The following is a 60,948-nucleotide window of genomic DNA, read 5'->3' as shown; positions in this document are numbered from 1 at the left end:
GGACTGTGGGAGGAAACCCACGCAGGCATGGAGAGAACATGCAAACTCCACGCAGGGAGGACCTGGGAAGTGAAAAAAATATGACTATTAAAGCACAAATAATTTTAAGCACAAGACATTCAAAAGGCGGCACGGTGGCGCAGTGGTAGCGCTGCTGCCTCGCAGTTAGGAGACCCGGGTTCGCTTCCCGGGTCCTCCCTGCGTGGAGTTTGCATGTTCTCCCCGTGTCTGCGTGGGTTTCCTCCGGGCGCTCCGTTTTCCTCCCACAGTCCAAAGTCATGCGGGTTAGGTGGATTGGCGATTCTGAATTGGCCCTAGTGTGTGCTTGGTGTGTGGGTGTGTTTGTGTGTGTCCTGTGGTGGGTTGGCACCCTGCCCAGGATTGGTTCCTGCCTTGTGCCCTGTGTTGGCTGGGATTGGCTCCAGCAGACCCCCGTGACCCTAAATTCGGATTCAGCGGGTTAGAAAATGGATGGATGGACATTCAAAAGATGCTGCTCTAGGAGCAAGAATTTCTCTGACTAATATGGTAGACCTATAAAAAACAGTAAGGCAACCTGCCTTTCCAGAGAAATGATATATTATGTTTACAGTATATCTTGCTGAAGAATACATTTTCAGATTTAAGTATTCACTGTGGTGTTGCCAAGTGTAAACCCAGTTTTAAATCCAGAATGACATCATGCAGCAGAACCCTTTAGTTGTTCAGACAGCCTTATTCAGCTGAGTGAGTCTTACAGTCAGTGTGTATGTTCATTGTAGGCGTCATTGTTCATTAAGTTACATCCCACTGAGGTTGACACAGATTAGTTGTATTGATTCATCAGATGCATGAGTAACACCAAATAGAAGGAATTGAAGTGGCATAAGAACAATGTACATTCAAGAAAAACCTGGAGAAATGATACATTCAATGAGAGGGTTGAATTCCAAAGATATAAGGCTTCAGTCGAGCAACAATGGATTTTTAATGGCTGAATTTTTAGGAGACATCTCTTTATTATAAAAAAAAAATCTTGGAAGGAGACAAGATGTGATTTTCTAGGGGAGACACTTATACGTCCTGCGAGAAAGAGATTTAACCACGCCTGAAATAAAGGACAAAGAGTAGATGACAAAGTAGAACATCGTAAAGAATTCAAAAATGTTGCCGCAATACATATGCAGAGCAGGTTACAGATAATGGAAGTATGAAAATTCGAAAGTCTCAAAAAAAAAAAAAGGATAGGAAAGATCACATTATCGCAAATAAACGGAAATTATTACTTGGTGAAATAATGGAAAAGCGAAAATAGATTGAATATATTGTTTGGACTGCGGTGGGTTGGCACCCTGCCCAGGACTTGTTCCTGCTTTGTGACCTGTGTTGGCTGGGATTGGCTCCAGCAGATGCCCGTGACCCTGTGTTCAGATTCAGCGGGTTGGAAAATGGATGGATGGATATTGTTTGGATTTAAACTTTAAGTTGGAGACTTCTATATCGTTTAATTTGTGCTGCCAGCGAGAATTAAAAGATTCCAAAAATGTTGGCATGGTATGAAGTCCCGTGAGACGGAGACTTTTCACATGAGATTCTTTTAAGTCATGCCCTACTTACAACTATTTTCAAACAAGATCACAGTCATCTAACCTCAGTCGTGTGAATGCTTTTGACAGACACACTTCCCGTGCTCTCAGCTCTTATAAATATTATCAGAAGAAGTAAGAGCATGGACAAACATTCGAAAAAGTTGTTTTATTTACTAGAAAGAAAGAAATGATATTCATTCACGGACAGTTATACGTTGTGTTGTCATGATGTAAGTCCAAACACGGAATCAAAATTCAATGCGATCTTGAAGAAAAGTTAATTCCAAATATTTCTTTTGCTAAAGTTTTAAAGCAAAAGTGAAAATAATCCATATGTAACAATTCCCATGAAAATAACAATCTCTTATAAATTGTATTTCCGGTAAACCAAACCTGGGGGTGGGTGAGCGAAGCGAGCAGGGGGCAGAGCCCCCCTAGTTTTTTTAAAATATAAATGGCCCAACTCTTTAAATTCTCAGTGGACTCATTTATTTTCAGTTTACGATTTTTTAACAAGAGGAAACCCACTGTTCATTCTGAATTATTATTTATAGTCACCAAAAAGTTTAGGATTTCCCTGTGTAATATTACAATCTGGAATTTAATAGGCAGTGTTATGAATTCCAATCGACCAGAACCAATCGTACCACCACCGATAGATATAACCTGCGATTTATACATATACATATATAGGAAGTTTGCATAAGCTCAGTATTTGTGGGGAACTGCTAAAATTTCCTTATGCACCAAAGTGCATTATACCTGAACAATCTACATTTATTATCTACTAGCAAAATACCCGCGCTTCGCAGCGGAGGAGTAGTGTGTTAAAGAAGTAATGAAAAAGAAAAGGAAACATTTTGAAAATAACGTAACATGATTGTCAATGTAATTGTTTTGTCACTGTTATGAGTTTTGCTATGATATATTATACATATATTATACATATTATACATATATACATATATACATATATCATACATATATATACATATATACATATATTATACACACATACACACATACATACATACATACATACATATATACATATCTCCTTTGGGGTGCGAGCAGCTGTTGCTGGGGGTGCCAAAACATTTGTACAAAATCTTAATTTATCTATCCATTCCTAAATAATTAAATGGGCAGGCTATTTTGTATCAGTGCAATACGCCGCTTGTTAAAACGGATAACTCCCGCTCTTACGTGCACTTAGTGCGGCGTGGTTATTATGAACTATCGTATCTGTTCAAGTTCTATTTAAATTTTAAATATAAGTCATTTTTATTTAGTCGACAGAAATATGTTTGGTAGGAATGTAAGTTAAATTTAGTCATCATTGCATACATTTTTCTTCATCAGGGAAATTTAAAGACTAAATTCAACTTACATTCCTACCAAAGATATTTCTGTCGACTAAATAGAACCTACTTATATCCAAATAGAACTTGAAAGGATATATTTTTTTTAATCTGATTGCGCAATTTAGATCGACTTGACACGCACTACATCGAGCCTGCGAGCTATTGAGCTGTCGCCTGCCTGCCTCAATAAGTGACCCTTGCTTCGCTCTTACCTTTTTACCGCTCATTTAATCATGGCTAGTCGCGAAAAAATTAGAAAATGGAAGGAGGATTACATTGAGTAAGGCTTTACCAAAACAATTATTGATGGTGAATAAAGTATCCATTATTCATAAAGCTTCAATTGGTGATCAGTTTTTCTGTGTTAACCTCATATTTTTTCATACTTCTTCTCAAACCAAGGGGGTGTGAGGGTAAAATGAATCGGGAAGCGCTGATATATATATATTGAATATAATGAAATAGTTTTGCTGTCAAATAATGCAAACAGTACGCGGCACGTGCTTCGCCCTAATTCTGGGCTCATCAGGCAGTACACACTCACTGCACCCACTCTCGCGAATCGAACCTCAGATGTCAACGCTAGAGGCGAAGCCTCTCGTGTTGCACCACGGTGTGTGGTTCGTTTATTTGACGGTATGTAGATCGGGATATATATACTGTATATATATATATATATATATATATAAGATAACTCCTGTAGCCACAATAAATGCCTTTATTGAATAGACAAAACGGGGTGAACAAGCTCCTTTCTACTGCAGCCACATCCGCGACACACATAAAAAACATCAATAATAACTCATAAACTTGCAATATTATTTAGGAAAATCGCAACATTTTACTCACCAAAAATTCGGATTATTTGTAAACAAAATCCATCGTCCTCTCTTTCCTCAAAAACAGTTAAATTACTCTGTCGTACAGATTACCCGTGCGCTTCAGTTCCATCAAAACCTCACTTTCTATCGCCATTGAAGCTAATGCTGGCATAAGTTTGAATTCGCTTTAGGGCTGAAAATGTCCACTCGACAGAAGCAGTGTACACGGGAATGCTCACTGCCAAATATACCAATGTGAACAGCTGCCCAATGCCCTCATTCAGATTTTTCTGATGAAGGAAGTCAAGGAGATCAGTGGGAGATTTTCCTACAAAATCATCCATGGCATACATTACAGTCAGTCCTGTTTTTAGCCGAGACTGATCAAAAAGCGCTCCGTGGCTCTTCTGTTAAACTGGAGAAGGCTGCATGCGTGAAATTTTTCTTGTATTCCTGAAACTTCTGGGGCTCGAGGAGCGTGACAAACATCAGGTTTTCGTGGTCTTGAAATCTGGTCTGTGTCTGGCAAATAATATTGTCCAAAATCCTGCCATGGAGTTGGCCGTAGTGCGCACGACAATCTTTCACTCGGAGTGTTTGCAGTGTGTTCAGTGGCCTCGTAGAGTTCCTCATATCGGCTTCTATCCAATCAATGGGTCTGAATATGGCGACATTGCCATTCGCCTGCTAGAGGGCCCTACTGACACCAACTCAAAATCTGATTGGTTGAAGCAACAGGTTAATCAACATTTATTCTGTTTTAGAGTATCTGCACAACGGATTGTGAAAGCCTCTCTGCCTGGCAACAAATGATGGCTGAAATGTGAATGGTTAAATGCTTTAATACGAGACTCCGCCTTCCACGGCTATCGAGCTGTATATGAACGAAAATACGTTCCAGTTATGACCATTACGCATAGAATTTCGAAATGAAACCTGTCCAACTTTTGTAAGTAAGCTGTAAGGAATGAGCCTGCCAAATTTCAGCCTTCTACCTACACGGGAAGTTGGAGAATTAGTGATGAGTGAGTGAGTGAGTCAGTCAGTCAGTCAGTCAGTGAGTGCTTTGCCTTTTATTAGTATAGATGCTGTAACAACCAACGAGTGCTTTGAGTAGTGAGAAAAGCTCTATATAAATGTAAAGAGTTGTTATTATTATTATTAATAATAATTATTATTATTACCCGGGTTCGCTTCCTGGGTCCTCCCTGCATGGAGTTTGCATGTTCTCCCCGTGTCTGCGTGGGTTTCCTCCGGGTGCTCCGGTTTCCTCCCACAGTCCAAAGACATGCAGGTTAGGTATATTGGCGATCCTAAATTGTCCCTAGTGTGTGTGCCTTGTGGTGGGTTGGCGCCTTGCCCAGGGTTTGTTCCTGCCTTGTGCCCTGTGTTGGCTGGGATTGGCTCCAGCAGACCCCCGTGACCCTGTAGTTAGGATATAGTGGGTTGGATAATGGATGGATGGATAATAATAATAATCATCATTGTCATAATAATAATAATGTTAACTGTTATTCCAAAGTATTAAAAAAATTACCTTGTAGGTTGGGTGAATCAGCATATTAACACCTCAAACCACCACAGTAAAGGCAAACTTCTCCCTTCAGTGTTTCATTTGTTCATTGAGAGAAGTTTGCTATGCCACAGGAAAGAGCAAACCACAAAAAGGCAAGAAAACAAGACCAGAAAATAGACGGGAGTTGAGATGTATGCAGCCAGCTTGTTCGTGTAGGGCCCATATAAGTTTCAGGTGGGTTACATGGGATTTATCTGGGTAGTGGGCTGTGAGTCGACTGTATGAAGGGATGGTTTTGGACTTACAAGGGCAACTCAGGTGGGTATTACTTGAGCTAGCACATGGGTTCTTAAATGGGCCATCATGTGGGTTGTATTTGTGCAATAATTGCGCTAAAACAATTATTTTGTGTATATACAGTATATATGTTTGTGAATGTATGTGCGTCCATATATAAGCGCTATATAAAAGTTTGGGCACCCCTCTTCCTTTTAATATATGACATGCCTAATAGAAACAGTAGTATTTCAGCAGTGACATTAAGTCTATTGGATTAACAGAAAATATGCAAAGTGCATCATAACAAAATTAGACAGGTGCATAAATTTGGGCACCTCAACAGAGATATTACATCAATACTTAGTTGAGCCTCCTTTTGCAAATATAACAGCCTCTAGACGCCTCCTATAGCTTTTAATGAGTGTCTGGATTCTGGATGGAGGTATTTCTGACCATTCTTCCATACAAAATCTCTCCAGTTTAGTTAAATTTGATGGCTGCCGAGCATGGACAGCCTGCTTCAAATCATCCCATAGATTTTCAATGATATTCAAGTCAGGGGGCTGTGATGGCCATTCCAGATCATTGTACTTCTCCCTCTGCATGAATGCCTTTGTAGATTTCGAACTGTGTTTTGGGTCATTGTCTTGTCTTATCTAACCCCTGTGTAACTTCAACTTTGTGACTGATGTTTCAACATTATCCCGAAGAATTTGTTGATATTGGGTTGAATTCATCCGACTCTCGACTTTAAAAAGGGCCCCAGTCCCTGAACTAGCCACACAGCCCCACAGCATGATGGAACCTCCACCAAATTTGACAGTAGGTAGCAGGTGTTTTTCTTGGAATGCAGTGTTCTTCTTCCACTATGCAAAGCGCTTTTTGTTATGACCAAATAATTCATTTTTTGTCTCATCAGTCCAAAGCAGAGGAGGCCCCGCGGAAGACCCAGGACACGCTGGAGGGACTATGTCTCCCAGCTGGCCTGGGAACGCCTTGGGATTCTCCCGGAAGAGCTGGAAGAAGTGGCCGGGGAGAGGGAAGGGCTTCTCTGCTTAAGCTGCTACCCCCGCGACCCGACCTCGGATAAGCGGAAGAGGATGGATGGATGGACAGTCCAAAGCACTTTGTTCCAAAATGAATCTGGCATGTCTAAATGAGCATTTGCATACAACAAGCGACTCTGTTTGTGGTGTGAGTGCAGGAAGGGCTTCTTTCTCATCACCATGCTGTCACTCTTCAGAGGAGAGTCAAAGGGAAGCACAACTTGCAATTGACCACCTTAAATACCTTTTCGCATGATTGGACACACCTGTCTATGAAGTTCAAGGCTTAACAAGCTAATCCAACCAATTTGGTGTTGCAAGTAATCAGTATTGAGCAGTTACATCCATTCAAATCAGCAAAATTACAAGGGGACCCACATTTTTGCACAGCCAGTTTTTCGCATTTGATTCAATTTCATACAACTAAATACTGCTTCACTAAAAATCTTTGTTCGGAAAATACCCCAGTAATCAGATATTGCTAGGAAATGAAAGACATACCACTGTTATCTTTTTTGTTGAAAGTAGAGTAAATTATTATGCAGGCTGAGAGGGGTTCCCAAACTTTTTCATATGACTATATATAGTGAGAGTGCTGAACCCTTTTGAGACCCGCCTCAATGGGGCAACACCCTGAAAAGTGATTGACTCATCTGTCTAGGGTTGCTTGTCTGTCGCCAAGGCAACCACAGGTTCACAACACCTCGCAGATTCACATTGTCACAGAGGCAACTGCAAGCTCACCGGCTCCATATGCAATGTGTCTGTCACCCGATGGGTGTTTCAGGCAACATTATATCTTTGCCACTAACCTTTGCTATATCTGTGTGTAGTAGAGTGGCAGCTCCCGCTGCAATAAATAACCTTGCTGTCCCTGTTTTAACCTGACTAAAGATGGTTTTCCTGATGTCTTTAGCCTCAGCCTTGTCTTTTGGGTGCAAGGCAGAGACTCACATATCACAATATATAACACAAGAGAGACAGGAAGAAGGTTTGGGGTTGTCCACCCTGAATGCTTTTAAGTAACTTTTAACTACAATAAAAACTCCAACTGAGTAGTCTCAAAGGACTGAGTCACAAGTATCACTGATTCAATAGGAGAAAGGTGGCAGATTTACAGGTGCTGGTCATAAAATTAGAATGTCATGACAAAGTTGATTTATTTCAGTAATTCCATTCAAAAAGTGAAACTTGTATATTAGATTCATTCATTACACACAGACTGATGTATTTCAAATGTTTATTTCTTTTAATTTTGATGATTATAACTGACAACTAATGAAAGTCCCAAATTCAGTATCTTGGAAAATTAGAATATCAATTAAGACCAATGCAAAAAAAGGATTTTTAGAAATATTGGCCAACTGAAAGGTATGAACATGAAAAGTATGAGCATGTACAGCACTCAATATTTAGTTGGGGCTCCTTTGGCCTGGATTACTGCAGCAATGCGGCGTGGCATGGAGTCGATCAGTCACTGGCACTGCTCAGGTGTTATGAGAGCCCATGTTGCTCTGATAGTGGCCTTCAGCTCTTCTGAATTGTTGGGTCTGGCGTATTGCATCTTCCTCTTCACAATACCCCATAGATTTTCTATGAGGTTAAGGTCAGGCGAGTTTGCTGGCCAATCAAGAACAGGGATACCATGGTCCTTAAACCAGGTACTGGTAGTTTTGGCACTTTGTGCAGGTGCCAGGTCCTTTTGGAAAATGAAATCTGCATCTCCATAAAGTTCGTCAGCAGCTGGAAACATGAAGTGCTCTAAAACTTCCTGGTAGATGGCTGCAATGACCTTGGACCTCAGAAAACACAATGGACCAACACCAGCAGATGACATGGCACCCCAAACCATCACTGACTGTGGAAACTTTACACTGGACCTCAAACAACGTGGATTCTGTGCCTCTCCTCTCTTCCTCCAGACTCTGGGACCTTGATTTCCAAAGGAAATGCAAAATTTACTTTCATCAGAGAACATAACTTTGGACCACTCAGCAGCAGTTTTGTCTTTAGCCCAGGCAAGATGCTTCTGACGCTGTCTCTTGCTCAAGAGTGGCTTGACACAAGGAATGCGACAGCTGAAACCCATGTCTTGCATACGTCTGTGCATGGTGGTTCTTGAAGCACTGACTCCAGCTGCAGTCCACTCTTTGTGAATCTCCCCCACAATTTTGAATGGGTTTTGTTTCACAATCCTCTCCAGGGTGCAGTTATCCCTATTGCTTGTACACTTTTTCTACCACATCTTGTCCTTCCCTTCGCCTCTCTATTAATGTGCTTGGACACAGAGCTCTGTGAACAGCCAGCCTCTTTAGCAATGACCTTTTGTGTCTTGCCCTCCTTGTGCAAGGTGTCAATGGTCGTCTTTTGGACAACTGTCGAATCAGCAGTCTTCCCTATGATTGTATGGCCTACAGAACTAGACTGAGAGACCATTTAAAGGCTTTTGCAGGTGTTTTGAGTTAATTAGCTGATTAGAGTGTGGAACCAGGTGTCTTCAATATTGAACCTTTTTACAATATTCTAATTTTCCGAGATACTGAAATTGGGACTTTCATTAGTTGTCAGTTATAATCATCAAAAATTCAAAGAAATAAACATTTGAAATACATCAGTCTGTGTGTAATGAATGAATCTAATATACAAGTTTCATTTTTTGAATGGAATTACTGAAATAAATCAACTTTGTCATGATATTCTAATTTTATGACCAGCACCTGTATAGTGGTTAGGGAGGAAGAGGTGGGTCTCCTGAGCTACAACTGGTAGTGAGGTCAAGAATGGGAGTAGCTGAGAGGTTTCTGGAGGTGGGTCAGGACGTGGCTTCTGTAGTGGGACCAGAAGTGGTTTTAAGTGGATTTCCCTTCTGGAAATCTGAAGAGGAATGAAAAGAGGCAGAAGTGCACACTGTCAACCCCTGGTCTGATGTAACTACACACTTAGTCAAGCCCTTCAACTGCTTCCCAAGTGCACATGTGTGACAATACAAACACACACACATGCACACACACACGTATATATAAAGCTTACAAGGTATATAAAGGGTCCACATTTTGTCATCTACTCTGGTACTCATTCCTCATAACATTTGTGTGTTCACATGAGTGGGCGCATGTGTATGTGTTTGTGTGTGTCAGTTAATTAGATTTTTTGTTTGTGAAAACGATGATCGTATTAAATGATTTCTGATGGGTCACATGAGCACCGGCCTCTCCTCCATGAAAAAAAAGAACTTTTCTGCTGGTGGTGAAACAACCTTGAGCCATGCAGTTTGAGTTCAATGCAGTATTTTCTTCTTCATAAAGAATGCGTCATGTATATATAAATGTAAGGATTTTACTATTCATGATACTATTTTTTCAAAATTTGGTGCCAGAAGAGATGTGTATAACAGTCGCTTCAGATGGTTGGGCTCTGGCTGTGAAGCTGTGAGCAGTGAACAACGGACTGAGTAGCAGTCAAACTCATCACTTCTCAAACCCGGCCTCAAGTAGCCAACCAACCCCTTGCCATTTTTTCTAAGTGTCCTGTCTGCATTGTGTATATTCCTTGTAAAATACTTTTAATTACATTGACTTTTCACTATTCTATTTAATGTGTTTTGGATATTTTAGATGAATTTTCAGAATGTGTCAATGCTTTACTGAGCTTGCATTGATGCTCTTGTATGCACAGTTCATTAATTTGACTCTAAAATAAAGTTTGTGTGTTCCAGAAAAAAGAATGGAATTCCATGATTGCTTGCAGCGGACAAAACGTAGGAAAATTTTATTCAGAGTTGCATAGCCAATCCAGCTTGTTAAGGCATCTGTTAGAGCTGCTGCTGCTGATGTGATTTAATGTCCTCGATGTTACAGGCAGCATAATGTTCTCCACGGCTTCTCCAGACCCTTTCACATCTGTCACATGTGCTCAGGGTGAATCTGCTCTTATCTGTGAAAAGCACAGGGCACCAGTGGTGAACCTGTCAATTCTGCTATTCTATGGCAAATGCCAATCGAGCTCCATGGTGCTGGGCAGTGAGCACAGGGCCCACTAGAGGACGTCAGGCCCTCAGGCCACCTTAATGAAGTCTGTTTCTGGTTGTTTGGTCAGAGATATTCACACCAGTGGCCTGCTGGAGGTCATTTTGTAGGGCTCTGGCAGTGCTCATCTTGTTCCTCCTTGCCCAAAGGAGCAGATACCGGTCCTGCTGATGGGTTAAGGACCTTCTACTGCCCTGTCCAGCTCTAACAGAGTAACTGCCTGTCTCCTGGAATCTCCTCCATGTCCTTGAGATTGTGCTGGGAGACACAGCAAACCTTCTGGCAATGGCACGTATTGATGTGCCATCCTGGAGAAGATGGACTACCTATGCAACCTCTGTTGGGTTCAGGTATTATCTAATGCTACCAGTAGTGACACTGACCATAGCCAAATGCAAAATGAGTGAAAAAACAGATGAGGAGAGAAAAATGCCAGTGGCCTCCACCTTTGAAACCATTCCTGTTTTTTTGGGGTCACCACATTGTTGCCCCTCTAGCGCACCTGTTGTTAATTTCATTAACACCAAAGCAGCTGAAACTACTTAAACGACCAGATCAATAGCCCAGATGTTTCATTCACTTGATGTTATACTCTGATTAAGAAGTGTTCCTTTCATTTTTTGAGCAGTTAATAATGAACAATATTAATGGTATATTCTTTGATTGGGTTCTTTATTCTTTTATTTGGGCTGTTGGTTAGACATGGTTACTGTAAAATAAGGTAGCCCATACAGCCCACAAGACACCCTTGAAATGTCCACTTACAACACCTGCAGGAACCTATATGTATCCTATACTGAAGTTGCACTATACCATACATTAAACTCATATGGGGCAACTGTGTTTACCCACAAGGTTCCCTCTTGTGACCCATCTGATATCCATCATTATCTGGAACCTGTGGACAAAAGTTGTTGGCTCCCAGTTTCCAGCTCATTTGGGACCAACATAAGCCCCATGTGTACATGCTGGCTGGGGTAGGATAGGGTTGGTGCTGGCAAGACTGAAAACCTAGCGCCATACCAAAACATAACTGAAAGTCAAAGTCAAAAAACAGAAACTAGTCTTGTATTAAAGGGGAGCTTCTTAAAATATGTCATTAGAATTTTTTTTTTATTATCTACACACTCAAATAATCTGGAAGTCCCAGCGGATGACCATTATACTATAAGACCTGCAACATCATACAAATTGTGACCCCAGATGTCATCCCCTAACAACCACATAGCAAACATTGTGTTAACACTGTAAATAATAGTGATGCATGCAAAATTACAAAATGGCACAAAATTTCTTGTACTACCTTTGATCAAAATACAATAAGATACAATGAGAAGTAAAACATGCAGACGATACTATTCCTCAAGATGATAACAAATTTACCTTCAACTTAATATTCAATGATATATCCATAGTTGTTAAACCCTGTATTTTTAATTCCAGAAGTAGAATTTCATCAGGTATGCAAGATAATATGGACAAGGTGAGCCCAATAATTTGTTTTCTTTGCTCAGCTTATATTCATTCAATCAAATGTTCCATCTCAGGATCTTGGTTAGTACTACCGACACTAAAAACTTGATAAATTGAATTTGAGTGGAGATGCCTTGGAGGATACAAAGAAATATAAAAAACAAGTCTTAGGGCAAAATGGCAAAATCACCCATACACTAGTCATACACTAATCGAAAATGGTTTTCAAGAAATTGCTATGGTCAAAAATGTCTTTAAACGCTAACTAGAGCTGTGAAATTTGTTTTAACCACAATTTTTTAACCACCATTTTTTTTGATTTAACCACAAACACAGCAATTGTGCATCCGGCAACCCAATGGCATCACATTCCATGACTTCCAGGAGACATGTGACAGCAAGGAGAGCCGTTACTAACAACAGAAGTGGCAGTGCTCGCAAATGATGGTGCAGTAAACAAGTAATATTGATAGTCAAAACATTTTTAAACCTGAAAATAAGACATTGTTTCAGTTCTTTGCATTCTCAAACCACAGAATTATTGCAAAGAAGATCAGGCATTGCCAGCCCTTACTGCAGTGCCCATCCCGTAGTATGCTGTAGATTTCCTTTACTGCCCTTCAGGCTGCCTCTACTTCTCTATTTCTCTCTCTTAGCCTGGTGTCCCCAGAGGCTTCCCTTGCAGGACATGGCTCTTCATGGTGGGGTGTTCTGCCCCCCCACCCATCAATACCTTGACTTTCCACAGTAGTATGAAGATTACAGGTCCATACTCTGTCATGGGCCATTCTAGTCACAGCTCTGCAACTGGGACCTCTTTACCAGCAATACTGCAAAAGTTCATTATTTCTCACAGAAATACGAGAAATTATGTCTATTGAGAAGAAATATCAATTTAATTTTGCAGTCAATGCAAAAGCACAAAAAACACTCAATCAAGTCCTTCCAGTGAGGAATGTAAATATGGCGACTTTCATATCTTGCTTTCTTATCAGCATCTTTAAACAACTGTAGTGCCATTTGCCAAATGATAAAGTGCCTCCACCTCTGTAAACTGGTAAATATTTTTTTTTACAACCCTTCTCAGTTGTCTGTTTGCCTTTTGAGTGTGTCATTGTCGGGAGTGAGTATATATCAGGGTGCGAAAAGGAAAAGCGGCACACATCTTCACTCCAGTGTGAAAGAACCACAGGGACAATGCTGAAGGTAGGAATGAATGAGCACTGATCTTGTGAACCGCAGAGCTGCTTAGACTTCTCATCATTACCAGGCTGTTGTCCTTGAGCTCATTACAAAAATGAAAAGAGTGCTGACTGTCATGACTATTTCTTGCAGATCATTGCTGTTGTTGCTCTTCTTGGTGCCTGCCTGTCTTTGGGCTTGGCAGATGAGGTAAGTCTGCTTTCCGTTCAACATAATTTAAAGGTTTAATGAAGAAGACTTTAATGATAAGATACCTTAAATACTTAGGAACTTACCTAGATAACAATCTTAACTGGAATACAAATACAAAAAATTATTCTCTAAATGCAACCAGCACTTATTTCTCCTCCATAAACTCAAACTATTTAGAGTAGACAAGGACCTCATGTTGTCCTTCTATCGCAGTCTGATCCAGTCTGTGATCCCTTTCAGTTTCATTGTCTGGTTTAATAGTCTGACAAACTAAAACTCAGAAAAGGCCTAGCAGATTACGAAGTATGCAGCTAAAGTTATTGGGGCTGATGTAGATGATTTGACTAGTGTGTGGCAGAGGGCAATGTTAAAGAAACTGGAAATCATCTCATCTGATGACAGACATCCATTACATGTAGAACTGAAGTTCAGTAAATCAGGAAGGACAGTCGCTTTGAAAACCCACACAAATTGCTCGAGAAACTCCTTTTTTCCTTGTGCCATATGACTTTTCAATAAGAAATATCAGAGATAATGATCAAGGTTTTGATATATATCCTGTAACCTTTTTTTGGTGTAAATATGAATTATCTAACTGCCTTACCTTCACCTTTCTTGTTTCTGTTTGTCTGTTTTATTTCATTCTGTCTGTTATTAGATGCAACTGAGAAGGCAAATTTCATGTTTTCTTGTGTAAACATGACTAAATAAAGAAACCTTAAACCTTTCATTTCTTCATTTTATTATTCCAGGGAGCATCTCTCACTGACCATGATAAATCTGGCAAACCGATTCACCATTCTCTGGTGATCAATAAGCAGGAACAGACCGCCACAGTGACTCTGGGAGCTGGCAAGAACTCTTACACCGTCATCCTTGATTATAAGACCGTACGTACCAGAAGTTTTTGCAAATCTAGTTTGAGAGATTTAGAGCTGTGATTTTTCAGAAAATTGTGGTGTTGTTTAAAGAAAAAACAAAGTAAAATGAAAAAAATAATTGTTTATGTGAGTGAAGAACACATTCTGCTTTTAAGTTATTAAATATCTACAGCCAACATGTAAACAAAATCTATTTAATCAAGGAGCCAATGTTAATATTTAGAAGTTGAATAACCTATGCATACACACTCACTGTACATCTATCCATCCTCCACCCGCTAGATCCTAACACAGGGTCACGGGGGTCTGCTGGAGCCAATCCCAGCCAACACAGAAACAAACCCAGGGCAGGGTGCCAGCCCACCGCAGGGCACAAACACACACCCACCAAGCACACCCTAGGGACAATTTAGGACCACCAATGCACCTAACCTGCATGTCTTTGTACCATGGAAGGAAACCCACGCAGACACGGGGAGAACATGCAAACTCCACGCAGGGAGGACCTGGGAAGCGAACCCAGGTCTCCTTATTGCGAGGCAGCAGTGCTACCACTGCCCCACCGTGACGCCCCTCACTGTACATTCTCAAACCAATTTTGGGTTGTGGGAGGCTGCAGCCTATTATGGCTTTATTTTGAACAAGGGGGGACCAGGCAGCACCCTGTTCCATTCCATGGTCCACTTACGCACTCCCTAACACGGGAGCCAACTTAATCTCACCATTTGACCAGATTTGCAAGTTTTACAAAATTTGGGAGACTTTGTTGGACAGTTATCTTATTCAAAGATCTATCCTATACATTGTTCTCCTCTCTTGCTTAATGAATCTTAGCCTGAAGAAGTCTATTCATTTTTTACATCTAAGATGTCTCACTTAAAGGTTTTCCAATGTTGTATCTGTCCTGGTGTCTATATAAACACAGGGAATTCACATTCATCTCGCCTGAAGACGGGGCCTGAGTTGCCTCGAAAGCTTGCATATTGTACTCTTTTTAGTTGGCCATTAAAAGGTGTCAATTTGCTTGACTTCTCACTAAAATATGGGAGGAAAAATCCACACAGAAAAGGGAACAACGTGCCCACTCAACACAGATGATGACCAGGTGTAGGATTTGAACCATCATTGATGAAACTGTGAGACAGGAGCACCAAACACTCATCGCTTTACCAGTCTATGTTATAATTTATTATATCACCTCCTCTCATTTTCAAAGCTGCTTACTCCACTGGACAGACCACCAGTCCATTGTGGGACCCACTCACTCACACACTCACTTCAGTCCTGCTTTCTCCTTTTCAGTAGTTGTGTGTGTGTGTTTTTTTACTAAACTGCTGTGCAGTACAGTTTGTTCTCAAATGTTTGAGAGTTACCTGAAATAGATGACTGCAAACTCTAAACGTACACATTGTAGTCAGCAATTTAAAGATTATGCCACAATCATTTATAAATTGAATTATTCTGTTAATGATTGCCATGAAAGAGGTGTCATTGAGGCCAGCAGGGGGCACTTCCCTTGTGGTCTGAATGTGGACCCTAATACCCCAGTGCAGTGATGGGGACACTGTGCTGTAAAAATGACATCGTCCTTCGGATGAGACATAAAACTGAGGTCCTGACTCTCTGTGGTCATGAAAGATCCCTGGGCATCCTTGATAAGGTGTAGGGAGTATTCCGATGTCCAGGCTAAATTGCTCAATTAGGACCTGGTCATTCTGGTCCTCTAATCATCCCCTCACTATAATTGTTTCTCTCTCACCACTTCAGCACCTAACATCTAACATGTGGTGATTGTGCTGGTGCAAAAATGGCTGCCGTCACATCATCCAGGTGGATGCAACACGTTAGGGATAATTGAAGTGGCTCCCCACTCACTATGAAAAGCACTATGAGTAGTGAGAAAAGCTCTAGACTTACTATTAATATTTTTAAAAATGCTATACATACTAAATGTAGATTGTTAGGTTAAATAAGACATGCTATTTTGGCTTCCCTTGACACCCTTTTCTGCTTTTTGCAATTAATTATTTGTCATTTTTTATAGTGTTACACTGAACTCATTTTAAGTATAACTCTTGATATCCTGTTAGGTCAGCTTGAATGTTATACTTCCAGAGAAAGGATTTCATCAAGTCCAATTCAATTTAAAGCAAATGCTACAGTGGATGACTACCATTGTGAAACGTTCCTAATTTAACAGAAATAAAAATCTCTAACTTTCTAATTTTTTTCTTTTTCTTGTTTTTTTCTACAGGGAATCATTGCATACAGATCCTTCAGCCAGAAATCCTGCTTCATTTCCAGGATGAACCGGGCCACAATCCCATCTCTAGACAAGCTGAGCAGTGCTATGGAGAGCAGAAAGGTTTGTCACCTTAACAGAGCTGAGCCAGTGGGTCTTAAGACAGATAACTAGCTGTGGAGACTGGCACTGTGATCCATAAGATTATTTTTTCAGTTAATCTGAGTAACTGTTTCTTGTTTTTCTATTCGTCTCCACTGACAAACTGATAGGTTGATTGATTGATTTACGGTCTACTTGATCTATGTATGGATCAACTGATTTTGAGCTCTGATTTTGCTTTCCTTACAGAACAAACAGGGACCCCCTCCTCCATCAGTGCAGTACAACATCAGCCCTGATCCCATCAAGGACCAGTCCAATTTGGGTGCACCAGTTCAAGCCCTGTGCCAAGGACTGCCATCCTATTGGGCTCAAGAACAAGTTGGTGAGTATGATTTCTACAGTGCTTAAAAGTGAATAGTCTGGACCAAGGATGACACTCACTGACCCTCCACATGTATTACTCACTATGTATATGGGACATATTTATTTGATCCTGAGAAAGGGAGATTTTAATGGCTTTGGCATCCACTGAATGTTCATTTTTATCACTGAGAGATAAACCCCAGTGTATCCATTTGAACATTATTCAGATGTTGCTGCAAAATATCCCTACAATGTACATACTTCAGATGTTAATAGTGCTGTACTTGTGAAAAAAACATACGCCTACCACAAAAACACAGTTTTAATTCTCTTCACTAAGCCTAAGAAGACTGTCCGTCTTTTAAATGCACAAATCTCTTTCACTCAGGCCACTCTCCCTCTGACACACAAGCTGTTGCCTTTGTCCCCCCATTTCCAGACAACTTTGAGGCAATTTATAGGTAGGGTTACTGGGAAGCTATTTATAATGCTCTATTGTTGTAATGCAATCTGAGGTCAGAGGTTCCTCTAAAAAATTGGTAACTGCTATGGCAACACCATCCTAAAATGCTTTGTGAGTGCGGCCTAGACAGGTATGTCTTTACTGGAACAGAATAGACTTCCTAACAAAGCACTGATGTGAAATGTATTTAGTATCTCATAATACTTTAGTTTCATTCAGAATTAATAAAGCATCTATCTATCTATCTATCTATCTATCTATCTATCTATCTATCTATCTATCTATCTATCTATCTATCTATCTATCTATCTATCTATCTATCTATCTATCTATCTATCTATCTATCTATCTATCTATCTATCTACATGTACAGTATATAAGTACGATTGTGAGATGCTACATGGTGGTGCAGTGGTAGCCCTGCTGCATCACAACAAGGAGTTAATAACCTAGGTGCTCCCTATGTGGAGTTTGCATGATCTCCCAATGTCCGTGTGGGTTCCTTGCAGGTTCTATAGTTTCCTCACACAGTCCAAAGACATGTCGGTTAGGTGGACTGGTGTCATTTAATTGACCCCTGGTGCATGTTGAGGACCTGAGCAGTTGGACCAGGGCAACGGGACACCCATATAACACCTGGCTGCGGCAGATAGATGGTCATTTTTGGAGGATGGGACTGGACCGTGTGTCTACCTGGGGAAGGGGGTTACCAACAGGGATCCCGGGCTATTTCGTTGTGTGGTGGGTGTGAAAACGTGTTGATTTGACTTGACCTGACCTGGTGTATGTGTGTGTTCACCTTGTGATGAACTGCTGCTCAGTCCAGGTGTTGTTCCTTCCGTGTACCCAATGATTGCTGGGATAGACTCCAGCTGTCCTGTAGCCATACCCTGGATAAGTGGTTTAGGAAGATAAATAGATGGGTGGTAGTACAGGGAGATTTGTTTTCAAGTAGAACTTAAAGATATTAAGGTTTAAATTATGAAGCATAAATGGCAGTAAAGTTAAGTACACAAGTGAAATATTTAATCTCCTTCTTATCGCACTGCTCAGCATGTACTTATGATATTAGCAGAATGCCTAGAAGGGTCAGTTGGCCTAGGTGACTTTGTTTATTATTACTGACTGTGGACAACCATAGATTTAACGCTATTCAACAATGAACTGATTTGAGCTATGCGTTCAGTGAATGAATGGATTGTTGTGTATAAGGATAAAGGATGGCAGCATTCTAATACACTGTACTTGGACTCCTTTTTGTCTTACAGGTAACATGTTCTTCTTTGGAATTGGAGCCTGTGCTAATGTAAACCTCCTCTTCATTCTTGATGTTGGTCTCTGTGGGCATGTTGATGCTTTTTAAAGAAAATGTTCATTCTAATCATGAATGCCTCCTCTTATTGCATATTAAAAAACAAAAAACTTTCTAATATGTATAAAATGAATTCCTATCAATAAAATATCATACTTCAAAGTGTATTGTTTACATAAAAATGACTATTAATTAAAAATTAAACATAAATGAATCTACAGAAAACTGCTCAATGGAACTCTCATGTAAAGAACATCATCTTTGGTGCTTCAGCCTTTCACATAATAGTTTATAAAACAGAAAAAGAAGAACAAAAAGTAAAGCTCAAGGCTGCCAGCCATCTCAGTGCCCATCATAGATCCACTGTATGGTATTGGCAGCACTCAAAGGGCACAAACATGGAATCACCTGCAGTATGAACAGTACTTGTAATTTGGGTTACAGTGTCAGCTAAATACATGTAAATGTGCTGATGGGACAAGGGAGTGAAAATAAAGTAAAAAATAATCAGGATGTGCACAAAATACAATCCTGCAGTCATGATACAGGGTGGCACCTGCCTTCAAATGCCCTCCTGACATAACAAGACCGAGAAAATAAATTTTAGTCCTGTTTCATTTTTTGAATGTTGCAAATTGAAGGATACAGGGACACATTTATAATGCTGCTAATGGACTTTCAATCTACTTAATAATATGAAAAATTTAAAGTGTTGGGTCAAATATAAGATTTAAAAAACTGCCAAGAAAACATCCACATAGTACAGGGGTCCTCAATCCCAGTCCTGGAGAGCCGCAGTGGCTGCAGGTTTTTGTTCTGACCTGGTTGCTTAATTAGAAAGCAATTCTTGCCAATAAAGCACTAACAAGCTATGAAATTAAATTAACTCTGCTATGTCAGGTCATTCTCATATCCTAGATTTTCTTTCCCTTTCTATCATGCAAATGATTTGAAGGCTAAAATGGACGAGTAATTCTCAGTCCTTCACTTTTTTCTCTTCATTTTTCTTCCAAGTATTTAATTAAAACCAATAGCGCAGATAAATACACACAGGTGTAAATGTAAATAAGCTAAATGGAGAAATGCTGCTCTCTCTTGTCATTTGCATGTTATTGATAAAAAGGAGCAATTAAAATAGCTGTTTAAGACAAAATTAAGCAATAAGGGCTCAAAATCACTAAAGTGAAGCAGAAGTGTTACTTTAGCAATAAGTGCTTTTTATTAAGCAACTGGGTTGGAGCAAAAACCTGCAGCCACTGCGGCTCTCCAGGACCGTGATTGAGGACCCCTGACATAGTACTTTTGTGTAAATTTCACTTTAGTGAATCCCTCAATGAATGATTTTAGAATACAATTCAACTGATTGACCTGCACAATAAGAAAAAATCAAGTAGATTAACTTACATAATCCTAACTGTGTTACCTGGCTTTGCCCCGAGTATTTCATAAGGCAATGTGTATCAGTTATAGTGTTGTCAGATGTAACTAACCACTTACTTCTCTGTATACCATATTTCTATTTTTTTAACAAAGGGCTATTATTAATGGCAGGCAGTGTGGAGTAGTGGTTAAGGCTTTGAACTTCAAACCCTGATGTTGTGGGTTTCAATCCTGCTACTGACACTGTGTACAGTGTATAAATTCGAAGAGTAGGGTGAGGTCCCATGGGGGTTTTGCATATGTTCATAAAATGGCTACATTATTTATGATGGCCAAAAATATCAGAGGTTTACTACCGTTGATCATGTATATAATCAAAAAAGATCAAGGGCTGTTCTGAATAGATCAGTGAGTTAAGTCTCCAGGCTTGTCTTGAGCCCGAGGACACCACTTTTGCCTCTACTTCTCTCTTCCTCCATTTTTGCTCCTAATGGCGTAACACCTAGGTTCATAGCCATGATGTGTGGCACCCTGGACTCGAGGTTTATAGCGCTTCCTAACCATTGAGCTTTGCATCCTCCTTGAGCTTCACCAAACTTTCCCTTTCCATTTCCTCTCTGAGTGTACATGTTAGACATGATCATGTCTCTCTTTTCCTGGCCAGGACACCCCTCTTTCTTCAGCTGTTCATTCACTCTATTGCTTAGTGCTGCTGTTTGTCCCATCAATTGTTTCTGCTGTGTCCTTTGTTTGCATAAAGCCCCCTCTCAATGCAGCATGTATATTAGCATAATGTTAATAATAATTGACTAATTAAAAAACAATGGTTGGCTAATTTTCTTTTTTTGTATAATGTCACCAAATCTCAATCAAATCAGTCAAAGCATTTTTGATATTTTGAGTTTTTCTGTTGCTGGTGGGGTGGGGGATTTCCCCTACATATCAATATATCAAAATGTCCTTTCCTATCGTATACGTGCTGGGCTAGATGTACCAGCCAGCCAAATTTCAGTTTTTTAAGTAAATGGGAAATAGTGTTGTTGTTGATGAGTGAGTGAATAAGGCAGTTGACTTTGTATTTCAGATAATATATGTATAAAAATAAATGTAACAACTTTCATCATCACATCTTCAATTTCCAGCTTCATAATCTGACACCCTTTTCACCTCCAAAACACTCTTGACATACTGTTCCTTCAGAAAAACTCCTACCCCATTTCTCCACCCATCCACACCATGATATAACAATTTGAATCCACCTCAGATCCAGATGGTCTTACTTCTCTTCCATTTAGTCTCTTGCACGTACATCTGTTAACTCTCTCCCCTTACCAGTCATACTGCCAACATTCAAAGTTCCTACCCTCAGTTCCACTCTCTTTACCTTCCAGTGATATAGCTGGTCTGCTGCTCTAAATGAATGGCCAGTTCTTTTAATTAAAACTTTGCCGTTTAAGGAGGGGACATGATAGTGTGGCCAGAGCAGTTCCCGGGCGCAATACAGGCATGGGCATTTCGGCACTGAAGTGCACAGATGCAGGATCGTCTGTGTCCGTAATTGATACCGGGAGCTGCTGATTGCTACGTCCCCATTATAAAAAGGAGAAGTGTGAGTGTGAAGGGGAAAAACAAGAAAGAAAAAAGATCGAAGAAACAGTAGAGGTTAAAGGAAGATGAAGATGAAGACAGGAGGTGCAGAGAGCCAGTGCAGAAGTGAGCGAGTGAGCAAGAGAGAGAGGGAGCAGGCTCGCTGGTTAAAGTAGGCAGCTGGCAGTAGAGCCCAGTGTTTGTCTGACACTCGTGGGTAGTAAGAAGCAGTCGCTCCAGCTGAGCAATTCCGAGGAGCTGGAGTGACCAAGAAGGTGGTTGCTTCTCTGCGGAAGGCAGCAGGAATCAAGCAGGCTTGGGATAGTGAGCCCCAGTGTGTGCGCCCTGATAGCTGGGGACCCAAGTCTCAGCGGATGAGCCGCATGGAGCCAGGGGACGGAAGGCAACCAGGCAGAAGTAAGGTCAGCTGAACCTGTAGATAGGGCAACTCCCCTGTTGCAGGGCCCTTATGGGAGAAGCAGGAGAACTGCCAGCTAAATGGAGGAGGCACCAGGTTTTTGAAAAAGAGGACAGCTTCCAGCCTGTTGATTTTAACCTCATTTTAATGGATTTATTTATTTGGGATTTTAACCTCCAGTTATTACTTGTTGTTTTTATGGATTATTTATTTACTGATCTGAGGAGCACTGCACTATGGACACTGTTTTTGGTTTTGTGTTTGTTTTTAATAAACACACTTTTACACTTTTGCACTTTTACACCATCCCTTTGCTACAAATGTGATTTGTCCCCATCTGCCAGTTCATCTGGTTACATTACAAATGGTGTTGGGTTCGAGAGGCTCCCAGAAGACAGGTGGGAGCATGGAACAGAAGTGCATCATCACACTTCCTCCTCTCATCCTGCCTCCATCTTCCCCCTCTTCTTCTTCTTTGGCCAACAGTAGCCCAATTTCCGCCAGCACCCTGTTGGCGGCTGTTGTTAACCCAGGCCTCGACCGATCCGGTATGGAAATCTCTATTATTGTCCGTATATTGATCTGGCAAAATTTTACACCTGATGCCCTTCCTGACGTAACCCTCCCCATTTATCTGGGCTTGGGATCAGCACGAAGAAACACACTGGTTTGTGCATCCTCTGTGGCTGGGTTTACTCTGCTAACAAATGACTATACTGCCAAATCCAGCCCAAATTAATTCATTAAGTTTGCTGATGATACAACAATAGTAGGACTCATCAATAATAAAGGTGAAACATCTTACAGGGCAGAGTTGGAACAGTGTGTGAGCTGGTGAGGGTACAACAATCGGTCTCTTAATGACAACAAGACAAGAGAGTTGATTGTGGTCTTCAGAACAAAGGCTGAATATTCCCCATTGCATATCAGTGGTCCCCTTGTGAAGAGGGTCAGCAGCACAAAAATCTTGGGTATCTATGTCACTGAAGATCTCTCCTGCACTCTCAATACCACACACCAGGTGAAGAAAGCTCAGAAGAGGTTGCACTTGCTGAGGAGGATGAAGTGAGTGAGAGTCCTTCCTCCTCACCACCTTCTACTGGGGCACTACTGAGAGTGTTCTGATGAACTGCATTACATACTGGTTTGGAAACTGCATTGTGTCTGACAGGAAGACTCTGCAACATGTGGCCAGGATGGCTGAGAGGGTTATCAGGGTCTTCTCTCCTCCATTGAGGACATTTTTAATGACAGATGCAAGAAGAAAGTCCTCTGCATCGTGAAAGACTCCTCACACCCCTCTCATGAGATGTTCGATCTCTTGCCATCTAGTGGGAGACATCGCTCGATAAAATCAACAACAGCCAGAATGTACAATAGCTTCTTTCCATAGACAATAAGATTGCTAAACTCTCTGTAACGTGCACATAATAAGCCAGTTTTTGTACACATATTTATTTTTAGCTGTATTATTTAATAAACTATTTTACATTAAGAGTTGGTTGGACTTTGTGAATTTAGGAATGTCTTGGTTTACTTTTTTTGTGGTTTTTCCTTTTCCCTTTTTGCACATTTTCTGGTCTTGAGTAATGCAATTTTCGTCCCACTCTATTTTAGATATGGGTGGAATGACAAATAAAACTTGAACTTGAATTTGAACTTGAGGCAAATAGAACTTATCTCAGTGCACGTTGATCTATTGTGGTGTTTGTGTGTGTTCCGTTCTCTACAACAACAATTACATTTATTTTTATAAAACATTTTCATAAGCAGGATGTAGCTCAAAGTGCTTTACAGGATATCAAAAAAATAGTTTACAAGAAAAAAAAAAAGTTATGAAAAAGTACTGTAGGAAATAATTCTCACCCGAGAGAAAAATAAGAGTTGGGGAATTGTCCCTGGATAATGTTCGGCGATCTTCAGAAAAAAAATGCAATAGTGGTCAAAACCATAAGCATTGATGATGATACAAGACAGTTGAAGGAGGGTATTTATAGAAAATGGCAACCAGAATTAAGCAATGGTGGGAATGATGTCATGATTGTGCGACTGGAAGTGACATCATCATGAGGCGGCCCAAATTGATGTGATCTGGGGTTGGGGGGTTGGAAGTGATGTGGGTGGAAGTGATATCATTTGGTAGGGCCGGAAGTGATGTTCTCAAGATGTACCCGGAAGTGACATTGTCTGTAGGAGTCAAAGGCGGAAATGATAAAATGGAAAAGGAGCCATTTTGGAAATTCAGGACTGTCGGTGAGTGAATTTGATTATTGCTTTTCTTCATTAATTCTGGTGAAAAAAGGAGAGAGGTGTTAGTACCTGATACTACCCCTTTGTCTCACGATCTTTCATTCACCTCTGGGCTTGTTGGCTGCCTCCTAAGCACACGTGTGTGACAGTACACATGGCGCAACATTCAGGTGCATTCAAGGACTGTAATGGGCACTGCAGTTCTCAGTTGACCAATGTTAGTAGGTCGGTTCTAGAATTTTCTCAATCCATTTCAGGGTTGTGGGGACCAGAAGCTATCCCACTAGGACTGGGCAAAAGGCTGAAAACAGGCCTGGGTAGAACTTCAATCTATCATAGAGACCACTCTAACTCTCATTCACTTAATAATAATAATACTTACACCATATTTGCATAGAGTGACAATTTGCAAGTTCCAACTATCCATCCATTATCCAACCTGCTGTATCCTAACTACAGGGTCAACACAGGGTGCAAGGCAGGAAACAAACCCCGGGCAGGGCGCACACACCAAGCACAATTTAGAATCACCAATGCAATGTCATTGGACTGTTGGAGAAAACCCACACAGACACGGAGAGAACATGCAAACTCCACTCAGGGAGGACCCGGGAAGCGAACCCGAGCCTCCTAACTGCAAGGCAGCAGCGCTACCACTGCGCCACCCCAAATTCCAACTAACATAACCTAAAAAAATAAATAAAACCATTTTGTAACTCCTTCTTTGCTTGAGCATGTCTAGCGTAGTAATTCTCATGAAATGAGACTTGCAAAGCTGTTCAGTTATGACAACTGTTAGGGAATACAGTAACAGAAATAAAAGGCCAACTTTATTGCAGCAACAGACCGTTATGGATACCAGGCGAATGTGGCACTCTGATGGTAAATTACAGGGTGTCAAGATTTTCAAAGTCCCAAATAGAGCTACGTGTAGCATGTATACATAGCAAAAAAAAAATTAAAGCAAATGAAGACCACACAATACTTGAAGTAGAAACAAATAAACAACAGTGATGTTTTTGTCTGCTTCTTAGATGTCCTCACGATGCTGTTCAAATAAAACTTTTCTGGATAATGAGCAGTTCAAATACAGAGGTACTTTAATCAGTAATTTTTGCTGATCGCTTTGTGCTCGTGTGCTACTTCTGAGTTTGAATTAATGCCCCTTTAACACAGGGTCCTCAATCACGGTCCTGGAGGGCCGCAGTGGCTGCAGGTTTTTGCTCCAACCAAATTGCTTAACAAGAAGCTCTTATTGCTCAAGTAACACTTCTGCTTCACTTTAGTTGTCTCGTTCGTTAAGATTGTGAACCCTTATTGCTTATTTTAGTCTTAAACAGCTGTAGTCTTGGTTTTTAATTGCTCCTCATTAGCAATAAGATGCAAATGACAAAAGAAACCAGCATTTCTCCATTTAGCATGTTTCCATTTACATCTGTGTGTATTTATTGTGCACTACTGGGTTTAATTAAATACTTGGAAGGAAAATGAAGAGAGAAAAAAGTGAAGGACTGAGAATTACTTGTCCATTTTAGCCTTCAAATCGTTTGGATGATATCCTTAGAAAGGAAAAAAAATCTAGGATATGAGAATGACCTGACATAGCATTAAAGCACTGACAAGCCAAGAAATTAAATTATTAGCAAGAATTGCTTTCTAATTAAGCAACCAGGTTAGAACAAAAACCTGCAGCCACTGCGGCCCTCCAGGACTGTGAATGAGGACTTCTGCTTTAACATGTACTGTTTCTTTATGTAACTGAAGAAATATCTTTTTTCAGCTGTTTAACTGAAACTGCTATTCAGCCACTTTTCACATATTTTGTATGCATGAATAAGCAGCTTTTAATATGTTGCACTCAGATTTCTATGCCTATATTTATTTTAGAGGTGGTCACATTAGGACAAAAATGATTATTCATCTCAATCAGGGCATTGTTTATATCACAACCATTCATGATACAAGTTGAATAAAATTGTGACGTCTCCACAGCTGATATTCATATTTGCAGAGCTTTACAGGAGTTTGTCACACCCGACTGGATACGAGAGTCATACTGAAGTATCAATACACAATCTGATGAAACTGATACTGACCACTTGAAAGTAAAACAGATTAAGGTCTTAGTGCCTTTAGAGACTACAAAGTTCCCATCTTGACGTCTATGATTGTATCCTGAGATTTGACTTTATGCCAAAAATTGAAAATGTACAATCTTTATGTTCTTGGAGTTTATCTGGGTTTTGAACTCAACTTCATCAGCTAACTGAGTCAGAGATCTCTCTGTAGTCAGCTGGTTTTTCTTTCTTTCTTTCTTTCTTTCTTTCTTTCTTTCTTTCTTTCTTTCTTTCTTTCTTTCTTCATTCCTCCCACCCTTCCGAGTCATCTGTGCAAATCACAACATTCCCTCTCTATTAGAAACAATTCTTAATTCTTTTACAAATAAGATACTTCACTTTTTAAATGTACTAATATTGCAACATTAAGCCCAAACAGCAAGAGATACATTCCCTTAGAGGTGGTCCTCCATAGTCATTTTCAAATGTAAATGAGTTTGGTTAAGAATTTGCAGAATAACAACATATTATGCCTTGGAATAATCACCATTGTCAAGGTCAGGGCCAGAGCCTTTGAAATGAATGCGTGACTAATTCTTGTTCTTACTGTAATTCACAGGAGGATAGCTTTTTGTGTAGTTATTAACAGTGGAGTGTTGTTATGAGTAAAATTAGAAGAAGCCAGTGGTGTTTCTGCAGTAAGGGCCATTGTGGCACAACCCCACCTGATGGTGTACAAAATAGGTAATAATCTTCTCTCACTAATTTAACTGATAGTTTTTCACACTTGATTTGTCACAGTATACACATCAACAGCAACATTTATTTATATAGCACATTTTCATACAACAATGTGGCTCAAAGTACTTTACAAGATAACAAAAGAAAGTTACAAGAAGAGAAAACATTTAATATTAGCAATAATATTAAAGAATCAGTAGGAACAAAGGAAGGTAAAATTAGATGACCTGGGGGACAGCAAAACCAAAACAAAACTCCAATTAGGCTGCAGAAAACAAACAAAATCTGTAGGGCTTCCAAGGCCAAACATCCACCTGGCCTTCGCTTGGCAATCTACCTAACATAAATATTCCTAAATCAAACCTCTTACTCTCACATCAGAAACATCTGTCTCACAACTGTTAAAGCATTTCACTAAACAGTTAATGCAGTCCTCAAAAACAGAAGTACACCCATGCCATAAGCTCTAAAACACCAGAACCAGTTACTACAAAATTGGCAAAGCTGATCACCCTAAACAAATGGTTAGATTCCGTTCATCATTTACAAATACTTACACCAAATTAAACTCATTCTGTTTACTGAAACAATAATAGGACACATGAGAACATATTTACTGTATACATTTAAATATTAACTAAGTAAAAACATGAAATCAGTACAGGAAATGAACATGGCACAAGTCCTGATATTATTCAGTACTAAAAAAAAACGACATTACATATGCACAGCTGCTGTTTGTGGATTACAGTTCTGCTTTTAATACCATCATACCCAGCAGACTGTTTTCCAAGATGTCTGATCTAGGCCTCCAGCATAACATCTGAATGTGCATACAGGACTTTTTAACAAACTGGCTATAGTCAGTCAGGTTGAGCCCCCACCACTTTCCCATTTTTCAGTCAACAAAGGAGCACCGCAAGGCTGTGTGTTGAGTCCTTTCCTTTACTCTCTGTATACAGTTGTGCTTGAAAGTTTGTGAACCCTTTAGAATTTTCTATATTTCTGCATAAATATGACCTAAAACATCATCAGATTTTCACTCAAGTAGTAAAAGTAGATAAAGAGAAACCAGTTAAACAAATGAGACAAAAATATTATACTTGGTCATTTATTTATTAAGGAAAATGATCGAATATTACATATTTATGAGTGGCAAAAGTATGTGAACCTTTGCTTTCAGTATCTGGTGTGATCCCCCTTTTCCAGCAATAACTGCAACTAAACGTTTCCGGTAACTTTTGATCATTCCTGCACACTGGATTGGAGGAATTTTAGCCCATTCCTCCGTACAGAACAGCTTCAACTCTGGGATGTTGGTGGGTTTCCTCACATTAACTGCTCGCTTCAGGTCCTTCCACAACATTTCGATTGGATTAAGGTCAGGACTTTGACTTGGCCATTGCAAAACATTAACTTTATTCTTCTTTAACCATTCGTTGGCAGAACGACTTATATGCTTAGGGTCGTTGTCTTGCTGCATGACCCACCTTCTCTTGAGATTCAGTTCATGGACAGATGTCCTGACATTTTCCTTTAGAATTCTCTGATATACGGTAATTCAGAATTCATTGTTCCATCAATGAAGGTAAGCCATCCTGGCCCAGATGCAGCGAAACAGGCCCAAACAATGATATTACGACCACCATGTTTCACAGATGGGATAAGGTTCTTATGCTGGAATGCAGTGTTTTCCTTTCTCCAAACATAACGCTTTTCATTTAAACCAAAAAGTTCTATTTTGGTCTCATCCATCCACAAAACATTCTTCCAATAGCCTTCTGGTTTGTCCATGTGATCTTTAGCAAACTGCAGACAAGCAGCAATGTTTTTTTGGAGAGCAGTGGCTTTCTCCTTGCAACCCTGCCATGCACACCATTGTTGTTCAGTGTTCTCCTGATGGTGGACTTATGAACATGAACATTAGCCAATGTGAGAGAGGCCTTCAGTTGCTTAGAAGTTACCCTGGGGTCCTTTGTGATGTCGCCGACTATTACACGCTTTGCTCTTGGAGTGATCTTTGTTGGTCGACCACTCCTGGGGTGGGTAACAATGGTCTTGAATTTCCTCCATTTGTACATAATCTGTCTGACTGTTGATTGGTGGAGTCCAAACTCTTTAGAGATGGTTTTGTAACCTTTTCCAGCCTGATGAGCATCAACAACTCTTTTTCTGAGGTCCTCAGAAATCTCCTTTGTTCGTGCCATGATATACTTCCACTAACATTGTGTTGTGAAGAGCAGACTTTGATAGATCCTTGTTCTTTAAATAACATAGGGTGCCCACTCACACCTGATTGTCATCCCATTGATTGAAAACACGTGACTCGAATTTCACCTTCAAACTAACTGCTAATCCTAGAGGTTCACATACTTTTGCCACTCACAAATATGTAATATTCAATCATTTTCCTTAATAAATAAATGACCATGTATAATATTTTTATCTCATTTGTTTAACTGGTTTCTTTTTATCGACTTTTAGGACTTGAGTGATAATCTGATGATGTTTTAGGTCATATTTATGCAGAAATATTGAAAATTCTAAAGGGTTCACAAACTTTCAAGCACAACTGTACATAGGACTGCGTACACTCCCATAACACCAATGCCAATATTAAATTTGCAGATGGCACAATAATAGTGGGGATGATTACTTATGGAGACGAATCTGCCTACAGGGATAGACTGCTGCAAAAAAACTAAAGATCTGATCATTGATTTCAGGAATAAGAAAGATGACCATCAGTCGCTGTGTATAAACAGTGACAGACTGGAGAGAATGGAGAGAGTCTCTAGTTTTAGGTTCTTGGTTACTTACTGTACATGTTGGAAGATCTGACATGGACAATAAACACAAACTCACTGGTTAAAAAACTACAACAGCAACTTCACTTCCTGAGAACTCTCAAGAAGGTCGACTTGCCACAAAAGCTTCTGGTGTCTTTCTATTTTTCTTCCATTGAGAGTGTCCTGACTCATGGGATACTCTTGTGGTATGGCAACAGCTCATCAGCTGTCAAAAAAGCTCTGTGGAGAATCAGAAAAACAGCTGAGAAAATTATCAACACATCTTTGCCTACCTTGGGAGACATCTACACCTCTCGATATCTGCGGAAGACATCCAACATCATAACGGAATTGTATAACCCAGCATTAAACTGTACAGGGTGGTCCAGATCTAATTATGCAATTACTTGTATGAAAAGGCGAACACATTGCACCCGCGATTCGACTGACAACCGTCTCCCCGCCATTTTGGAATGCAGGGCAGGTGTTGCCATCTATCGGCAACAAAAATAATTTCTTTGCGAATTCTCTATGTAATAAACTTAATAAATTATAGCGTAATGAAAATTGCATAATTAGATATGGACCACTCTATAGATATACGGTAGAGCACGAACCACAAGACTCATGAATAGTTCTACAACAAAGCACTGAATTCTGAACTGAAATCACACACCTTATAGACTGTGAAATATCATATTCATCATTTTTATGTGTTTATCTTAACTTGTGCAATATTTAAAAGATTTTTTTTTGCATATGCTAACAGCTGTGTAATGTGTGAGCTGTATATGTGAGAATATGTGGATTTCCCAGAGTGTTATGGCATTGTTAGTGGTGATCATGTCAAAGACAGATTTCAGCCCAGTGGTAAAAAGTCTGCCTCTGCCCCTTATGCGAGGTAATCTTTGGATCCTAAAGAACAAAGACAATACTTAATATATGTCATTGTACTATATATAGTAAATACTATACAGTAATGTTCACTTCTGTCTGACACCATTGAAGAATGTCCATCTTACCTGTTGGTATGGGGGAATGATCTTGTGATTGATGCAACCACTGTGTGCTTCAGATTTGGCTGTACTCATAACCCTGCTTCTCTCAGAGAGAGTCCATGGTTGATAACATGGTCAATGACTGTAGCCCTTACTTCATCTGTGACCACTGCCCTAGTCCTTCCTCTCCTTCGTTGTCCTCTCTTTCTTCTTGCAACACATTTTCCTCTTTGTTGCTGCTGTTTTGGTTGTCCCGTGTTTACAAAGGAAGTTATTCCAAAGATGACCTCATTATACTGTATATGGTCGATAATGAGATCAGCTGACAACAAAATGCCTGGTTAGGTAATCAACTGAAATAGATACCCAATGTGTTTGGTCTCATTTGTATTATAAAGACCAAACACATCAGGTATCCATTTCAGTTGATTACCTAACCAGGTGTTTTGCAGTCAGGTGTTTATTTATTTTATATAATGTCATTTTTACAATCTGTTTTACACGGGTCTTGATAGCGATGTTGTAAAGTGTAGTAATGTAGTTTTGAATGAATGTTTAATAGTTTTGATAGCCATATGTAAATATGTGCAAAATACCCTCTAAAAATGTAACGTTTTGATGGTGGTGGATTTTGAGTGAGAAAAGTATCCATGAATTTTGAGGCATTTAGTCATTGACTGCATTTTATATGAAAGCAATGAGAACTGATTCACAGTTCAGCCCACATAAACTGAAGTTGTGCCAACTTTGTGAAGAGTTGTGAGTAAGTGATTTCAGTATTGCAGACCGTCTCTTAGTAATTGAAAAATACTGTTAATGGGGTCACCCGGTTGATGCCCCAATACTCTCTTTGAATTCCTTCCGGTCTTTACCACTGGTCATATCATTCATATGATCCTTTCAGGAATCATTGCATCACCCCTATCATAAAGAAAAATGGATTTCTCTTAACTTTCCTAAAGTGTAATGAAGCATTTACATTGGCAGTGACATACCTCAGGAATCAATTCCCTTTTTGATTATTGTTAACAATATATTTGCTTATCACATTTCTATTTTAGTAATATTCATGTGAGAAATATCCTTGAAAGGAAACAAAAATGTTTCCTGTTTTTTATTGCACTGACATTGTTATTTATCTATTTACAGCTCTGATGTCATTATGGTAATAATCTTCTTCCTGGGTCCCAGCATGTTACCACTTTTCTTAATTTGTTTCTCAGAAAAAAAGTTTAAGAACCCCTGCCCTAAAGGAAACAATATTACGAGTTATTGATTTCAGAGTTGTTTCTGCCTAATGACTTTGCTTCTTGCTGCTTATACACAATGCTAAAATAATCCACAGACTACTCCACAAAATTCTTATTCTTTGTTTTATACAATCCACTTGCTATAAATATCCCATGATTTGTTGAATCTCTTCATAATGTCTTCGGGTGAAAAAGCATTACAGCATTTCATTATATCAGTAATGCATCATATAACAGCAGTATCTTCCCTCTTTTCATGTCTAATTATTTCATTCTGGACATCAGAAAAGGTGTAATTACTCTGCACTAAAGTTAACATTTGAGACTGATCTGAGGGTTGTCAAACAAGATAATGCTACCATATCATATACAGTAGAATAATTGGGTAGTGTAAACTTCATTTTTTCCTTTTCAGACACTAAAATATACCCATTAAGAAAAGAGTGGCAGAAGAATTTGCCATCTGAGCAAAAATAGTTGGTCACAGAGGCCAATACATTACAATGATCTTTTTAAGTGTTGAGTTTGAAGAAAAAATAAATAAATATATATATATATATATATATATATATATATATATATATATATATATATATATATTGTCAGGGATGCCAGGGGCCATGACCCGGCCGGGACGCCAGGAGGGACCGGAAGAGGGTCAGAGCCCTGCCTGGATCACGTGGGGTTTGCCTTCCGGGTTGCTTTGGGGGCCACGGGTCAAGGGCATGGAAGCCCTTCCCTGTAGGAGCCCGTGGTCACCGCCAGGAGGCGCCCCAATGCCTTGGGGACTTGTTTCCCCAGCACTCCCGCCACACCAGGAAGTGCTGGGGGGAAGACTTTGGAGGATGCCCGGAGAGCAGCCGGGAGGACAGCCGACACTTCCGCCACGCTGGGGCGTGGTCAGAGAAGGAATGCCGGGAACACCAGGTGCTCATCCGGGTCGTCTATAAAAGGGGCCGTCTCCATTCATTCGGGGCTGGAGTCGGGTGGAAGTAGGACGAAGCAAGAGGAGTTGTGGAGGCGGCCCGAGAAGAAGGCATTGTGGCCAGGACTGAGTGACTGTTTTGGGGTTTGTGCACGTGACTGGGGTCTTTGTGACCTAAATATTGTAAATAATTTGTATAATAAACGTGTGGTGGTGTTAAAACAAGATGTCCGCCTGTCTGTGCCCGGGTGGCGTTCACATCTGGCGTAGTCGGCAGGATGCTCCGCCTGTTTCAAGGCGGAGACCTGATCAAAAAAATATTGTTGTGGACGGCCCGGTGCAGCAGGGGACCCCACCCACGTACCGCGGGTGCTGCGTGCACACAGCCCCGCGGTAAAGGAACCCCACGGACCGCCAGGGGTCCGCAGGAAGGCCATGTTTCCCTGATGCGGGCAGGTGGCGTGCCTACAACAAGTGCAGCGGTCTCCTACAAGCAGGCCGTTGCTGAAGGCGCCCGGGACCGCATGGCGCAAGAAAGGCCACGCCGAGGAAGTGTCCTCGGTTTGACGAGTCCGGGAAGGTGAGTTCCCTGCCTAGCGGCAGCCGGCCCATGGGGACCGGGCGTGTTTTCTCTTTTGCAGGCAGGGACCTCCCGGATCCACGTCGGTGGCAGGCGCATGCTGGTCTGCGGGGCTCCGCAGCGTGGCGGCAGCCGCGAGGGCTGTGGAGGAGGAGACGCTGCAGCTCGAAAGGCGCTGGCAACAGCAGGGCTGCCGGCAGGCACGCGCCACCGCAGAAGGGGAGGCAAGATGGCCGCGGACCAGAAGTCCCTCCCCCTGACAGGCACGCGATTGGACGGTGTGTCTTGCGGGCCCGCCGATGACTGCAGAGAGGCGGGACCAAGGAATGTCCATCACGGGCAGGGGAGACCCGATTGGGCCGGAGGAGAAGGCCCACAGGAAGTGGCGGCGCTGGAGGCTGACAGAAAGGTAGGCTCAGCCGCTTCACTTCCCGTCTTTGCCGGCTGCTTTGGCGGAGCTGGGGGTGTCCCTTCAGCCCACCGGGCAGCGTGTGTTGCAGGTGCTTTGTAACCTCCGGGCTGAGGTGCTGGAACTGGAGAGGAAGGCGTTCGCGGCGCTGAGACTGTTTCGATCACCAACGGGACGGCGCGACGCTGGAATCTCCAGCCGGAGAGTTACAGCGGAGACGGTGAGTACAGCCGACTCCGTAAAGCATACGGGAGGGTCTGCTGAAAAAGGCTGTGATGACAACGATCAGTTCCGAGTAAGCAGCCCTCCGACAGGGAGTGCGGCGCCGCTGGCTGTATGCGCTTGCGGCGAGGGGAGTCCGTGAGGACGCTGAATGGACACGGGCTGCTAAGTGCCCGGGTCCTAGCGCCCCCGCCCGAGTCGGCTGCGGTCTTGCGCCGCACTATAGGGACGCAGACGGGACAGAGGCGCTTTTATTCCATAAGGAGTCTCAAACCGTCATGGCGTCCCAGAGTGAACGGAGGAATAAAGGGCTGGGTGCCGATTCCTCCGATATGAAGGGGACGCAGACGGGACAGGGGCTCGCGTTGGTTAATACGGAGTCGCACACCGTCAAGGCGTCCGAGAGTGAAGGGAGGATTAAGCGGCTGGGTGCCGCTTCCTCCAATATGGTGAGACGCGTTGCTGGGTGCACGCAGACGGCTGGCTGCCCTCTGGGAGAGCAGAGGGAATCCCTGAGGCCGGGCGGAGAGAGCAGGCGGTGCCGACGGCTCCATCATTGAGAGGGACACGGAAGCGCGGAGAGGGTGCCGATCAGGCAAGTGCCGGGGCGATTGGAGGGGAACGCTGCCCGTGCGTGGCACGAGCTGGGTGCTTTGGCAGCGGTTCTGCCCCTGTGTTCTCTTTTGTAGGGACGGACCCCGGGCGAGCTGAAGGAGCCCCTTCGTGGCGGAGCAGCCCTCTGATGTCGGGCCGTCTGCGGAATAATCTCTGCTGGTGCGCAGGTGCGCCACAGCTGGAGGAGCCTACAGGGGAACGAGTGACTCGGAACAAAGGGGCGTGGAGGCCTCGGAGGGGGTGCCGATCGAGGAGGCCCCGGGGTGCCGGTAAAAGGGGGGAGCACAACCTGTGCGAGGCACAGGGATGCACCAAGGGCTGGTGCTAGGATTGTGTCTCCGCCCTGTCCCTGCTAGGAGTGCGGGCCGGACCCCGCTATCCTCGAGTGGGGCCCGTTTGGGCTCTGCTGCCCTCGCGGGACGGGTCGCTCTTGCCCACGAGTGGTCTTCGCTGGCTGTGGGGCACTGTCAGGGATGCCAGGGGCCATGACCCGGCGGGACGCCAGGAGGGACCGGAAGAGGGTCAGAGCCCTGCCTGGATCACGGGGTTTGCCTTCCGGGTTGCTTTGGGGCCACGGGTCAAGGGCATGGAGGCCCTTCCCTGTAGGAGCCCGTGGTCACCGCCAGGAGGCGCCCCAATGCCTTGGGGACTTGTTTCCCCAGCACTCCCGCCACACCAGGAAGTGCTGGGGGGAAGACTTTGGAGGATGCCCGGAGAGCAGCCGGGAGGACAGCCGACACTTCCGCCACGCTGGGGCGTGGTCAGAGAAGGAATGCCGGGAACACCAGGTGCTCATCCGGGTCGTCTATAAAAGGGGCCGTCTCCATTCATTCGGGGCTGGAGTCGGGTGGAAGTAGGACGAAGCAAGAGGAGTTGTGGAGGCGGCCCGAGAAGAAGGCATTGTGGCCAGGACTGAGTGACTGTTTTGGGGTTTGTGCACGTGACTGGGGTCTTTGTGACCTAAATATTGTAAATAATTTGTATAATAAACGTGTGGTGGTGTTAAAACAAGATGTCCGCCTGTCTGTGCCGGGTGCGTTCACAATATATATATATATATATATATATATATATATATATATATATATATATATATATATATATATATATATATACACAGTATATATAAAAGCCGAATACCACTGACTCACTCATCATGAAATCTCCTGAACCATGAGGACTTGGGACTTGAAATTTGGAATGTAGGTTACCCTTGGCCAATAAATGCTCGCTAAGAAACGGTTTTATAAATGTTGTGGTTCAAGCGTTACTGTAAATTTCTTATAGTTTTTTTGACCCATTTGTATGTCTGTCCGCTTTTCATGGATGTAGATCGGGTTTTTGTCTAGAATTTGCTTGAACATTCCATTGATTTTGCGACTTTTTCATCATGCTAAGTATCATAGATCGCTTGCGGTACCAATTTATTAGTGCAAATCCGAGAGACATGCAGTGGGCTGCGGGGAGGGGGGGGCGGGACCCTCGTCACTCACGCATCTGCTTAACTCCTCTTAGTTATCGAACGAGAGAACTACTTAACGGATTTAGATCTTTTTTTTTCTATAATTTACTTGAACATTCTGGTTGATTTTGCAACTTCTCTCTTTGTGCTAAGAACCATAGAGTGCTTGCACTAGCAATATATTCACGTGAATCCGAGACTAAGGCTGCGGGCCAAGGGGAGGGGAAGAGTGAGGTCAGGAGTAGGTAGCTGGGCCCTCCACACTGTTCTGTTTCAATACTCCGAGGGCGAAGCCACAGGGGATGGCTAATAATTCTAAAAAAGGGCAGTTAGTGGATGAGGATCTGTAGAGATTCAAAATGTCTCAAGAGGCAGAATGTAAACAGATGTGAAGTAGAGTGAAGAGCAAAGCCAAAATGTGAATAGTGATGCTTCACAAAATTACATATCTAGAGTTTGGACATCATGAAAGAATAAAAAACAGAGACGTAAGCAGGTTTGGTGTCCCAGGGGGAAAACCTGTTTAAATTGCTGTTATGGCTCAGACTGGAAATGAAGTGTACTGAAACAACTCTGGCGTATCGTCAGCAGTCATTGCAAGTTGGTCTTTCAGAAGTGAGATGCTATGTTAGTGGTTTCTGAGGCTGATATACTTCAGTATTCAGGAAGGCGAGGGCACTAGTGGAGTTAATAGTCTTCTTCATGTGCAACGCCCAGAGCTTTCTTTATTGTCCCCTTTAAATCAGTTCCTGTAAATGTGGCAACATAATCACATATATGACAGCACCATGGCGAAATTAAATTCTCTTCATGTGAGAGACAGTATTCTGTGATTAAATGCTAAGAGAGATTTATCACAGTATAAAATAGAATGGATACTGGGAATCTCAGGAATAAGCAATCTGATGCTGTGACCATGCTGCCACAGTATCGCTGCCCCATTTCATCTACAAGTATAGTAACCTTCCTCATCTGTAAAGTACAGATGTCATCTGAGCTCAACAACTTCCAGAAAGAAAACACACATACACTTCTTTCCCTATGTGTCATATTTATCTGTATAGAAGCACTCTTTTCTGTGCTGCTAATGGCATACTTCTAATAGCTTTCCACAATTTTTCATAATTTTTTGTATCTAGGCAATTGAGTCAATTTAATCTGCACATTCAGCACCTGATGGATGTATGAGTAATGCTTTTTTCTCTATCTGTAGCCATACTCTCTGTAATTGTCATCCCATGGGAGAAAAACTTCATACCACAGTCAACGAAAAAAACACAAAACACATCCTATCGAGTCTTTCCACCTGGGCCTTTCAGTAAGGTGACTTTCATATCTTGCTTTCTTATCAGTGCCTTTACACAACTTTTGTGCCATTTGCACATGCCTCCACCTCAGTAAATTGACAAATATGTTCTTATAATCTCTTATGACTGTCTGTTTGCCTTTGGAGTGTGTCATTGTCGAGATTGAGTATATATCAGGGTACAAGATGGATAAGCAGCACACTTCTTCACCCCAGCATCACAGGGACAATGCTGAAGGTAAGAATGAGCACTGATTTTGTGAACTGTGGAGTTACTTAGGCTTCTCATCATTTGCAGGCTGACATCTCAGTAATCATCACAAATATGAGATCAGAGCTGACTTCTACAATTATTTCTTACAGGTTTTTGCTGTTGTTGCTCTTATTGGTGCCTGCCTGTCTTTGGGCCGGGCAGATGAGGTAAGTTCAGCTTTAGTGCACAGGATTCTAAAGAAATACAAGATTAAGTACTTTTAATTTTTTTCATTGTGTTCATCCAGGGATCATCTGTGACTGCCCAGGATAAAGCTGGCAAGCCAGTTCACCATTCTATCGTGATCAATAAGCAGGAAGAGACAGCCATTGTGAATTTGGGAGCTGGCAAGAAATCTTTCACTGCCGTCCTTGATTATAAGACGGTATGTACCATAAGTCTTTGCAGATATTGATTCAAGGAAATGAGGCTGTTATTTCCAGTAGAAACATGCTGCAGTCCAAAAGAGAAAAACCTACAGAAAGTATTATTTATTAATGAACAGTGTTTACATGAGTGAAGAGCAGATTTTGCTGTTGAATGCCTAATGCCTGGTGAGGCACGTAAGCAATGTCTTTTAAACAAAGGACCAATTATTTTTTAGTTGGATTATTAAAATATATTACACGTGCATACATTCTCATACTAGTTTAATTTAATAGAGGGTCACGGGATGAGAGAGCTAATCCTAAACACCCTGGGTGCAAGATAGGAAACAACCCTAGACAAGGTCCCAGTCTATTCCATCCTAGCCCAGAGCCCACACATGCATACCCTACACTGGGGTCCATTTTACTCCATCAATTGAGCAGACCTGCAAGTAGGAAAAAACTCACACAAACAAGGGGGAACGCACACACTCCACACGTAACATTAACCACTGCACAATGTCTCACTATATTATATTATATTATATTATATTATATTATATTATATTATATTATATTATATTATATTATATTATATTATATTATATTATATTATATTATATTTTAGCTGAGCATAATCCAATAAACTGTCATGGGAGGCTGGAGCTTAAGTATATCAGTATTAAGCATAATGCAGAAGTCTGTTAGCCCATTTCATGACTCACTATTCATACAAATACACACACACAAGCACACCCTCAGTTAAGTACTGTATTATCCTTTTTAGCATTTGTGCATACGAGACTGCAATAAATTAGTTCACAAATCTCTGTGATACATCTGCATTTTTATAAAACTTGTGACTATTATTGACAACTAACGGGATTGTAAAAGCTGAATGTGCACTCTCCAGCTACACAGGTTGAGTATTTGCCTTGTCCATTTATAAATATATTTCATTACTGATTGCCACAAAAAGTTCTATGAACATTTAGACTGATTAAAGTGAAGTCCAACTTTGATTTTCTTTATCAAAAGGTCATCTGATACCAGGATCCTCCTCAACCCGCCACTCATTGCAGTTTTTTTTTTTTTTTACAATTAAATATTTGTCACTGTATGTTTGATATCTTTGATCAGTTCCAGTGTTGTACACCTATATAAAAGATTTTTGTCAGGCTCAAATCAAGCTTTTTAATTTAAAATTAAATGCTTCAACAGATGTCTACCATTGTGAAACATTCCAGATTTAGTAGAGGAAACCACTCTAACTTTGTGATTTGTTTTTTTATTTTTTATTTTTCACAGGGAGTCATTGCCTACAGGTCCTTCGGCCAGAATTCATGTTTCGTTTCCAGGATGAACCGAGCCACAATCCCACCTCTTGATAAGCTGAGCAGTGTTATGGAGAACAGAAAGGTTTGTCAGTTTATGGAGCTTAGCTGAGCAGGGAATGGCAACCAGTGGGTCTTCAGACAGCACTGTAATCCACAAAATTATTGTGTCGGCTAATTTTTCTCATTTTTATTCATCGCCACTGCCTAACTGATTGACAGACTGGTTAATCAACCTATTGACTGAAACACTGATTAATCGTTTCACTGAAGAGTTATTTGCCATTTAAACTCTTATTTTGCTTTCTTCACAGAACAAACAGGGACCCCCTCCTCCACCAGTGCAGTACAACATTAGCCCTGAACCCATCAAGGACCAGTCTAAATTGGGTGCACCAGTTCAAGCCCTGTGCCAAGGACTGACATCCTATTGGGCCGAAGAACAAATCGGTGAGTATGACGTAAAGCTTTTCTAATGCTATGTTGTTCTCCTGTGATTTGTGGTCTAATGTTCCCCTAAAAACTTAGTAACTGCTATGGTAATAACATATTACACAATACTTGTAATGTACCACCTAAACAGAAATGGAAATCCTGGAAATGTCTTTACCAGAACAGAAAGCATTTCCTAGCAAAGCACTGATGTGAACTCGATTCATGGTATACATCAGGGGTGCCCACACTTTTTCAGCTTGCGAGCTACTTTTAAAATGACCAGGTCAAAATGATCTACCTACATTAAAAATGATATATATATATATATATATATATATATAAAAGAGTTATATTTACTCCGTTACATTTACTTGAGTAACTTTTTAAACAAATTGTACTTCTAAGAGTAGTTTTACTGCACCATACTTTTTACTTTTACTTGATTACATTTGTGAAGAAGAAACGCTACTCTTACTCCGCTACATTGTGCAACACTCAAATCGTTACTTTTTTTCCCATTACATAAAGTCTGACAGACAATTTTCAATCTGCTCTGTGTAGCGTATGCTGTCAAGTTGCACACACACCTTCCATTGTGTCTCCAGCTCTGACACGAGGTTTTGGATGTTCCCCAAATCATGGCGCTGCAGCTTTGAGGACAGATGTTGCATTTTTCATTTGAAAGCATTAACTGAGCTAATCATATTAATCATGGTTTTCTCTTTTCCTTGCAGCTGTAAATTAAACATGTTGGTCAGATCGGAAAAAAAATGCCTAACGTCTAACGGCCATTGATCGTTATTAAGTTGCTTGTATTCTGCATGTTTAATGACAAGGGGAAACTTCATTTTCTCCGGTCAGGGGTCTTGAAATCTCAGCAGGAATTTCTCCCTAGCCATCTACCTCTTTTATCATCTCTCCATCTTGGAAGGACTTCTTATGCTTAATGATCGAGTGACTCACCCAGAGCGATGCTTCGGCGTGTCTGCCTTTACTTTTGAATTCAGCCGAGTGAAAATGACGGCTGTCCAATTAACTTAATTTTAGTTCCCTCTCCTTTCTCTTTCTCAGATCGCTTTTCGGAAGGAAGTCAGTTTCCTAGTTTTTATGAACATTTTGAAAGTGCCTTTTCCACATTTTCCTTCTTTGGAACAGCAATGACAGATCAGACAAACACACTTCGATTGTGGCATTGTGAGAGAAAAAAATCCTCTTCCAATTCCACATCCAGCCCATAACCAACATTTTTTTAAATCCCTTCTTTAGTCGATATAAATTGGAAGGCTAACTAGATCACTTAGATAGCCGGAGTTTTGCAGTAGCTCATGTGTTTAATCGTGCGTGAGGGATGACCAGTGTGTTAGAAGAAAAAAGACCTCAGACTGGCCGCCCTGTATGTGAATCAAGTGGCAAATGCCATAGGGAGGATATATGATTACTAACATTTTAAAAAAAAAATTTTTTGAATGCAATGCGATCTACCTGCTCTACCTTTCCGATCTACCGGTCGATCGTGATCGACATATTGGGCACCCCTGGTATACATGTATGCTGTAATGAATGTACTGCATGGAATTTTATGTTCAAATGACACACTAAAGCATTGAAAATGAACTATGCCATTATAATGTGAGTAAACTCAAAGCATCAGGGTAAAGGATTTAATGTACTTTTCATTACTATGTCTGGCATGTACTTACGATATCAAGATTGCCCATGTTGGGGCGGATGGGCAGCCAGTTGACCTTCATCATCAGAACTGTGACTTTGTTACTTTATAAAGTAATTCTGTTTCCTGAAATTTCTATTTTCCTCTTATTTATTGCCAAAAGACCATATCTCAATTATAATATTAGTGGACTTCACTGTTGGAATTAGTTTTGGTTAGTCATTGCAATTATGTGTTAATGTATGCAAATGCTGTATGGTTGGCAGTTTATTGTAAATTCATTATAGCTGTAAAGCTGTGCATTCACTCTGTTCAGGTCCTCAGTAATGAATGCTATTCAGCAATGAATTGATTTGAGCCGTGTGCTCAGTGAATGAATGGATTGTTGTATAAAAGGATAAAGGATCAACACATTTTAATATACTTGGACACCTTTTGTATTGCAGGTAACATGTTCTGCATTGGAGTTGGAGTCTGCATCAATCTGAACTTACTGATACTTGATGCCGGTCTCTGTGGGCATGTTGATATTTTTTAAATAAAATGTTGCTCATTCTCAGTATGAACCATCTCCTTGTTATTGCATACCAAAGAAATAAAAAGCTTTCTATTGTGTATCAAATAAATTCCTGCTACTGAAATATCTTGCGTTGAGGAGTGAAATTTTTTCACATAAAAATTACTCTTAAATGAAAATTACACAGTAAATGAATCTACAGAAAGCTGATCAATGGGTTTTTTATGTAAGGAAGAACATTTTTTGTGATTCCGCTTGTCTCAACTGACTAATAGTTTAGAATGAAGAAGAAGAAGTAGTAAAACTTCAAATCAGTGTCCAACACAGATAACTGTATGACATTGTGTGACCCACCTGCCAGCATTCAAAGGGCACAAACATGGAAGCACCTGTAGTATGAACAGTATGAGTGATTTGGATTAAAGTATCAGATAAATAAATGTAAATTTGCTGACAGGACAATAGAGTGAGGAGAAGGTAAAGATAGTGTAATATCGTGAAGTTTGTGAGACTTGTCAGGAACGTTTATTGGATTCAGCTACTCTTGCCTTTGAAGAGTAACACACACATGGATACACATTCATACGTATAGAGATCCTAGACAGGCAACAGCAACGTCATACTGTATGTGCAGTAGCCACTGAGACTCTGTTGTGAAGCAAGCTCAAGACTTTTTGAATCCAATTACACACAGACAGACTAGCCAGTCCCTCATTGTCCAAAGATGAAATGAAGAAATCTCCGAGGAAAGTGAACACTTGTAGAGCCAAGGTCCAGATAGAAACCCCTACCTTGCAGACAGGGCTTGTGTTGAATAGTTGTAGTATTTTCAGCTCTAATTTCAATACTGTATCTCCAAGGCTCAAGCCATATTCTTTAAGGTAATCGCTATTGTCCCAGGGCCAATGAAACCAACAGTCACATGTGTGGATGACTACCGGCCTGTCATGCTTACTTCTGACATCATGATGTGTTTCAAGGGGCTGGTCATGGCTCCAAAACATATTTGACTCATGTCAGTCTGCATACTGCACAAACAAAGCTATGGAGGAGGATGTAGTTCCTCACATGGCATTAATTTACCTTAATGAAAGATACTTACTTATGTTAGAATTTTTGGATCTGGACTTCAGCACAACATTCAATATCACACCTCTGAAGTTAGTAGGCTCGGACTGAACACCATCCTGTGTAACTGGATCCAGAGCTTCAGGACTTTTCTTTATTTCCACTTTCATTTGGTTAAAATATCATTTAAGTGTTTCTTTTTCCTTTGTTCTCTATTTTCAAAAAGGAAATAAAAATAAAGACATGGTAGGATTAACTTCCTGCAATAGACTAACATCCCTTCACGGATTGATTCCTGCATTGAGATCGATGCTGTCACATCTGTAACTCCCGCTAGGTGAACAATTTTAGTATTTGTGTTCAAAAACTGAATGCAGGCCCTTGATAAGCCTGATATGATTGTGTGAAAGCAAACATATTGAAAGGGCATTTGCCAAATCCTTAGTATGTGTTGTTAAGTACGGCCAGGATGCGTTTATGGTGGAAGGATCGGGGAGAGAGCATTAGGACTGCCCCCCAGGTTGCTGTGGCTCCATGGAGTCTTGTAGAGCACACTGGGTGTTCACTGCAGCACTGTTGGGTCCCGTGGATGCTGCCGGGGGAGCTGTGGAAATGACAGAGCCCTTCATGAGAGGAATGCCATCACTCCCAGAAGTGTAGCTGGAAGGAGATCATGGGACATCTGGAGCACATCCGGGTGCTCCCTAAAAGGAGCGAGCTGCAGCTACTCCAGGAGCCAGAGTTGAAGGGGAGAAAGATGAAGCTTGTCAGAGGAGGAGTTTAGGTGAAGAAGAGAGAGAGAAAGAAAGAAAGAGAGAGAAAAGAAGGAAAAGAAAAGAAGGCACTGCGTTTATTCGTGTTTTGTACCGTCTTGATGGGGGGATTGAGGGAGAAGCGCTTCCCACTTATAATAAACGTGTGCTGTGCTTTGAACTTGTGCCTGGTGTTAGTCTATATTGGGTTTGGGCGGCCTGTGCGCCCCCTGCAGGCAAGCACTGTGTTTAAAGGATAACTGGGTTCATAAGAATGGCATTTGAAAAGCTTTATTATTTACTTTACAAATAAGATAAAAGAGTGTTTTGGGAGTGAATATTTATTTTTAAAAAAATGACTAGAAAGAGTAGGTCTGTTACTGCTGATTTAATTATGTATGGAGCATTATGACACCTTTAAAGTCATGTTACTACTTTGTTAAAAAGCAAATAATACATATTTAAGAAGAAGAAAAAATTCAATGCCTTAAGTAAGCATAAAAATTTCCAAGAGTCAAATATTTTATGAGGCTTTGAGATATCTGAGTTTATTTGATTTTAAAGTACACCCTGATATTGAGGAATGGCAAATTTTGTCTTGGTTTTGAATTGCTGTAAAATTCCATGTTATTGTAAATTTATGAGTGTTTGGAGAGAAGCAAAAACAGAAAAATAATCTCTCACTCAGAACATGTATTGTAGGTTATCCAGACTGAGCCAATTCTGTGCACTTTTATGTCTACAATTACACAGCATCTCCCATTATCTGCAATTACCTGAAATGCTACATAGGAACTGTTTCATTTATTAATATCCTTGCACCTCTAATTTTGACAAATGAGTGGTTTGATGCTATCTCAAACAGCCAGCATCCAGGATTTGTATCCCCCGTCTGGTGATGGCAGGTGTGTGCGACGTTTCCCAATCTTCCTTTTGTGTGCATAAGATTCTTCTGGGCACTGCGATGTTCCTAGGTGTTGTCACACACGCATGAGTAGGGGGCAGCTAAAGGACCTAATGTGTGGTGTGATCCCGCAAGACAGGGGACAAAGCCAGTGCACTAACCCATCTCTCTGCTCTCTCACAGGAAGAATGATCCATAAAAAGGCCCGGGTCCGTGACTTTACTCCCCGTGCTACAAGCAGATGATTGGACTCCTTCAGCATCGCATAAAGTCATGTGTCATCCCTTCCCGATGACATCACCTTGCTCCCAGGATTCCCTGTTGTTCCTGACATCCTTTTCACTGTCCCCGCCTCTACAAATACGCCATCTTGCCACCAAAATGTTGTTTGTGCTGATGTATGCAGCTAGGCTGTTTGTACCTAATAAGAGAATAAGAAAGAGTGATACTATACGAGGACGGTTTCCCCAACCCATAATATTGTTGTGCATCCTTTTACAGTGTGCTGTCACAAAAACAACGATAAGACATTGAGAAGGTTTGGGGCAGCCACCCGTATAATTGGTCCTGGCTGCAAAACTGATTCAATATCAAAGACATGTTCATTTAACTGAGTCCAAAACAGAACTGATTTTCTGGAGATAAGATGGCGGCTTTAAAGGCCAGTAGAAGAAGTGATGTCATCAATACCAGAACTGGAAGTTTCCCTAAAATGGTCTTCAAAAGATCGAGAGGGAAAATTAGTGCACTTCGCCACCTCCTCGTCTGGCATGGAATTACATGTATTCAAGCCCTTTAGTTGTCTCCTAAACACACGTGTGTGACAGTGCAAGTCAGGTTAAATAACAATCCAGAATTGGCACTGTGTAACAGGAACACGTCATTTATTTCATTTGCTTTTGTTTCCATGCATTACAAATTACTAATTTCATTGTTCATTCTATGTTGTTATTTTGGTGTGTCAATGTGTTACAATATTGTACATTTATTTTTTTCGTAGGTTCTGCCATTTTTTGTTTCTAGATTTCATAGCCATTGCCTTCTTTTGTTCAAGGTCACTATAATTTACCCAATCATCTCTTTTCTAAACCTGCTTACCCAGAGCAAGACGGGGACAAAACCTATATAAGGCCACCAGCCCATCACAAATGATAATGCCGAAAATACAAATTCAGATAAAATGAATGCAAGAAAAAATGCAGCCAATATGCTGGTTACTGATCCAATGAGGCTTGAAAAGCGGCAATAAAGCATTCAGTAGATTCTTATTTAGGCTGTACTTCTGTAACCTAAACCTCCCCTTTTATCTTCAGAAGTTGTCAAGTGTCTTAAGTGATGTTTACAAAGTAGCATAGCTCTCAAAATTACAGGACAGATCAAAATGATTGCAAAATGCAATACAAGCAGACTTAATGCCAAAAAAGCCGACTCACTTATTAAGCCAGTGTCATTGGTATTAAAGCATTTCATTATTGGTGGCACTGCATAGCATCAATCATCCTGCAAAATAAAAATAAAGTTTATCCTCTTAACTGCAATAAACAAGCTCTCTAATAAAGTCCCAGCTCCAAAGGGTCAGTTATCTGGACTATACCCTATCAAATGCCATGTCAAATCCCAGCACGGATTCCAGATCAAAATAATAAAAGGGAGCATCTGAATTACTAGGGAGTGAATGGTGTGATAAAGTCCTAAACATCAAGCATATTCGAGAAGAGGGCTGGCACATTAAATAATGCCACCTGAGACAAGGTACATTTTTGCTGGCCATTCGTTCTGACCCTTATATATCTTTACTAGGCAGGAGATGTTACACTTTGCTCACATATGTTATGTATTGCTGTACAGGCTTTGCAAAACAGTGCATTCTCTGGGATTTGGACAACAAAATCAGTGACTGATATTTTATGTAATGTAAATGTAAATAAAAAAACAGTTTTAAAGCAACAAAACGCACTAAATATTCATGAAAAACAATACAATGTACAATACGAAATTGAATCCATTCATTGTCCTAAAACGTGTATCCAGGGTAGGATTGTACGGCAGCTGGAACCAATCCCAGCAAACACTGGGAGTAAGGAACGAAGAACACCTGGACAGGATGCCAGTCTATCGCAGTGTGAACACACACACAAACATCAGGGGCCAATTTAGAAATGCAAATTCACCTAACTTGTATGTCTTTGGACTGTGGGGGGTAAACTGGATTACTTGGAAGTAACTCATATATACACATGGAGACCATGCAAATTCCACACAGGTACGATCTAGACATCGGTCTGCTTACTGCGAGGCAGCAGTGGTAAGTTATTTAAAATACTTCCATCTGTTGGACTTATGAGGTATTGCAGTTCATTTCAGTATGTTCATATTCTATTTAAACGTCACCATTGGACAATGTTTCCCTCTGTTGTACAGAGGATCGCTATAAGTCGGAATCACACAAACAAACTGGTCATGAAATCAGAAGCAGTTATAGGAAGAAACATTGTTGTCTTTATCCACCTAATCCTTTTCTGTCTGTTTTCTTTTCAAGCCCCTCAACACTTTGTTGGTACAATTAGGATTCTTTATATGTTTGTTTATTGCAAGGTGCAATATTTCTTATATTAGAGTAGTGCATGTTTTGTGTTTTTTTCCTTGTAATTTGAATTTGACACTGACATGTGCTCTATGATACCCAACAGTTTGAGATGCTGTCAGCAACTATAATATTAACCTCTTTTTATGCATTATCAATGTTTCTATAGATTGATACTTATGTGCTGACAATTCAGAAAGTCTTCAGACCATTTTACGTTTAAGACCTTTTATTTTGCTCTGTTGCGCTCTTATACTAAAATTATTTCACTTAATAGTTTTCCTCATCAAGCAACACTCAATACCCCAGAATGACAAAGCAAAAACCAAATTTTAGAAATGTTTGCCAATTTACTAACAATAAAAAAGAGAAATGTCACATTCACACAAGTATTCTGACCCTTTAATTAGTACTTAGTTGAAGCCTGTTTGGCAGCAATTCCAGCCTGCAGTTTTCTTGAGTGTGATGTGAGAAGCTTTGCACATCTGGATTTTGGGATTGTCCTGTGTGATGGACGGCCGGCGTTTCAGTCTGGCCGGGATGTCCCTCAACTGGAAGAAAGAGCCTTTTTAGGGCACTACATCCCCCGGGGCGCTAGATGGTAGCTCCCCTGGACAGAAATGGTTCCCCGGATTCCCGCAGCATAGGGCATGGAGTCCAGTTCTTCAGCCCTGTTGGGTGTTGTAGGTACCGCCTGAGGGAGCTCATGAAGAACCAGGGGGACATTTTCATGACGTTAACCCGGAAGTACGTAGGAGTCACGAGGACGGAAACCCACAGTACTTCCGGGGCACCTGAAGAAGGCGTTTGACTCGGAGACAGAATACTTCCAGGTCATGGACTATAAAGGATTGTGGGAAACCCCAGCAGATGGAGCCAGAGTTGGGTGGAAGTGTGACGGAGCTGCTGGGAGTGGAGGATTGTTATTTGTGATTGATTATTGTATTTATTTTATTATTGGAGAATTGTGGAGAGAGCGGTGCTTTGTGCACTATTATTGAAGAATAATATTAAAGAAATATTCTTTGTGCGTGTGTCTGGGACGTCTGTCTGGTAGGTTCAACGGGGCAACAGCACCTCTTTTCTGCAAGGAGGTTGAACTGAGACCATCAGCACATAGTTATTCTCAGGTTTTTCTAGAGATGTTTGATTGGGTTCAGGTCTGAGCTCATGACGGTTCACTCAAGGGTGTTTAAAGAGTTGTCCCTAAGTCACTCCTATGTTGTCATTGCTTCAGTTTTAGGGTCATTGTACTGTTTAAAGGTGAACTTTTGGATTACTCTGAATCCACAGTACTTTGGAGCAGGTTTCAATTACGAACATCTCTGTACTTTGCTCCATTCAGCTTTCTGTCAACCTTGTGTAGTCTCTCCTAGTCCTAATCCCACAGCTTGCTGCTGCCACCACCGTATTTCACCATTGGAATGGTATTGCACAGGGAATGAGTTGTGTATAGTTTCTTTTAGGCATGATGCTTAAAATTGAGACCAAACAGTTCAGACTTGAATCTGAGAGTTTAGTTTCACACAGACTGAGAGTTCCTTTTGTAACCTTTGAGCAGGCTTTCATGAAAGCCCAGATAAGTACAATGTTGTAGCAGTTGTTGTCTTCCTGGAAGCTTCTCCCATCTCCACATAGATTCTCCGGGGCTAAGCAAGAGTGCCCATTGGGTCTTTGGTCATTTCTCTTACCAATGTCCCTCTCCCCTGGATTGTTCAATTATGAAGGCAGTTGTGTTCTTGGGAAGCTTCACTGCTGCAGTTTGTTTTGCAGCCTTCACCCAGATCCATGCCTCAGCACAATCCTGTCTCTAAGCTGTGCAAGCAATTCCATTGACCTCATGGCTTGGCTTTGATACACATTGTCACCTATGGAACCTTCTATAGAGAGGTGTGTGTCTTTTCTAATCATGTCCAGTCGACTAAAATGATGATGAATAGAATGGGATGCACCAGAGTCAAATTTCATGTCATAGTAAAGGTCTTCTCCTTCTTGCCACCCTCTCTGACCTTGGCATCACTGGGACTGCTCTCAGATGGTTTGAGTCCTACATCTCTGGCAGATTCTACAGTGTGTCCTGGCAAGGGGAGTTGTCAAAGGCACCCCAGTCATGCACAGGGGTGCCCCAAAAATCGGAGCTGGATCCTTTACTTTTCTCTCTGTATGCCACCTCACTGGACTCCATCATCCAATCCCATTGGTTCTCTTATCAGTGCTATGCTACTGATACACATTCCCTCCTGAGGAAAACATGGTATCAGCTAGATCTCTGCATGTCTTACTGATATCTTAACCTGGATGAACGACCACCATCTACAGCTCAGCCTGGCAAAAACTGAGATCCTTGTGATCCCGGCCAGCCAGTCTGTTCAGTTGCCCATCTCTGTACCGCTTGGCTCACTGTCGCTAATACCTGCCAAGTCAGTACACTACCTTGGGGTGGTGATTGATGAGCAGCTTTATCTGATCACATTTCTATTGTTTTTCATCCATGCAGGTTCATGTTGTACAAAATCAGATCTTATTTTATGGAATATGCAGCACAACTTCTGGTCCAGGCTTTGGTCTTGTCACATCTGGACTACTGCAGCTCACTTCTCAAAGGATTAACCACATGCACTATCAAGCCTCTGCCGATGGTCTATAATGAAGTGCCCGTCTTGCATTTAACCAGCTAAGAAGGGCACATGTCACTCCTTCAAGTTGCTACATTGGCTCCCTGTAGCAGCATGCATTAAGTTCAGATCTCTCATGCTTGCCAACAGAGTAGTAAATGAGTCAGCACCTGTGTAAGTGGTGACACTGATGAGGTGCTATGCTTCTTCTCACCCACTCAGGTCTGCCAGTGAACAGCATCTAGTGATGCTGCCTCTGCTTGGTATTAAGTCTCATTCCAGATTATTTTCCTGTATAGTTCCTAGTTGGTGGAACAAGCTGCCCACCTTCATCTGAATTGCTGATTCCCTCAACGTATTTAAGATGCAATTGAAGACCCATCTGTTCTGTAAATATCTAAAAAAAAAATAAAACTTTGCTCTGTGATCTTTCACAGTGTTGGTTGATTTGTTGTTACATTACTTTAATTGCTTTACCAATTGTTAATCTATGTTTGTAAATTTATTACGTGAGCTTTATGAACACTTTGAGACCACCCCAACAGGGCGACACGCTGAAGCACTATTGCCACGTCTGTGGAAGACTGCTTGCTTGTTGCCGAGGCAACCGCAGGTTCGAAGCGCCACAGCACAACCTCAAAGAGACAACTACAAGCCAATCACTGCCGCACTATAAACATCTGTTGCCAATACGTAATGCAGGGAACATTTTAACTTGGCCACTGACTTGGCCCCAACTATGCAAGGTTTGCTGTGTCTGTGAATAGGAGACTGGCAGCTCCTGCTGCAATAAATAACTGTGCTGTTCCTGTTTCAATAAAAGCTGGCTTTCCTAAAGTACTGATACTCAACCTCGTGTTTTGGGGTACAAGACAGTGACTCACACGACACAATTAGTTCAGGGGTCGCCAACTCCAGTCCTGGATGACCACCGTGGCTGGAGGTTTTCATTCTAACCCTTTTCTAAATAAGTGACCTGTTTTTGCTGCTAATTAACTTCTTTTGAATTCATTTTAATCGACTTGCTCTGGAAGGCTCAGAACCCTTAATTGTTTCTTTTTCCTTAATTAGCAGCCAAACAATAATGAGATACAAAATGAGCTAAAACATCTGGTGACTATCATACAATTTCTGAAAATAAAGAAAGATGAAGGTCTCAGGAATTTCATTCTGCTCAGGCAGGTCTCCAAAACATTTTAATAGTGCACATAGCAAGAGAAAATCAACAATTTTGGAAATGTCTGCTAATGCACCACAAGAGCAGCAACAAGCCATGTAATTAAAGAATGGGTTTAATTAACGGCAGGAATTGGCACCTCATTAAGGAGCTGGTTGGAGTGAAATTGGTTGGAGTTTGAGGCCCTGACTTAGTTGGTCTCCTGTTGGCTCACTCACTTCACATTTCATTTCTGTTTCGGTGCTATTTTAGGAAAGAAATGAAGCAATTCAGAGGAACGATGAAGAAATTCAGGAGAACAAATCTTAAAAAAGCAATTCAATTAAAATGAATGTATGAGAAGTTAATTAACAGCACAAACAGACTACTCAATTAAAAAGGGTTAGAATGAAAACCTGCAGCCATGGGGGTCCTCCAGGACCGGACTAGGCGACCCCTGAATTAGTTATTACCTCTTTTCACTTGTGGAAGTCAACTTTAGCTACCTGTCCTACTATGCTTGCTGAACAAACAGGCCCTACCCTAATGTTACAGGATCATGTTTACCTCTTTTGTAAGTTGCTTTGGATAAAAGCATCTGCCAAGCAAAGAAATATAGATTTAAACATAAATGAGTCTAAATACTTGTGTTAATGCTATATTTGAGTTTTTATTCCTTTTGATAAAACTGAACAAATTTCAAAAAGTTTGTTTTCACTTTCTCTTTCTAGGGTATTGAATGTTGCTTAATAATAGAAAACATGAATTTAAATAATTTTAACATAAGACTGCAGCATAACAAAATGTGCAAAAAGAGGACTTAATACTTTCTGAAGACGCTGTAGATATCATTTTATGTTTCTGTTTTATATTTCCCAATTGCTGCTTTAAACATGTTAGCCAAACTTCTCCAGTGTGTTAAAAAGAGAATGACTTTAACTTGCCTATCAAATTATACTCAGGGTATAAGGAGAACAGAAGAATGATTGTTCAAATTAAGCAAGCATCCAAACCTTGGAGATACCTTAAATTAAAGACTAGTGTTCAAGCAATCTAAAATAAGATTATTTAAGAGAAGTTCTGGTTTAGGCTATCATCTTGTTTTTGTTTTGATTCTGGTTTAGTATTTCAACTTTGGGAAGAAGAGATAGAATAATAATACTCCTTATGAAGAGCTCACTAACACCTCTGATACCCTTGTTTAGTCTATAAAAGAAGTGCTTACTCATCTCTATCACTCTCTTATTAAATAAATGTCTGGACACAACCCTCTGTTGAACCTACCAATGTGAGAGTTGAGCCTTGCAATGAACTGGCATCCTGTCCAGTTTTGGTTCTTGTCTTGTTCCCAGTGCTACCTATTTAGCTCTCGTTCTCAAATTGGATTAACCATGCTAGGAATGTTATCATACATTAAGATGGGACATCTTTTCCCAACTATTCTTTCCTAAATTTGAAATTGTTCTGGCAAAAACAAAAAAAAAATGCCTTCTCAAATAACACTGAGAATAACTGTTGGAATTCCATCTAATAAATTTTACTGAGCAGCCCCTTATCCATTTCATAATTTTTGCTAATTCACAATTATAGGGGAGTAACTGAGTGATTGTTGAGATATTATAATACCCTAGTTTAAAATCCTTCAAACTGTCTTCCCTTTGGTGGCAAAGTTATAAATGCATTCTTTGCAGTTCTAGGGATTGGAGATTAGGAGAAAAATGGTTATTGTTTCATTGCCATAAGCCTACTTTGTTATATGCATAAAGTCAGTGCCAGATTCAAAGTTGGTGAAGACCTAAGCTAAGTAACACTTCAAGGCCCCTTGGTATCAAGTTACACAAGACGGTCTCACAAAGGTGTACGCCAAAATAGGAGCTTGAGTCGCCATAAAAAACTGAAAACATACATATGCCTTTAATTTATTTAATAACTATATAAATATAAAGTATAATAATTTAAATAATAATAATAATAATAATAATAAATAATAATAATAATAATAATAATACAGTAATCCCTCGCTATATCGCGCTTCGACTTTCGCGGCTTCACTCCATCGCGGATTTTAAATGTAAGCATATCTAAATATATATCACGGATTTTTCACAGGTTCGCGGATTTCTGCGGACAATGGGTCTTTTAATTTAAAGTACATGCTTCCTCAGTTTGTTTGCCCAGTTGATTTCATACAAGGGACGCTATTGGCAGATGGCTTAGAAGCTACCCAATCAGAGCACGTATTACATATTAAATAAAACTCCTCAATGATATGCTTCCCGCGTGCTGCTTCGCACACTTAAAAGCTCTAACAGCCCGTATTGATTTTTCATTGTTTGCTTTTCTCTGTGTCTCACTGTCTGTGAGAAATACAGGCAGATACTTATCCATCATGCAATACCAGCAGGGAGACGTATGATTGGCCCCATTATCTGCTTCTGACGGAGAGGGTGTGAGCAGAGGGGCTGTTTGCACAGTGGCTGTTTGCTTAGAAGATACGGACGCGCCTGTAAAAAAATGCTGAAAGGCTACCTTCACATTGATCCCTTCATTGCGCCGCTTTATCGCGGTGCTTGCATACTTAAAAGCGCACCAGCCCTATTGATTTTTGATTGTTTACTATACTCTCTCTCTGACATTCTCTGCTCCTGACGGCACCTTGAAGAGGAAGATATGTTTGCATTCTTTTAATTGTGAGAAAGAACTGTCATCTCTGTCTTGTCATGGAGCACAGTTTAAACTTTTGACTAAAGGGTGTTACTTCATGTCTAGAGGGCTCCAATAATGTTAAAATACGTATTTAGAAGGTTGTAAACAGGTTTTCAATGCTCTAACTGCGAATATATTAGATTTATAAATAGAGAATCCTACTTCTTGGAAATCCATTTATCTGGCTGGAGCGGATCAACCGCTATAAACGAGGGTTTACAGTATAACTGTGCGGAGAATATTTATAAACAGTGTGGGAGAGTTTCTAAGAGCTTAAAATATATAAAAAATAACCATACAAACATATGGTCTCTACTTCGCGGATTTTCACCTATTGCGGGGAGTTCTGGAACGCAACCCCCGCGATCGAGGAGGGATTACTGTAATAATAATGGCTAAAAAATTTATGAAGAGTACGCATTACTTTCAAATGTTTGCACTTATTAATTACACATTTAAAATGACAGTACACATAAAAAGATACAATTTTAAAAGTAAAAAAAAAAAAGAAATATTAAACATTTTGTGATGCCCCTGCAGATTGTGAGGCCTTATGCTGTGGCTTGTCTAGCTTAAGGCTAAACTGGATAAAACATTTGCTGTTCTACTGAGACATAAGAAGACCATGTTTTGTGAACTTGCTGCGAATGTAATGAAAAAGTATATCAAGTCAAACATGAATTAGCCTTTCAGCCATATTTTGCCTATCCTTATGTATTGATTAGCAGCTCTGAGTATGTTGCTCTCATATTTCTCTTCCTATATTTACTTTATTGGTACTTAATCAAGTTATGACAGTAATTGCTATTTATCTCAACCAGTGATTTTATATCACACTACTATTCATGTAATATTAATAAGATCATCTTCTGAATTTTCATAGATGTTATTCATATTTGCAGAACCTAGATATAAGATTCATGTTGAAATATCAAGAGGCAGCCTGTTGAACCTGATACTAGTCTGTTAAATTCAAAAGAGTTTAGACTCTTTTGGTTGAAGTCCTGCTTCAGCAGAATTAAATTAAATAATTTGTTAGTTTCAAGTATATCTTAAACTAAACATCTCTAAAACCAGACCGTTTCCATCACTACTGCCAACATAACCATTAATTCATTATTTGATGCCAAGTCAAGGCCCTTTCATTGGGCTCATAAATACAAGTAGGTGAGCACAGCCTAGGGGTGAAAGCCAGTGGATGCTCTGCTGGTGTAACACATCCAATCTACAAAACTTTCATTGCTACAGACATCAAGATTTATCTCCCCTTAAAAGTCTAAAACTAACTTTGTTATTTGGCTTCGGCTCTGCCCTACATGAGAAATGAGTGGTTTAGAGTCTGAACGCCATCTTCATTTTACCATCTTTGTCACTGACTCAGCAGGCATTTTGTAGTCCTTTGCATGTCTTATTAAGCATTGTTCTCTCCATCCATCAAAAATAACACAAGGCCTTATACAACATGACGACAAGCAATTTACTAGTGTTATGGACTAGGAGTCCCAAAGCACTAAAGAGCCAATAATACACACTAGGGGAGATTTACCATCAAAGCACCAGGTAAACATGGATCTTTATAAAATAAAGAGGTTATTCTCACAATATATTCTGTTACACTGTAAAACCCTGAAGAGCACAAAATTCATAATGGATTTGCGGCCAAAAACAGTACAAGGTGAACAGTCTCAAAACAAGAATCCAATGAGTGGTCAAAAGACAGAGCAAACAGGGTGAAAATCCAATAAATCACAATAAGTACAATAGCAAACCAATAACTCACTAAAACATCCTAAGCACATCTCAAACGAATTGCCATAAACTGTGGGATACCCTCTGCATTTAAAGGGTAGGGGCGGTTCCTGGCAGTGATTAGCAGGAGGCCCCACCTCTTGGGGAGCCACCCACAAAGCACATCAAACATGACACAGGCTTAGATTCAGATACATAAGTTGTGAAGAATACTGTAAATCATAAACAAAAAAATATTAACACTTACAAGCAAATCAAAAATGTACAATAAAGACACAAAAGAAGCATCTGAACATATACATATAACAACTTGCAATTACTATGTTTGATTTTCTCATCACAAAACTGAACTGAATAAGTGGTCCAAAAATGAATGGATAATTGAATGGATGGATGTTAAAATTATACAGTTAATAAAACCATTCCTTCATAACATACCATGGATTTAACTTTATGTCAGTCTTTTTGCAGTTTATTTGGGGTTTATATTCAACTGTGCCAACCACAGAGATCTCACTGCAGGCACTCTTTCTTTCTTTCTTTCTTTCTTTCTTTCTTTCTTTCTTTCTCTTTCTTTCTTTCTTTCTTTCTTTCTTTCTTTCTTTCATGTTCCTGTCAGTCTATTTATCCATAGTTCTTACTGTTTTTAACTCTCCACGATCTAAGAGTAATAGTATTGCAAACAGCAGATATTAAGAGTTCCTGTGCTTTCTCCTAGGGGATCACCTCAGTAGTTTTCAGGTATAAATGAGTGTGACTAATAACTGGTGGAATGGAAGCATTTGGAGTTTTGGATCAGTCACCACTGACAAGGACAAGTTATTAAGGGTAAGCTAGTAAACACAAATCTCAAGGTTCATTGATTTTTTTTCCATAAAATCTTCAGGAAACAAAGCATTATAATATTTCACTATCCCAGTAATGTAATAAATAACATTTTACCCCTTTGATAGGTCTCTTTTCTCCATTCTTAAGATTGCTCTGAGGGTTTACAATAAGAGCTGTATCTAAAAATACTGTTATATACTTTAGCATATCTCATTTTATAAACCTCATTTTGTTCAGTTTCAGAACACATCTTTAAACTATTAGGAAGTAAAGTGTATATTGGAATTTTCCATTTGAGCAGGAAGTCAGTAAGATAGTAAAACCAAAAAGGCCAGTGCCTTGGAAACATCTTACAGGATGGGTGCTGCATCTTGGATAATTCCTCAAAGGGCAGTATATGGATGAAGGTCTGCTGCGATTCCAAATGCCTTGAGCAGCAGAATATAAGCAGATGTGCTTACGAGTCGAGGACAAAGCCAAGGTACGTGGCTAAAGTAAGTCAGTGCTTGGTGCAATTACAAAGCCAATGCTTAAGCACTACAATAGAAGATAGTTCTCTCCATATGAGGTGCTTCTGTCATTAAATCCTGAAAGAGAAAATAAATCACCTTAGCTGAAAGTTTGACCTTTCACAGCTTAATAAAGAATGGATATTAAGAATCTAAGGATTTAAGCAATATGAGTCAAACATCAAAAAAGTGTCAGACAGATGTGGTGACCACACTGCCTCAGTAAGACATGGCCTTCATCTACATGTCATGCTCTTGATCTGTAAGGCTAAAGGATGTCACCTTGTACAGTTCATAAAGGAGGAAACAGTGTGAGCTCAGAAACTTGAGGAAACATACTGTATACATTGCCTTCTAATATATGTGATACTTCTTTTAAAGATGCAGGCTTTTTAACAGTGCACTTTACAATATCATTGAGTTGAAAGTAAAGCCCACTTAGGCTTGTGGTGACTCAACCACAAGCCTGCCCTTCAAAGAGGGCAGATTCAAATAAAGTGATGGAGAAATTGCATCAACTAATGTCCTATTGCAGCGTTTCTCAACCTTTAAATATCTGCGACCCGAGTTTTCATAACAGTTTTAATCACGCCCCCCTAATGTTTTTTTGAAAGGAGCCCACTAATACTAATTTGTTCTTTTTGAATTAATTATATATCATAGATGCATATTTTATTATACCTACTTAACTTTTATCAACATTTTTCTAATTCTATATTTATTTTTTTAGTATCAGAATGTAGCTCAAGTTAATTTGTTTTTGTTTCAATAGATGTATTTTTCATATTTTTCAATATTCTTGATTTCTTTTTTTCACATCTTCGCACCCCCTTTTTGTTACTTCGCGCCCCCCCAGGGGGGCCCGCCCCACAGTTTGAGAACCACTGTCCTATTGTTAGCTGTTCATCTGTTAGAGTCAGTGTCTAAATGTAGTTCAAATTTCTTACTCATAAAATTCTAGAAAAATATATAATCTTTGATTAAGTCTCAATTTAAAATTGTTGGCTACTTCGGACTATGATGGAGAGCAGGTATGGAGATGAATTATAATATAGAAATATTAAATTACTATAATGTGCAAATCATGCAGCCATGAGGTTGTTTTTAGTTTAACATCCTGTAAATGCTTACAGAGGGACGCTTATAGAACTCTTTTCCTCCAGTGTTTTTACTTTTTCAAGAAGCGGGAGAAGTGAACTGTGGCTTGCATGTTTGGACATCTGTTGGAGCCTCATTTATCAAACCTTGCATGGATTAAAGTGTGAAAATATGCACAGGCCGAAAAACAGGAAAGTGCATACGCCAAAAAAAAAAAAAAATTTATAAAACCTGCCCTACACACATTTCTGCACAATTTACCTTTTATAAATCATAACCACCTTGTAAATATGCATACAGGAATGAGTCTCAAACGCTGCCCTGAGACATTAATATATGGAGCATGCTAATCAACCTCATACCTATGCAATCACAATGCTGCTGGTTCAGCAAGTTCCTTCTGACATCCTGAGGTCCCGCCACTTGCATTTAAGAGTATCTGGCTATGCACCGCAATGGAGAGCACACAGATATAGCATATGTCATTATAACACGTCTGGGCTCTTGAACATGAAGCACCAGCGTCTGAGCAGGTAGCCACTATCACCTGGAACATGTAATACAACAACAACAACAACAACATTTATTTATATAGCACATTTTCATACAAACAGTAGCTCAAAGTGCTTTACATAATAAAGAATAGAAAAATAAAAGACACAATAAGAAAATAAAATAAGTCAACATTAATTAACATAGAATAAGAGTAAGGTCCAATGGCCAGGGGGGACAGAAAAACAAAAAAAAACTCCAGAGGGCTGGAGAAAAAAATAAAATCTGTAGGGATTCCAGACCACGAGACCACCCAGTCCCCTCTGATATGATAATAATGATATGAATGCTGGTAGTACAGGCCACATGAAACACTGACGGTTCAGCCAGTTATCTTACCAACAAGCCATTCACCACATACAGCACCGTCACCTCTGTCAAAGCTACTTGGCCTGAAAATAAATTAATCATGGGGTGACCCAGGCCACTGAGAGACAGCATTTGCCAGACACATCATGGCACCTCAGACAATTTATGCAACAATGGAATGTAACTAGTTATAGTTAACAAAAGCAGCCTTATTCTCGCTAGGTGCCCTTATTGCAATATGAATGTAGTCAGTTACTCCAAATATATATTAGGAGAACTGAACACTGCTGCAAATGACCTTTTAATGTTAGCTAAAGCATTTGTTTTATGTGTTAGCACTCACACCATACAAAAAATGAACTTCCTTAATGGCTTCCAGCACTGCAGGCATGAGGGAGTGAAGCTTCGCTGAGATATTCTGAACCTGTCAACCAGTTCCTTGAGAAGTGACAACAGGTAGGCACTGGCCCTCTTAAAAGGGAGCTAAAATACAGTCTGTCATATTCATTCATTGTTTTTGAGGTGTAATATGTTTGTCATATGGGAATTATTATACATATGAGTCAGCATTTAGCAAGTTTGCCTGCATTTCCATTTTTGATCAAGGGTGCCATCATTTCCCAGTTTCTTCAAAATGCTGCGTATGACTGGGTCATAGTTGTTGTAAATAAATGCATGCTCTCTCGTCAAGTTTTCATATATAAATCCCAGAAATATGCAAAATATATAAGTTGAAGTGAATCTGAAACAGGATATTAACCCAAAACTGAAGCTGCACAGAGTGCTCCTCTGTTTTAAGACAGACACATTCACCAGTGCCTTTCAATGAGAAATGTTGAAATTTCAAAACTGTGTGCAGTGAGTGCGCTGTACTCGAGATGATAAACAAAATCTCTCCACTGCGGGTTGCAGTAGGTGCTGTTCTCATTATATGGATTGGAAATGCACCTAAAAGGTGTTGAAAGCAATTTACTTGCAGATTGTTGTTGTTGCTGCTGCTTTTATTGGTGCCTGCTGGCAGATGAGGCAAGTCTAGTTTGACAAAGAATTTTATTGAATTGCATTTCTTTATTCTGTCATTTGTACTATTCTTGTATTACAGGTGACATGTTACAATATGGGTCTGTGGTGATACAAACTTCTTTCTTAAAGCTACTTTTTGTGAGTAAGCAGACATATATTTTAAAAATGCTGTACATTCTCATTATGTATGGTCTTCTTGTTATTTCAGTTTAAAATTTTGGGTTTACCAACAAAAGCGCGATAGACATATGAGCCCCGACAAAACCGTGACGGACAAATGAGCCCCGACAAACCCGCTAACTGGTTTTCGACAAATGCACGCCGACAAAATCGCGAGAGAGGCAAGGAGAGTGGGATGCGTACGTGCGCATTATGTACACATTATGTGCTAGGTTATAACTGTTATAACTGCTGATGGCATGCCACGAACAAATAACTCAGTCGAGGGTTGGCATAACGCGTCGTATACAAGCGGAATTACCAGCAGTCAGGCAGCCAGCAAGTCTAAATAAGCTCAACTATCAAGACTTCTTGCTGCAATTCTTCCTACATATGCAGGGCGTGATCTTAAGGACTATGTGTGTACCGTGCTGATGGCATGCCGCGTTTCATAATATTGACTTCTAAAATAAACATTATTATATATGCTTTAAACTAGTAATTCATATTTAATGAAA

At 40.5% G+C, this 60,948-nt stretch overlaps 2 protein-coding genes across 2 annotated transcripts; both read left to right on the top strand.

The window, feature by feature from the left end:
* Nucleotides 1-13,248: 13,248 nt before the first annotated feature.
* On the top strand, nucleotides 13,249-18,971 carry bricd5 (BRICHOS domain containing 5). The gene is made up of 6 exons (XM_039770139.1): nucleotides 13,249-13,298; nucleotides 13,428-13,484; nucleotides 14,240-14,377; nucleotides 16,623-16,733; nucleotides 16,962-17,097; nucleotides 18,810-18,971. The coding sequence occupies exons 1-6, from the start codon at nucleotides 13,290-13,292 to the stop codon at nucleotides 18,902-18,904; spliced, it is 546 nt and encodes a 181-aa protein (XP_039626073.1). The 5' UTR covers nucleotides 13,249-13,289; the 3' UTR covers nucleotides 18,905-18,971.
* A 19,087-nt stretch (nucleotides 18,972-38,058) lies between these two features.
* LOC120539758 (gastrokine-1-like) lies at nucleotides 38,059-42,544 on the top strand. The gene is made up of 6 exons (XM_039770138.1): nucleotides 38,059-38,080; nucleotides 38,206-38,262; nucleotides 38,343-38,480; nucleotides 39,772-39,882; nucleotides 40,112-40,247; nucleotides 42,348-42,544. Exons 1-6 carry the CDS (start codon nucleotides 38,072-38,074, stop codon nucleotides 42,437-42,439), a joined length of 543 nt encoding a protein of 180 aa, XP_039626072.1. The 5' UTR covers nucleotides 38,059-38,071; the 3' UTR covers nucleotides 42,440-42,544.
* Nucleotides 42,545-60,948: the final 18,404 nt, after the last annotated feature.

Source organism: Polypterus senegalus, chromosome 11, assembly GCF_016835505.1.
Source record: "Polypterus senegalus isolate Bchr_013 chromosome 11, ASM1683550v1, whole genome shotgun sequence".
NCBI lineage: Eukaryota > Metazoa > Chordata > Cladistia > Polypteriformes > Polypteridae > Polypterus > Polypterus senegalus.
Note: the sequence above shows the minus strand (reverse complement) of the source record. Positions and strands in the feature narration are given on the sequence as shown.

Bases quoted from the DNA above. Each gene is read 5' to 3' on its own strand.
- bricd5 (XM_039770139.1), top strand. The intron at 13,485-14,239 runs GTAAGTCTGCTT...TTATTATTCCAG, and splicing joins CTTTGGGCTTGGCAGATGAG to GGAGCATCTCTCACTGACCA. The intron at 17,098-18,809 runs GTGAGTATGATT...TTTGTCTTACAG, and splicing joins TTGGGCTCAAGAACAAGTTG to GTAACATGTTCTTCTTTGGA.
- LOC120539758 (XM_039770138.1), top strand. The intron at 38,263-38,342 runs GTAAGTTCAGCT...GTGTTCATCCAG, and splicing joins CTTTGGGCCGGGCAGATGAG to GGATCATCTGTGACTGCCCA. The intron at 38,481-39,771 runs GTATGTACCATA...TATTTTTCACAG, and splicing joins CCGTCCTTGATTATAAGACG to GGAGTCATTGCCTACAGGTC.